At 44.8% G+C, this 72,089-nt stretch overlaps 1 protein-coding gene and 1 pseudogene across 1 annotated transcript; one reads left to right on the top strand and one right to left on the bottom strand.

The window, feature by feature from the left end:
* Positions 1-34,100: 34,100 nt before the first annotated feature.
* LOC136646370 (5S ribosomal RNA) lies at positions 34,101-34,217 on the top strand (annotated as a pseudogene).
* Positions 34,218-37,422: 3,205 nt separating this feature from the next.
* Positions 37,423-65,732, bottom strand: TIPARP (TCDD inducible poly(ADP-ribose) polymerase). The gene is made up of 6 exons (XM_066621615.1): positions 65,499-65,732; positions 61,497-62,489; positions 43,334-43,508; positions 41,556-41,737; positions 40,050-40,325; positions 37,423-38,144 (listed from the first exon to the last, which is right to left on the bottom strand). The coding sequence occupies exons 2-6, from the start codon at positions 62,420-62,422 to the stop codon at positions 37,697-37,699; spliced, it is 2,007 nt and encodes a 668-aa protein (XP_066477712.1). The 5' UTR covers positions 62,423-62,489; positions 65,499-65,732; the 3' UTR covers positions 37,423-37,696.
* Positions 65,733-72,089: the final 6,357 nt, after the last annotated feature.

The raw sequence follows: 72,089 nt of genomic DNA, 5'->3' as shown, positions 1-72,089 counted from the left end.
AGGCCTCTTGTGCCCCATGTTTGTTTCTCATGCCCTATTGATATTCACCTGTTTATGTGCTACTCCTGACACTGCTCATGGATAGGTCTTGTACCAGCTGCTGCTGCTGCATCAAGCATGCCCTCCACTACAGAAGAACCACTGACCCTGCCGGCACCTGGGGAAGAATCAGACCACTCACTTCAAATTCCAGTCTATCTCCCCTGTACCCTGCTCTTGAACACTAATGCAAACTGCAGTTCAAGCACCTGCTCGCCCATCTCTCAGAGACCTTCCTCTGGGAAAGCTTTCTTGGCTCCCTGGAACTAGTCTATCCCTCCTGGGCTTGCTTTTCAAACCCTTTTCTGCCCCCCCCCCCTTGGACCAGGAGATTACTGTGTCTTGGCTAAATGTTATCAGGCTGTTGAAAAAGGCCTAGGAAGTGCATTGATTTTAAAAAATGACAAACCTCAGAATCATTTCAGTGGTTCTTGCACCCATCTTGCTGGCCTCCCCATTCTGCTCAGTACAGAAGACAAAGTCCTACTATGATAGTATAGAGCATATCTGTCCTACACGAAATTCTTGCTTTCTGTTCTAAAGAGCAAACAGCCTGCAATGCCTTTAAATTAACAGGACCTTAAAATTTAGGAGTATCGTATCAGATATTCAGGGCCTTAGATCCCCTTTGAAGGAGTGGTGTTTGGTTACGAGGAACATATGTGCCTAATGAGCTGTGATTGTGCTGGTGACATCCAACCTTTGATTTCACAGAATCTGTGGGAGCTCAGCATAAACTGCTCCTATGTTGGTTGTATTGCACCTCATGTCAATGTGACCCAGGCTGAACAGGAAGGGTGTATGGCACAGTCCTCCAAGGATGTGCCAAGCCCAAATAACTATTTTCTTTGGTAGAGGATTTGCTTGCAAGTGGAAGTTCCTTCTAAGTCCTCACAACTTCCATGTGAGAGCCAATGTTCCTTCTTTTTTCTGGTTGCTAGTAAGACCTAAGCCCTCTCAAATACCTTGTGTTAATTTCACATTTATGATATTTGCAATCTTGCCACTTCTCTCTGAAGTGGTCATGGTTTGACTGGCCCAGCTCCTATAACTTTCAGAGTGTATGACTCACAAAAATACAGTCGGTGAAGCTTTCCCAGCTCTCATGGTATGCCTTGGTCTTCCAGAGTGAGGGGAAGTGAATTATAATAATGCAATTATAGAGACAAGCAAGATGGCTACTAGGACAGCTTAAGTAGGACACATTTGGGCATGGGCATCACAGAGCATCTAGGATTGCTATCTTTAAACACACACACACACACACACACACACACACACACACACACACACCCTAACTCTGCTCCTGTGACTTTGACAGCACCACAACACGTTTAGAAGAACTGTTTTTATACAGCATTGATCTCTATGCCAGGAAAAATTTTATTTGCTAAATTTCTGCATGTCAGGGCAACCTAGCTGTGACTGGGACAGCCAAGTTTGTTATTCATATGCCTCCACTGCTTGCATATAAACCAGACAGTGGGATTAACTTTTATGCCAAAAGGGATGTGCTGGTGAGGAAAGTGGAACCTCCCCCCCCCCAACTCACATGGTTAACTTCTCCACATTCCGTTGCCCCCAGGCACTTTTCTCCTAGTCCAGTGGTTCCCAAACTTTTCGGCCAGCGGCTCTCTTGACTTACTGGGCCATTGGTCACAACTCCCCTATACAGAGCCTTTAAGTTGTACAGGTAGCAGGATTTTGTGAGGATTCTGTGGCTTCCCTGGCTGGTTTCCATGTCTGCATAGAGAGCCCAGCTCACAGGTTGGGAACCAGTGGCATAGCCTATCTCCAAGCCAGATGTCAGGCTGGGGAGAAAAGTGCCTAAAATAACAGAGCACAATGCATCCTTAATTTATGGAAGTCATTGCCTGAGAATATGGTGGTGGCCACTAGCGTAGAGATAGTTTCAAATGGAATCAGGCAGAACTACGGAGAATAAGTCTATTAGTGGTGAGGACTGTTGCCTTTCTGATAGGCTTGTGTGACCACAAAGGCCTCTTGATTGGCCACTGTGGAAAACAAAATGCTGTACTTGCTGGCCCTTACCAAGTTTTGTTTTTGTCTGTCAGAATACTATAAAAAAGCTTAGGAGTGCTATACTTAACTGTACTAAACTCTTAAAAGCTTGGAATTGTTAGCATGTGGGGAGATGCTCTGCTACTCTAAACCAGTGGTTCTCAAATTTTTGGCACCAGGACCCACTTTTTAGAATGAGAATCTGTCAGGACCCACCAGAAGTGATGTCATGACCAGAAGTGACATCATCAAGCAGGAACATTTTTTAACAATCCTAGGCTGCAATCCTACCCACGTGTACCCTGGAGTAAGCACCATTGACTACCATTGTTAAAAGTATATACAGAATAGCTTGTTAAAAGTACAGATCTGTAACATTTCCGCAAATATAGTCACATGCCATGGTAGTTTCAAGTCTAATATTATAAAAATAAAATATTGAAAAGAACGGGGACCCACCTGAAATTGGTTTGTGATCCACTTAGTGGGTCCTGACCCACAGTTTGAGAAACACTACTCTAAACACATACACATTTATGCACGTGAAAACATGCAACATGCATGCCGCCATGTTTCTGTATGCTACTGGACCCTCTGGTTCAAATCATTTGACTTACTACAGTACTGTCAGGCTACAAGCCCCTTAACATGAAACAAAGGTAGCTATTTTTCTCAGTCAAATGGGAATGAGCAACGCTGATTACAAAAGAGAGAGCAAGTCGTGGAGAGAGCGCGATGGAAAATAGGCTGTGATTTGTAATGTTTGCATGGAAATGTGATGCCTCCACAGGCTCTTCCTCATCATTAAAAAAAAACAAAAAAAAACACCCCAGTGGTTGGTTTTTGGCCTTAATTTTAAAAGTAAGCTGGGAACAGCATTTGTTGGCTGTGATGGTTCTGCTTTTTACAGGTCACATTTCAGATGGAAATAAAGCACTTTGAAGATCTACCAGCCAAGAAGACACCTGAGAAACCATTTCCAGCCTGCCAGAACTGCGGCTTCCTGCTGTGCCGACCATGTTCGCCATCCATTTCTGCAGCACTTTATTTTTTAATACAGACCCATTTGTCACTCGGAAGGTTGCATGGAGTCTACTGGGATGAAACTGACAGCGGCTCTCACAAAAAGCAAAACTAGTTCACGGTGGGCACCGTGACAGAGGAGAAAGGAATAGTTTCCCACTGCTACAGAGTGGCCCATTTTCACTGCCACCCTCTGAGTGATTCCCTCCCCCCATCCTGGTTTGGAATAAGGTTTCATTCCAGTGAACAGAGGCTAATAGTGCTCAGGAGTTTATTTATTCTGAAAGAAATAAGTAGCTTATAAATAGTTCGTTTATTCTAAAAATGCCTATCCAACCTTTCATCAAAGAAGGCTCAAAGCTTACAAAGAAACACAGCTACTGGGGAAATAAAAACAATATAAGCAAGATTGAAACCAGAGTTGGGGACAGCAGATGAAGAATGATCTGAAACAGTGTTTCTCAACCAGTGGTACGTGTACCATTAGTGCTGCTTGAGGTGATGTCTGGTAATACTTGTGGGACCCTGGACACCTGCTGCCCAGCAGCGAGACCAGGCATGCAACACAACAAACAGTGGTGGGGGCTCCAAAGCATGTTTTTCCATGCTTGAAAAAACCCTCCTGTCCACCCTGAGCTTCCTGCTAGTGTTTGTTGCATCGTATCTGGCCTCCCAACACAGAAGTTACAGGCAATGATGTCAGAGCAGTTACTTCCGGTGGTTGAATAGGTGGACCATGTGATGTGTTACAGCAGAGGACAAACATTGAGAAACACTGATTCTCAACGTTTGTCCTCTGCTGTAAACACTGATCTAAAATTCAGTAAAAACAGCCAACAACCAGGAGAATTTTGGTGCACATGGTCTTTATACACAAAAACCCTGTTTGAAAAAGAAGGCATTGTCTGATGGTGAGAGGCCAACAAAGAATGAACATGGTGGGACCTCCCACAGCTAGGGTTGCCAACTCTGAATGAATATGTTCCTGATATATATATATCTATCCGGCACAAGTCCATGTTGCCCCATGTTGCCCGGCGGATTGGGCCAGGGAAGGAGATAGGTAATGGTGTGCGCCACTGTGGCCTATCCCGCCTCCTCCTGGGCCCGATCCGCCCACCCCCTTCTGTCACTGACCATCCCCCACCCCACTACACCCACCCCTATTTTGCATTCCACACTGGCTTACATGCTCCAGTCCACATCACTTCTTGTGCTGCTGTTCCCCAAACACTTGGCACTCAAGTTAGTACCACACTGAGGCCAAAGATAACATGGCAGGTGTGCGTGACAGTCTCCTGACATTTTTTTTTTTAAATGAAACTCCACTATGGGAGGCTGCAGATTTTAGAGAAATGGAGGGGAAGGGACTGCTTATCTCTATGGGCAGTTTTTCTGGTCTAGAGGGTAGAGCCTCCTTTAGCCCGAAGATAACATCAGAAGGTCGCCAGTTCGAGGACACCGGCAGCTCTTTGAACGGCTGAGAACGGCAAGACCTTGAAGCAGCTGACAAGCCCAGCTGAGTGATTCCACCTGCTCTTGGTGTGAGCAAGAAGCATCTTGGCTGCCCTCCATGTGAGAGATGGAGCTGCTTGTCAGCCTGCGTGGGAGAACTGGAGGCCAGAAGTGAGACCAAACCAGGAAGATCCATTCTGAAATGATGTTGGTTCTTGAAAGAAAGAACCTCTATGATTGTAAAAATCCCCTTGAGGGATTTAGAAACACCTGCCTATGTAAACCGCCTTGAATAAAGTCAGAGGAGTAATCCGATGACCAGAAAGGCGGTATATAAATACCTAGTTATTATTATCATTATTATAAATCTCTCAGCTGCTTTTCCACCAGTGGGAGAAAGATATAGGGAAAAACTAAACTGCATTAAGTGCATAGTTTGGTCCTTGTTTTTTTCTGAAGGAAATAGTGGCCATGGAGGAGGTGCAATCTGCATTGGAACCAGAGTGGGGAACAGCTTTACATAGCCTTTGCTTTCCCCATTTTCTCATTCTGGGTCAGAATGCCCCACAGCTGTTCCTTCAGGGAGGGAAGCTACTATAGGTGCCTGTAGGAGCTTCTCTCCTGAAGGAACAGCAACCACAGAGGAGGCAATCTAAATCCAGACTGCGGCAGAAGAGAGGGTTAAAATCTCCCCTATGCCACAGTGTTAATCAATATGTGGTGGGGGGACGACAAACAATGCAATGCACTACATTTAATTGGTCCAAATATTAAGATAATTTAAAGGGGAAAGACATTCAGCTAGAACTTTGTTCATTTTCTCTTCCTTTTTCCCCACTCTTGGAAAAACAGCTGGAGGGATAATTCTGAGCAGAAAAATGGCTGAAGGGAAAAGGATTAAGGCATCAATACCCACATTGGAAGCACTTAGCTGTTATCTTTAATAGAAACCTAGAGAAAAACCCCATATCTTTATATTATGATCATAACACTGTGCCTAGTAATTATGATTGCAATTCTTTCCCATAAAACTTTCCCCATCCATGTGCATCTGTAATGGCAGACAGATACAGAGCTTTTGTTTGAAGAACTGATCAACAGTGAGATGTTCTGTTTACAGTGCACCCAAATTTTAAAATCCACCAAATATTTCCTTCCGTTTCTCAAAAAGCCAGCTTGGATTTACTACCATTGAGCTGAGCAGATCTGAATTGATTTACAGCTCAGTAAAGTGGTCCCATATCATTTAGACACAAAATGCCTTTTTTGGGGGGGGGGGGGAATAACAGAAATGCGGCCTGATTAGGACTAACTCATGAAATTTGCATAGAACAATGTCACAGCTCACTTTCCTGCTGGAATTTTTTCACATTACTGCCAAAAGATATTCAACATTAATGGTCATTAATTTCCTTAGATAGATAAGAAGAAATTGAATAAGACAAAACATTCAACAATGATGATTTCACTCATAATGATTTTATCAGCTAGCACCTCCATTGTTAAGGGCAGAACCTAACACATTAAGTTGGGGGCGATTTTGGACCATTTGAAGTTAAGCGGTTAGGTTAGCACACATTGACTCTTAGAAATACAATGCTTAATTTGTTAAACAAAAGATTTCTGTTGGGGACTAATCACTATAAGGGAGCCTTGGGGATACATCTTCCACCCATTCGTTGGAGCATTTAATTTAAAGAATTTAAACAGTCACAATGGCCACTCCTGTCAGGTCAATGGACCCTCTCATCATATATCTACACAACACACTTGGATATCACAGGGGTGGCCAAACCATGTGGCTCACAAACCATGTGTAGCTCTTTGACACATAACCTTTGACTTTGGAAGTGTGCTAGCGGAGTTCCTTTTTGCATCACAATTCATATAAAAGATAAATAAATGTTCAGGCTTTCAAATGATTTACCAGGTCTAACCTGAGAGTCCACTGGATTGAAACATAAGTTTAATGTTCATGGTGAGTAAATATATTTAAGAATTTAATGCTTCTTAAATATTGTGGCACTCAGACATCTGAAGTTTATGTGTGTGGCTCTTATGATAAGCAAGTCTGGTCTCTCCCCCATATCAGTTTTATGCTAGTTTAACTGTCATTACACTTCCCCAAGGAATCCCAAGAATTTAACAGTGCAATGTTATGCATGTCTACTCAGAAGTAAGCCCCACTGAGCTTAAAGAAACTTACCCTCTGTTATGTGTATGCAGGATTTCATCCCAAGTCTGCTGAATTTCTAACTCCCTAGTGCTGCACCCTTTATGGAGTGACAGTTCCTTCTTTGGACAATTTAAGTTCATAGCGTAGATAAGTTTTCTACCCAAAAGACTGAGCAGAATTCAGAGGCAGACTACACTGGCACTATCTCTTATTGAGTACATAGAGGCTCCACTTACGGCTATCTGCAATTTTAGTCTCCAGTAGGGTACAACAGAGATTTTCAGACTGGGGCGTCGTGACGCCCTAGCCTAAGGGCCCTGGACTCTTTGCCCTTAAGGGGCGGGGGCAGCCAGGAGGCAGGGAGGAGGGCTGCAGGGGGCTCAGGGGGATTCACCACAGCCTCCTGCAGCCTCCCACGGATGTGGGGAGCCCTGTGCAGCTGTCCGCAGGGCTCCCAGAGGCTTCCAAAGTGAAAGTGGGGCGATCACGCCCCGCCTCCGCTAAACCGGAAGCGATGCGCAATTGCTCCACTTTCACTTCTGACGGGGCTGCAGGGACTGGGGTGTACTCACCAGTCCTTGCAGCAGCCGCCCCTGGCTGCAGGGAGCCCTGTGTGAGCCTCTGCAGGGCTCTCCAGGTCAGCAGCAGTGAAAGTAGAGCAATCGCGCTCCATTTCTGGTTTTGTGGAGGCAAAGCAGGATCACTCACTTTCACTGCTGCTGACTTGGGGAGCCCTGCAGAGGCTCCTGCAGGGCTCTCCGCACCCAGGGACGGCTGCTGCAGGGACTCATGAGTGCACCCCAGTCCCTGCAGTCCCCCTGAGCGTTGCGATCCTGGGGATCACATTGCTGCCTTCCCCCCACCCCTGCAAAGACTTACTGCGGGTTTCAAACTCCAGGAGAGTTTGAAAACGGCAGAGCTACAAAATGAATCCAGTCCTTTAAAAAAACAGCTCATGCTAATATCACTGGGTCCCACTGAAATTAATTTTATAGACTAATTATGCATTGTGCACAAATTGCACTCATTTTTTTTTTTTTTTTTACCATGCCAGAAGCTGAATTATTGAGGCTTTCTGGTAAAATATAAACTCTGGAGACTGCCTAACCTGTTTTTATTATTTATTTATTATTGAATATGCAAGCTCAGAATGAAATAGGATTAATTCTTAAGGTAGATTTCCTTACAGTGACATTTGATAGATGAATTAAATATCATGTCTAGCACAGTTAATGACTTATACATTTAAATATGTACCGAGAATGACTTCTCAACCGCTATGTAAAGTAAAAACATCCAAGACACCTGTGACACTAGAGTCCCAGCTAGGGAGAAAAGCGTAATAGGAAAGAGAGCTACTGTGCTACTGAATGCTTCTTTCTGTTCTGGTTTTCCAACTGCAAAGAGTGTTTTAACACAGGTGAATATTAAAACATTTCCCATCAGCCATCTGAAATGGTAGAGCCCACTTCATCACCTCCAACTTCTACCATCTAATTCTGTTGCATGTGTAGACCAGGCCCATGATAAGTACATCAGTGGTGGGCCTGGAGGGAGGACAAAAGCCCTGCGCACCGTGCCCATGTGGTGTTGTGGACTGCTCGGAAGTACTGTTTAAGACCATGTGGGAAGCCTCAGAAGGCTTTCCGAGTCATCCGTAAGGCCGTGCAAGGCTCTGTTACACTGGGTAGCTATGGGGGGAGTGGCATGGTGCAGGGGGTGGTGCAAGGGAGGTGGTGGATTCTCCCTCAATTGAGATCTTCAAGCAGAGGCTTGATAGGTACCTGCTGGAGATGCTGTAGGACAGTGGTGCCCAAACTGGTGGGCCAAAACCCCAATCTGGGAAGCACTGGCCAATGTTTGTTTCAGAAGCGGGGAGGGAGGGAAGGCAGCAATGCAATCCCCAGGATCGCGCTGCTACCGGGGATGGGAGGGGGGGTTTCTACTTACTTGCCGCCAGTGCTGCAGTCCTGGGGGGCCAGGGGGATCTGGGAAAGGGAAGCATAAGAACATAAGAACAGCCCCACTGGATCAGGCCATAGGCCCATCTAGTCCAGCTTCCTGTATCTCACAGCGGCCCACCAAATGCCCCAGGGAGCACACCAGATAACAAGAGACCTCATCCTGGTGCCCTCCCTTGCACTAGCATTCTGACATAACCCTCCGCAGGGCTCCTTGTGCCTGCAAAACAGTAAAAAAAAAAGAAAGTGAAAAAACCTGCAACCCCTCCCCTGCAACGACATACAGTGCTCCCAACTTTCTTGTAGGAATTTGGGAAGCACTACTCTATGAGGATTTCCCACTAAAGACAGAGAGTTGGACTAGATGACCTTGTGAGTCTCTTCCAACTCTATGAATCTATGAAATCAAGAAATCTTTGAACTTTAGGATTCGTCATTATGAAGGCAAAGGTTTCCACAGCTTCACACTGAGCCTCCAATGCTGGCCATCTCTGATGGCATGCCCTCTGAGCGGAAACATGCGTGGTGCAGAGGCAAGCATTGCCTTGTAGATCTTAATGCAGAACAGGCCATATTAGTTCCTTGTAAAATGATGATGTTGACATTTTTGCCATGGTGATGTTAAACACAGACCTGTAAACACAGAACTAGGTTTGTTATGATGTTTTCTTACATGACAGAGATATTTCAGAGGTCAATGTTTATTTCAAAGGCCAATCGATCCATGTCAAGGTGCTCAATTTTTCAACAATTTTGGTCTCAACGGGCAGTTCTGGCGAACAGATTTTTATTAGCCTTGGCGGTTTAACAACTTAGATCAAAGTTCAGAAAGCATGGGTGTGTTTATATTCAAAACTTCACCAGGGAACATGTCAGCAATAAAACTGAAATGCTAAAAGAGCATTTCAGAGTTTCTCTAAAAAAAAGGGGGGGACACACACACGACCATAACAGATACCATCATTCATGTCATCAAGAAGAAATGCATTAAAAACAGCTGTGTTTTGCCAAGTGAGCAAAGTGCTCCTATTAACCTTTAAAGCCCTGTAATGCTTGGGGCCAAGAGGGTCACCTCCTTCCATATGCACCTGCTGAAAAATTTAGGCCCTCCACTGTGTGCCCCTGCTTTCAGATCATTCACAGCATACTGTTCCTGGAAGTGACTGCAAATGACATCATCACACACTGCTTTAAACAGAGGTGAGGAGGTCTGGGCAGGTAGGAGGGTTTTTCCCAGTATGTAGGTTTCATGTGCTGGAGCTCTTCCAGCTGCACTGAGTCTCTAAGCACTGTTTGGAGTAGCACAATGTGGTATCCCTGCCGGGGCAGCCTGCCACGTCCCAGTAAATGCCTTGCAATACCCCAGGGCAGTGTTTCTCAAACTGTGGGTTGGGATCCACCAGGTGGGTTACAAGCCAATTTCAGGTCGGTCCCTGTTCATTTCAATATTTTATCTTTAAGATATTAGACTTGATGCTACCATGGCATGTGACTGCATTTGGGGAAATGTTACGGATCTGTACTTTGAACAGGCTACTATTTATATGCTTTTAACAATGATAGTAAATGGAATGTACTCCTGGGTGGGTAGGATTGCAGCCTAGGAATGATAAAAATGTTCCTGCTTGATGACATCACTTCTGGTGGCTCCTGACAGATTATCATTCTAAAAAGTGGGTCCTAGTGCTAAAAGTTTGAGAACCACTGCCCCAGGGCATCAATGACATAGTTTGGGAATTGCTGGCATATGCCATTCTATGCTGCTCAGACTGGCATCTCTGACCTTATAGACTTTCTCCCTATGATTTCATTTTGATTCAGTGGCATTATGATTATTAGCTGGATGAGAGACAGGTTGGCAATGTCAGTCCTGGGCTGTGTGTGACACACAGGGCACTTTTGCTTGGCCTTCAGAATCCTGAAGGTGTCTTGAAAAAAAATAAAAACCTTCAGAGAAGCTGACATGCCTCCTTGTTGTAGAGATACACTTGAAAATCCAATGGGTGTATCTGAAAAGTTTGGAAAGTGAAAGAAACACAGTTAAGGACTGTGCTTTTGAGCTTGTTTTGTTTCCCATGTCAAAGGATTTCAGAATGGCAATTTATAACATTTACGGTAGACCAGCAGGCACTGAATGACTGAGGTCCCAATCCTATTCAATTTTCCAGTGCTGGTGCAACTGTGCTAATGGGGCATGCACTGCATCTTTTAGTGGGGCAGCAGTCACAGAGGCCTCCTTAAGCTATGGGAACATTTGTTCCCTTACCATGGGGCTGCATTGTAGTTGCACTGGGGCTGGAAAATTGGATAGGATTGGGCCCTGACTTGGGTTGCCACTTTTTGCACTGAAACTTGTAGATCTCCTTTTAACAGCAGTTTGATGTGCTTCACTTAGCAGCGGGTGACAGTGTTTGCCACAAAGAGCCATTTCTGCATAGCATCTCTTTTAAAGGGGCAGGAGTAGGTGAGTTGTTCAGGCTAGGTAAGAGTTCTGGTTGATCTAGTCCAGGGGTGGCCAATCTTTTAACTTTTGGGCTCCTGGACCTTTAGCAACTGTGTAGAAGAGGAAATGTCAGCAGGTGCAGCTTGTCTCACAGACAAGCCCTAAAGTGGAAAGGTTGGCCAATCTGATCTAGTCAGTGGACTGTAAGACTCCATTGAGAACAGGGTGACCAGATGTCCTCTTTTTCCAGAACATGTCCTCTTTTTTAGCCTTGGGTCCTGGAAAAGAACTTAAATGTCCTCTTTTTCCCTGTGAATGGACCCCTGCAGACTTCTTGTAATTAATAAATTATGGGCGCAATCCTAACCAACTTTCCAACACTGACATAGCTGTTCCAATGTGGCGTGCCCTGCATCCTGTAGTGGAGGGGCAGTAAAGGAGACCTCCTCAAGGTAAGGGCATGTTTGTTACCTTACTTTGGGGCTGCATTGTGGCTAGGGCTGTGCTGGAAAGTTGGTTAGGATTGCGCCCTATATGTAATAAATCATATGTAACATAGTTTTAAATTTAATAATAAGTAATATAGTAATATAACCACATATTACTTAATTTAATAATGTAATATAGTAATAAGTGATATAAACCACATGAAATCAATATATGAGTGTTTTTAGCTTTTATTTTGCCATGTCCTACATTTTTCTTGGATGTCCTACATTTTGGGGTGCCTTTTTCTCTTTTGCAGTTATGACATCTGGTCACCCTGACTGAGAACCACTGTCTCCCTACAGGAGGACAATTGAGTAATTCCGCAAATCAAATGTGGTTCCTTATAGATGTTGTCTTGGAATTAGAAGGGATCACCAATCAATCGCTTTTATGCAGAGAGCAGTTAGTGTCCTCTCATTCTTGCTCCCTGGTTCACTTCAGGGAATTGAGCTCTCTTCCCATTTGCTATTTGGAAGGAGGTGTGGCAGCCTAGCTGAACTCTCATGTATTGGGCAAAAAGCAGTCATCCAAGCCACAGGCTCACAGCTTCCCAAATACCTGCAGGAAATAACACTTGAGTTCAGTTAGCAGGAAAGTCCATTTTCCCCTCCTAAATAAGTTCTTTGTCAAGATCTGGGGCAGAATGAACCCGTTCCATCATGGGTCATGCTACCTGCATCCTGAGCCACTGCACGGAAAGAAGAAGCGGGGGGGGGGGGGGAAGGAAGAGCCAGCAAGAGTGAGGGCTGCTTGCCAGCTGTGTCTGATGAAAGGATAACCCCACTGAAGCCTGGAGGGCAGTGACTGAGTGAGTCATTGCAGAGAAGTTTTCAGGAACAAAGCTACCTTGTGGTCAGGGTATCTGTGCCAACCCAGAGAAGTATGCCCAGATCATCTCGACCTATTCCCACAGTTCTGGGGAGCTGGGACAGCCTGACTTCTTCTATATATCAGCTGTAGCCTGACTGACTCAGACAACAAGGCCCAGGCATACTAGATGTTTGCTTTTCACAGTTTGCACACTCACCATGTAAAGACAACCTGCCTTTTGTAACTTTCTAATGCACTCTTTCAGGTAAATTTTTGTTTCAGGTCATGCTTAGCCAGACCCTAATAATATAGTCCATCAATACTGTACACAGTTTTGATTCCCTCTTTTTTTCTATTGTCATTCCTCTGTCCTGCCAACTCACTAGCCATCTAAGCAGTGCTTGTGCCAAGTTACTGAGAGCCCTGGGACAAAATTGTACATTGGATTGCCATGGTATAATAACCTCACCCACTCCTGATGACAATTTGGGTGCCATGCTACCACAGCCACTGTTACTGTGGGTTCAGAGGTTGGATTGGCTGCATGGGCCCAAGCCCTCAGTGATGGCCTGACCTGGCTATCTGCTGACACTACTCCAAAGCTTGGGTGAAAGACTTGGACCCAAACTATACATTACAATAACTGTGCAGTTTGGTTTTGTGTGCTCATTTTTCTAAGTTAATCCATTTTTGCCTGACCCACAGGTGTACACTTTTGGTCCCTGTTGCATATTGGGCAGAAAATTATGCAGGGAATGGACAGAGTGGATAGGGAGATGCTCTTTACACTCTCACATAATACCAGAACCAGGGGACATCCACTAAAATTGAGTGTTGGGCGGGTTAGGACAGACAAAAGAAAATATTTCTTTACTCAGCGTGTGGTCGGTCCGTGGAACTCCTTGCCACAGGATGTGGTGCTGGCGACTGGTCTGGACGCCTTTAAAAGGGGATTGGACAAGTTTCTGGAGGAAAAATCCATTATGGGGTACAAGCCATGATGTGTATGCGCAACCTCCTGATTTTAGAAATGGGTTATGTCAGAATGCCAGATGCAGGGGAGGGCACCAGGATGAGGTCTCTTGTTATCTGGTGTGCTCCCTGGGGCATTTGGTGGGCCGCTGTGAGATACAGGAAGCTGGACTAGATGGGCCTATGGCCTGATTCAGTGGGGCTGTTCTTATGTTCTTATGTTCTTAAATGGGTAGCAGCTGCAGGAAAGGGCTGATCAGGACTGGGACTGTGGTGTGGGAGAGGAGGTCTGTATCTTGTTCGTTCTTCCCCATACCCAGGGATAATTCAAATGATCACTATTAAAGTTATTGTTCACCCATGGCAGTTCATGATTTTCTCAGTCTTGTTTTGAAGACATATAAAATTATGCATGGGATAGACACAGTGGATAGAGGGATATTCCTCCACCTTCCTCATACAACCCCAGAACCAGGGAACATCCACTAAAATTGAGTGCTGGGAGAGCTAGAACAGGCAAAAGAAAATATTTCTTTACCCAGCATATCATTGTCTGTGAAACCCCTTGCCACAGTATGTGGTGAAAGCACCTGGCCTAGATGCTTTTAAAAGGGGATTGGACAGATTTTTGGAGGAAAAGTCCATCACAGATTGCAAGCCATGATGGGCTTGCAATCCTTGCTCTAGAACAGGGGTGCCCAAGCCCCAGCCCGGGGGCCACTTGCGGCCCACAGGAGCTCCCAATCTGGCCCACGGAGAGCCCCCAGTCGCCAATGAGCCTCTAGCCCTCCAGAGACTTGCTGGAGCCTGTGCTGGCCCAATGCGACTGCTCTCAGTGTGAAGATGACTGTTCGACCTCTCACCTGAGCTGTGGGATGAGAGCTCCCTCCACTGCTTGTTGTTTCACATCTGTGATGCAGCAGTGGCAGTGAAGGAAAGGCCGGCCTTGCTTTGCGCAAGGCCTTTTATCGGCCTTGAGCTATTGTAAGACCTTCATTCATTCATATAAGTTCCATCTCTAATATATTCATTTATGTAAATTTATTCAAATTTTAAATGTAAATTAATCCCCCCCCCCGCCGGCACAGTGTCAGAGAGATGTTGTGGCCCTTCTGCCAAAATGTTTGGACACCCCTGCTCTAGAAATAGGATTCTGAATGCCAGATGCAATGGAGTGGCTACAGGTATACAGATATCTGGATACAGGTATACAAAGACAGAGGTCTCTTGTTGACCTGGGTGCCCCCTGAGGCATCTGGTGGGCCACTATGAGATACAGGAAGTTGGACTAGATGGGACTTTGACCTGATCCCACAGGGCTCTTCTTATGCTGAGATTCATTTGGATAGGAGCTGTGACAGCTACAATGGTATAAAATATATATAGGCTCCTAGACCAGACACACCCTGACTGAGAACATCAGTTCCTGAGAAAACTATTCCACTTTGGTCAGTACAAATAATGGTGTATGGACTTGCTTCTGTTTGTTGTTGATTTCATATGATGGACATTGATTGAATTTTATATCTCTAATGTACATTAGTGGAATATATAACTACTGTGTTATTTCCTGGATTGTTTAAAGGCTATTTGCTAATATACCTCTCATGGAAAGGCCTTTGGATGAAAGTGGCCAGTAGGCCAGCAATGTGTCAAGAACAGTAAAGTATCAGTATCTGACATTTCAGTAGAGTTGTCGCGGGTGGCGTTTTTCTCATCCAATTAACAATAGGTTTAGCTTTGTAAAAAGGTCACCCTTTGTTAGAGCTGATATAAGAACCTAATTGTCTTGACTTCTTTCAGCTCAGGTGCCCATGGTTTCTAACATACAGGCTACTATTCTTTAGAACCTGTGTTCTCATAGTGCAATGGCCTCTCTGTTATTGCAAAATGTGACACACTCTTTTGTGCAACCAGGCCGCGCCAGAAATGGTGAGCAGCTGCTTGAGAGTGGCCTTCCAGGATGCCAATAAATTTGCATATGGGATGGGCAGTGGGTAGAATTTGGATGGAATATGTTGGGGAGGAGGAAGACCAGGGTGGACTGGGGGAGTATCAAGGGCAGGAAGGGGGCAGTTGTCAGTGACAGGATCTCCACTGATAACCTGTCACCCTTTCTAGCCTTGGACTTGCACCAGTGATGGTCTGAGTAGACCTGTCAGGGAAGTGGAGGCTTTCCCTGTGATAAGGGAACAAGGTGACCTCAGGGATTGTCCACCCTGCAGAATACAGTGCATATTCCATTGGCATGGCTGCACCAGAACGGGGGGTGGGTGGGTGGATTTAGTTGGGACTGAGTTGTTATGGCCCTCTCTCAATGTGCAGTTATTCCATGGGAACATATATTCGTGCATCACATCTGTGGTAATATTTCAGTTCACGTGATATTTGGGACCACACATTCACCAGGATCCAGGGCTTTCTTCATGGCGAAAGCCAAGCTAGTTCCTTCTCCCAAACTGCCAGCCATCCTCCAGCTGGTTTCCTGTGTTTGCAGGAATCCCAAAAGCACTTGCTCTGCAAATATAGCAGGAGTTTCCCTGCCAAGGTTTCACCCTTATAAGGGCAGGGTGCTTCCTGGTTTGGCCACATACTGTGATTCCCCACCCTGATTGTCACAGGGGAGTTTTTTTTCCCCATGTTTCCCCATGTTCCTGCAATTATGCTCTTCAACCAAGGAAGTGTTGTTTGTCACGATTCCTTACAACCTCTTCTAGTTGCACTGTAGGGAAAAAGACCAAATCTTGCACGGTCAACTGTAGGGCCAATTGTGATATGGCTTGAAGTTGCCACAGTATCAGGCTAAAACCAGCCCCAGAAGGTAGTCTTCCACCACTTCATTACTCTTAAGCTTAGAGATGTCCAAGGCCTATAGGTACCAGAAGACAGACGCACTCAAACCACTGAACTCCTCCACCCCTCCTCCGAGTACCGGCAAAGGATTCAATAGTGTAGCCTTGTGGTCAGCCCTAGATTTAGTAAACCAGGACTTCCCCACCAAGAACACACACTTCAGCAAAGATAAAGAAATTTATTTAGAGTAACGCATAGAAAAACGTTAAGATTCTTCTATTACACATATGGGAATTATACAAAAAAGCAAAACAGAAAACAAAGCTTAACGCCTAACCTAAGCATAAGGTTAAGCTATTTCTGCCCCAATTTGCATACACGCAACAGGGATCAAATGTGTACATTTGGCTGGGCAGAAATTTAACCTCATTTGGGGAAATAGCTCCTGAGCATGTGCAGAAAGCTGAAACCATCATATTACAACATAATTTGCTGCTCTGCAGAGTCTGGCAATGGAAGGAAACGAACTGCCACCACCCTGGAAGAACTTTTACACCTGAGATGCTATCTTTGCAAAGCAGTGTTTCTGAAACTGTGGGTTGAAACCCACTAGGTGGGTTGCAAACCAATTTCAGGTGGGACCCCATTCATTTCAATATTTTATTTTTAATCTATTCGACTTGATGCTACCATGGTATGTGACTGCATTTGGGGAAATGTGATACATCTGTACTTTTAACAGGCTTCTATGTGTATGCTTTTAAGAATGATAGTCAATGGGGCTTAATCCTGGGCACGTGTGGATTGCAGCCTAGGATTGCTAAAAATTTTCCTGCTTGATGATGTCACTTCCGGTCATGACAGTACTTCTGGTGGGTCCTGACAGATTCTCATTCTAAAAAGTGGGTCCCAGTGCTAAATGTGTGAAAGAAAGTTCATCCAGGAGCAAGTAGCCCCTCCTTTCTGGAAACACACAGTTGGTTCCAATTTTTAATTAATGCCTTACTTGTCAGACCTTGAATCCCAGCAGCTTCTAACATCCTAAGATAAGACAGGAGCCTGACTCCTGAGAACGTTTTTTTTGCAGCAATTTTCAGGACACAGAGAGGCAGTGATTTTTCCTTCCAAGAGTGTTCAAAATGGATTCTTAAAAATAGGATTTTACAATATTGTCACAGAGTTTCCTCCAAGAGGATGCCTTGTTTTCCTGGAAGGCTACGGTTCTTTGTAGATACAGAAACCATAGAACAGTGAGTAAAGGAAGGCAAAAACTGGATTTATTAGATTTGCACAAGCAAAATCCCCCAGAGTAAAATACAGGGCTCTTAGAATAGAAATGTCACCTCCTCCTATGGACGTGCAAGCTGTGTGGTGTGCATGCAGTCATCCACCCCACTGCCAGTTGCAAGTCTAATGAGCCCTTTTATTCAGAAAGGATCCTAACCAAGAAAAAAAAATTGTATGATGCAACTTCCTGAAATGTGGTCTCATCCAGGTGCTTGACCTTGGACTGGTGCCCAGAGCATCTCAAGATATGATAGCGGCAAGGGAGGCATCGTCTGAATAAGCAGTGACCAGTCAGTGGTATAAAAAATACTAAGCATGACTCAGCAGTTTTACTCAGAGATGTCACCAAGCCAGGAAAAGCAGACTGACCAGCGGGAAGAATATATGCAGATTATAATTGCTTGTATCTTCAGGTGCCTGTTGCTAAGGCAAAACATCATTAAACTGTTCAGGGTTGCCTGCAACATCCAGAGCTTGGGATAACACATCTGAGGCTGAAGGTCTTTGGGGAGAAAACTCCTCTGGGCCAATGAGAACCAGATGGAGCCCCACCTCTTCCTTGCTGCAAACTTTTCCCCCTGTATTCCTTGGTACGAAAATGTACGTCCTCTGCTGTACAACCCCTGATCCTGTGAGGCAGGATGCAACCACCCCATGCTAGTTCATGCAGGGGAGCTAGTCTAGGATGTCAAAGAATGACATGGTTGTCCTGGAGCACCCAAAACTATTGCCCTCCTTGATCAGCTTGTTGTTCCTCCAAAGTTTCTTGACTTTGCTCCTGTGCACCTCCAGGTTGCTCTGGTAGCCCATCAGCTTCTCATCAGCAATGTAGTGGAACTGCTCCATATTTCCATAATTTTGGCAAAAGCTGCCTGGACCGCCTCTTTCCACCAAATCTTTCCCATGAAATACTCGCTCCGTGAAGGATTCCTCAGATGGCGAGGAAGTGCCCTGCTTCTGAGAGGGGTAGCTTGAGCCATGGGAATACTGTGTCCCTCTGTCACGGGCCAATGCAGTCTAAAGGTTCTCACAGGCACAGTTCAAACTATCTCTGCTTTTGCACCTTTCTTTCCAAAAACATCGCAAACAAGGGGGAGAGAAAGTCCACCTTTTAAAGCCAAAAACAAGGAGAGGAGGAACTGTGACAAAGAAGGGCTCCCCAGGAGGCCAGTCGAGGACACAGTTCCACGTCCCAAACTCAGTGAAATTGAGAACCAAGTCAGTTTTGCAGCCATGTGTTCAAAAATCCAAACGGAAGATGAAGACATGAAAATGTTGGAAAGCGGTACTTGGATATTTTGTGACCAAAAAAACTCATGCCTGTCTCATGGATAAGGAAACACATGCGGGTTTTGCATCCAAACATGTGCTTATTCTGTGGGAAATGCCCATTTCCACGTGGGTTTTTGTGTGTTTGGTTTGGCCCCAGGCTCTGTTTTGTGTGTGTGTGGTTTCATGGACTTTGGAAAGTCCATGGAAAACCAACCATGTCTTCTTTCTCCATATTTGGAGAGCACTGTTTCCAAAATGGACACTTTGCTCATGGCAAAGTTACTTTGAGGAAGAATATAAAAGGATAATAAGAAAGTGTCCTTGAAGAATGACTGTCAAGATCATTTAGTCGTGATTCACAGTGGTGACACTAGGGTTGATGTCATCCAGTGTGGAGGGGAGGGGGCAAAACAGGACAGAGGAGGGGGGCAATGGCCAGAAAATTCTCCAAAGCCCTGGTCTATTGGACTTCCTGAATCAGTCTACCTGCCTGGTAGATCTGGCCTCCTGGTCAGCCCAGCCTCTGTCTTCTTGTGTTCCTGTTATTTTGGAAAAAGAGCCGAAGGCACTACAGCAGCTGAAGAGTAGACAGAGTCAAGAGAAACCCCCTGGGACAACATAAGAAGAATAATGCCCTTGTTTAGGCCCTTTCCATACACTTCTGGAAGTCCTGGTGAAAATGTTACACCAAAGAGGCCATAACAACCTAACAGTTTTGCACAAACATCGGCAAGTGGTTTTGTCATAACCTTTTGCTCTGACATCACTCTGTGAAATTGAAAGTTACCTTAGCAACAGCAGAGGGAAGTTTTATAACCTGGTAGTTACTGGATCTATGTGTTCTTTGTTCTCGGCAATGCTGCCCGCTCAGTTCTTTCTGCTGACAAGATAATGGAGACCACACAGTGTCAAAATACTTACACCAAAGAGTTGTATTAAGCTGGGTGTTTAATAGCACGGGTTGTTCAGTTCCATATTCTTTTGCCCAAGTCATTGTTCCATCTTCCATATACAAAGGGTACCCGGTAGCCATGTAATGTAACTTTGTCACTGAGGCCTATATACATGATAGTTCATTGTCAAGCTGGACTTTGGCTATGGGGACATTCAAACTGGCAGAGCTGACATGGTCATTTTTCATGGGTGTGGATGTCACCCATAGGAACACATGAAATCAGGACACTGGCTGTGCAGTTTTAATGGACCTAGAATTAGAGCAGGACCACGATGCTATTTTTACCTTCAGTGTGTCTACTTAGATCTTTAAAATTTTTAAACTCTTTAAAAATTTTAAATTTAAAAAATTTGCTCCTTTTATCTTTCCTCTCTCTTTCTTTAGCCCTGTTCAAGCATTTGATCTTCTGTGGAGCACTACTGGCATTTTTGGGTGAAACTGCTGGTCTGTAGTGGCCATTTTCTGAAATAATCATAAAAAGTTATAAAACAGTCATAAAAAGTTGAATGTTCTCTAGCTATCTACTGAGGTCTCGATCCAAACTGCAGCCACAATCACATTACCCATGTACCTCCCCCATTAAATAATTAAAAAAAACCAAATAAAACAATTTTTCTTGCAGATTTTTTGTTTGTTTCGTTGTTGTTTTTTTACAAAAATGAGAAGTGCAGAAAGTGGTGTTATGTGTTTTTATTTTGTTACCACTGTTTCCCCCCACCTCTATTTATAGTCCAACTGTTCATGTTTATGCATGCTTAGCATGTTATTTAGCTATCTGTAGTCTGGATTTGATTTCTTGGGTTACCTAACTCAAGAAAAAAGCATCAGTCCTTCTCAGCTAGATGTCTTCCTCACTCTAGCTCAACGATTTTCAACCAGTGTGCCATGGCACACTGATGTGTCAGGGTCATTTATTAGTTGGGCCTTTGGGAGATGTGACCCCCTCCCCACCGGCTGTGTGGTGTGCCCTGTCAATTGTAATAAAAACTGAAGGTGTGCCTTGATAATTTTAGTGCCTTGTCAGTGTGCTGAGAGATGAAAAAGGATGAAAATCAGTGTTCTAGCTTAACAAGTTGTTCCCACTGTTGCACATTCATTTCAGTTGAGATTTGCAACAGAAATGTTCTGGATGGTCTCTGTCTTTCAAAGAAACAACTGGGGATGTGGCGGCAGTTTTGCTGATACAAATGTGCTAGCCCAGGCTGTCAGATGGCTGTTTACTGGGAACTTAAATTAGACTTTCAAGCTTGGTTCCTAAAAAGGGAAAGCCAAAACACTAAGGCAGTGGTAGGTCCTTGATGTACAGGATGGCTTTCTCAACTGCAGCTCACACTAAGTTCTCATGGGACCAAACCCCAGTCAAGTATACACAGAGCCCTTCAGTTCTTACAAAGTTTCCCACAAGACTGGAAATAGTTGTTCAAGTCTAGCCAAGAGTCCAGTCTGACTGGAACGCCACCTTGATGAACATATGCTTATTACTGAAGCTTATAAGGGTGACTGCCTCCTGGTTCACCCACCCCCTGCCAAAAAATGCCCCCTCCTTGCCTCCATTCTGCCCGCCTGCTGCCCTCCCCAATGCCCTGCACCGGCCTGCCTCGGCCAACATCAGGCTGGGGCCTGGATCCTGGCTCTGGGACATCTGTGCGCTGGCTCAGCCAGCTCAGGAGTAGTCACCAATGTGCTTTTTGGCACATTCACGACACTCTTGGGCCAGCACAAGGGACTTTCACCAGTCCAGCACCAAGTCAGGACTGTGCTCTAAAGGTCCACTTGGACCTGAGTGGAATATCTCGAGTGCAGGGGCCCTTGTTTCACTGCAGCATGAGAAGTTGTGCCATTGTAAAGACAGCACATTATCGGGATGCAACATTGGTGCTGCAGGTTGGGATGTTGCAGTTCTGCTGGTGCTGCTGCATTATGTGAGGGCTTCCATAACTCAGATCTGCTCTACATAAATCCTTTAACATGGTGTGTGACATCCTGTGATGAATTTCCTGCCCAGCTGTATTTTGGAGCCTCCAATATGAGTGTGTCCCCCCCCCTTGAAAAAAATTGATGTCAATAGTAGCTGCTTTATGTATAAGGAAACTTGCTACATGATGCCTTTGATTCATACAGTTTGTTCTACCAGAGGAAACAACAACAAGGTGATAAATTCTGTGAGGATACTGCTCTGCATGACAAAACTAACGTACGCACCAGCTTTCTCAGACGTGAGCAGAGGAAGGAATTGGCAAAGTAAGAGTGAGACTATGGCAACACTATGTGCAATTATATCCATGGCAATGGGGCCCAGAACTCCTCTTGTACCAGTGTAGTCTCGTGACCACAAAATATGAGTATAAAGTCAAAACATGAGTACTGAATGCCAAGGTCCATGTAGCTTTAGCAGGTTGTTGCGGGCCAACTGCAAGCAGAATGCAACATGGGAGTGGTTCCTTTTTCTCATACAGCTCAAATCTATGCACATCTATTCAGAAGTTAGAGTGCACTGCGTACTGTGGTGAGAGGAGGGTGACCTGAAAGCAAATGTTTTTACTTACTTACCTATAAGTCTACAGCAGGGGTGTCCAAACATTTTGGCAGAAGGGCCACATCATCTCTCTGATACTGTGTCGGGGGGCCGGGGGGGAAATTAATTTACATTTAAAATTTGAATAAATTTACTTAAATGAATTTATTAGAGATGGAACTTATATGAATGAATGAAGGTTTTGCAGTAGCTCAAGGCCTTTAACAGGCCTTGCGCAAAGCAAGGCCAGCCTTTCCTTTGCTGCCACTGCTGCATCACAGACATGAAACAGCAAGTAGTGGAGGGAACCCTCATCCCACAGCTCAGGTGAAAGGTTGAACAGTTGTCTTCATGCTGAAAGCAGTTGTGTCAAGCCAGCACGGGCTCCAGCAAGTCTCCGGAGGGCCAGAGGCTCATTGGAGACTGGGGGCTCCCCGTGGGCCTGATTGGGAGCCCCTGAGGGCCACATGTGGCCCCCGGGCTGGGGTTTGGGCACCCTTGGTCTACAGGCTGCCTATGGGTCTCCAGACGTATGTCAGTCATTTTGCTGGCGTATATCCAAGGAAAGAAAAGGGGTGGGGAGGTTTTGATGGTATAAGATCTGACATGTGTAACTGCTGCTAGATCTACCCCTCTCTCCCTGCCCCCGATTCCTCCCCAACATGCCCCATTAATCCCCCTCCCTGCCCAAAAACCACCCGCTGTGCCAGCTTACCTGCACTGGAACAGGTTGCCGGCCATGGCAGTGGGTCTCCGATGCTGACACTGCTTTGTGGTGGAGCAGAGGCCAGGAGGTAGTTGCTAGTGGGCCATCATTGGCAGCCAATTTACAACAGAGGGACAGTGTCCCGCTGCCATAAACCATATGTTAGGATTGGGCCATTGGTCCCGTTAGGCTCAGTGAAACGGACAGTCCAATCCTATGCAGGGCTGGTGCAGTGAGGCCGCCAGGCCTGTACTGTATCCAGCACTGCGGCTGAGCAGATGAGAGGTCTTTTTTGTTCCCTTACCCTGTATCAAGCCCCAGCTTGCCCAATAGGGTTACTCAGATCAGGATCAGCTATATAGCTGCAGCATAACTGAATCAGCCCAGGTAAGACTGGCAGGACTGGGACAGGGGTTAGGATATAGCGGAAGCCTGCTCTGCTGTCCCAGCAGCCCTTTCCAGGCCCAATCCACTCCTGTTCCACTCTCTCCCTGCACTGAAGCACCCCCTCCCCACTTGCAGAATGCCCTCCCCCACACTGCCTGCTACAACAATCACCTGACCAGGCAGCTGTCAGGCGGCGCCCGCAGGATGGTGCAAGCCTTTCTGCCAGCACAACTTTCTGGGTGTCAAAAAATGTCTTATATTTTGTGGCATTTCATTCTGTTGTTGTTTGCCACTCTGAACTAATAATGGCATGTTGCTTCTACCACACAGAATTCTTGCAGTAGCAGTTCTTGAGCAGATAAAACGCTCCCCACAGTTTGGGAGGGGTGCCATTGCAAACTTCCTAAACTTGATTTTCCACTGAAATCGTAAGTGTTATTGAAGTGAACTCCAAAGCTTTGTGGCTGCATTGGTGCCGGCCCTGATTCGCAGCCCACTCACTCTGTCGCTTTAGGCCTTTGTGAGAGGCAAGTAACTCATCTCTCCGTTTGAACGCAGGGGCGGGACTTGGTTGCCATATGGTACGGAGTTGCTAATTTGATAACAGTTCGCAAGATGCTCTGTACATTCCCAAGTTGTTGGTATGGAAACAACACAAATACTGTCCCTGTTTTGAAGAGCATTTGCGTTGGGGCTTGCTGCTCCGTCAACTAAAAAGAGAATTCTAAAAAAGAAAGCAAAGACTACAGGTCTGGGAGAACTGAAATTAGCTGAGGCTTAGAACAAAGAAAGAAATGGACCATATGGTGAAGGATTTTTATGGATCCTGCTGGGAACAAAGAGTTTTGCACGAAGAACTCGTCAATAGCACTGATGATAGAACTCTTGCATTATTCCTTATTCCTTGAATTCCCAAAGGAAATTGAAGCAAATGACTGCGCGTGCGTCTGTCATTCAGTCTCAGAATTATATTACTCTTGCCAATTGGTGATCATTTTTCCTATACCTTCTGTAACCACTTAAGCCTCCCCATCCCAACCCTACTACTGTTGGTCTTCCTTTCTCTACTTAAGCCTCCCCCTATCCAAACCCTATTACTGTGCATCTTCCTTTCTCCCCTTTGTCTGGTTCAGCTGACTCAAGACATGTCCCAGGCTTGCATCTAAGCTAAGGCATCTGGCACCCAGGCGCACAAACACCCTTCCTGCAAGGTCTCCCTGGACCTCAGAAGGCCTCCTGGAGGCCTTAGAAAGGCCGTTCCATAAGAACAGCCCTGCTGGATCAGGCCATAGGCCCATCTAGTCCAGCTTCCTGTATCTCACAGCGGCCTACCAAATGCCCCAGGGAACACACCAGATAACAAGAGACATTCTGGCATTCTGACATAGCCCATTTCTAAAATCAGGAGATTGCACATACACATCATGGCTTGTAACCCGTAATGGATTTTTCCTCCAGAAACTTGTCCAATCCCCTTTTAAAGGCGTCCAGGCCAGATGCCATCACCACATCCTGTGGCAAGGAGTTCCACAGACCAACCACACGCTGAGTAAAGAAATATTTTCTTTTGTCTGTTCTAACTCTCCCAACACTCAATTTTAGTGGATGTCCCCTGGTTCTGGTGTTACGTAAGAGTGTAAAGAGCATCTCTCTATCCACTTTATCCTTCCCATGCATAATTTTGTATGTCTCAATCATGTCCCCCCTCAAGCGTCTCTTTTCTAGGCTGAAGAGGCCCAAACGCCATAGCCTTTCCTCATAAGGAAGGTGCCCCAGCCCCGTAATCATCTTAGTCGCTCTCTTTTCCATTTCCACTATGTCTTTTTTGAGATGCGGCGACCAGAACTGGACACAATACTCCAGGTGTGGCCTTACCATCGATTTGTACAATGGCATTATAATATTAGCCGTTTTGTTCTCAATACCTTTTCTAATGATCCCAAACATAGAATTGGCCTTCTTTACTGCCACTGCACATTGAGTCGACACTTTCATCGACCTGTCCACCCCCCCATGAGACTATGAACTCCCTCCCCACATCCCAGCCTCCTCTCCTTCCCTTCGCTTTTATGGTCTCCATGTGTTTTCTGCTTAAGAAGATAAGAACAGCCCCACTGGATCAGGCCATAGGCCCATCTAGTCCAGCTTCCTTTATCTCACAGTGGCCCACCAAATGCCCCAAGGAGCACACCAGATAACATGAGACCTGCATCCTGGTGCCCTCCCTTACATCTGGCATTCTAGCACAGCCCATTTCTAAAATCAGGAGGTTGCACATACACATCATGGCTTGTACCCCGTAATGGATTTTTCCTCCAGAAATTTGTCCAAACCCCTTTTAAAGGCATCTAGGCCCGATGTCATCTCCCCATCCTTTGGCAAGGAGTTCCACAGACCAACCACACGCTGAGTAAAGAAATATTTTCTTTTGTCTGTCCTAACTCTCCCAACACTCAATTTTAGTACATGTCCCCTGGTTCTGGTGTTACGTGAGAGGGAAAAGAACATAAGAACATAAGCATCTCTCTATCCACTCTATCCTTCCTGTGCATAATTTTGTATGTCTCAAATTTTTGTATGTCTCTTCCAGTTTTTGTATGTCTCAAATTTTTGTATGTCTCTTCCAGTTTTTGTATGTCTCAAATTTTTGTATGTCTCTTCCAGTTTTTGTCTAAGGTCTGCCATCAGAGGTGCATGTTTGCACCCCTTCAAGGCAATGTACCCCCAAAAGAACAACTCCTCTGGATCAGGCCATACACCCATCTATTCTAGCTTCCTGTAACTCACAGTGGCCCACCAAATGCCTCAGGGAGCACACAAGACAACAAGAGACCTTCATCCTGGTGCCATCTCCTTTGAATCTGGCATTTTGAGGTAACCCACTTCTAAAATCAGGAAGTTGCACTTACACATCATAGCTTGTAACCTGTTATGGACTTTTCCTCCAGAAATTTGTCCAATCCCCTTTAAAAGGTATCTATGCCAGATTCCATCACCACATCCTGTGGCAAGGAGTTCCACAGACTAACTACACACTGAGTAAAGAAATATTTTCTTTCTTTCCCTTGCTCCCCCTTGGCTACACCATTGCAGGACTGTTTTCTTTATAACTTCTTTGATTGTAGTTAATAACATTGAAGTGCAGCCTAGAATTCATAGGATCGTATAATAGAATCATGCAATGCTAGAGTTGGAAGGGACCTTCCAGTTGGAAGTTATCAAGTCAAGCCCCCTGCTCAGGTAGGCTACTGCCACAGTATTCCTGACATGTGTCCATAGTCCAGCTTCTGCCTGAAAACATCCACCAAAGGGGAGCCCACAGCTGCAAGAGGCAGACTGTTCCAGGGCAAGACATTTTCTCCTCGATAATATGTACCTCCTCTCCCCATATATAGCCTCAGATCTGATCTGTAGAAGATCCTACTAATTAGGATTTCCCCAAGGATAGAACGAAAGAGGATATCTTTATTCCTAAACTAGGACATTCAACACCTGCTGCAAAAGAGGTGCTTTATTGGCACAGAGCTTTATGCAGCATGTCCCCATGTGGGTTGTGGCACCCAAGAGAATTCTGCAGATTGGGCCTTGGGAGGGGGATGGAAGGGTGGCACACTTTTGCTCAGCTCAGAGTAAGTGACAAGAACTCATCAAGCTGCACAGGAGGTGGTGATATGTAGGATGCTCAGAGCTACTTATTTAATAAGATGATGTCAAAGGATTACAAATGTTTTCCTGATTGTTTCTGATAGGGACAATTATAAGCTCACTTCCAGCTCTAAGAGATCCCAAGGTACCTAGGTAATTCAAATGGTGTACCCATATTGGCAAATTTGATATAGGCATCTAGGCATTCAGAATTCTGTCTGATGTCAATCTTCACTTCAGAAGACGTAGGACAAATATAGGGAGAAACAGCAAGGTGGTCAAGTTTGCAGATGACACCAAACTCTTCAGGGTGGTAAAAATCAAAGCAGATCATGAAGTACTTCAAAAGGAACATTCTAAACTGGGTGAATGGGCAAGCAGATAACAAGTGCAGTGCAGTGTCAATTTGTGTCAACATGTGTAACATCATGTTCATTGAGACAAAAAAAAATAATTCCAACTTCACATATACACTGATGGGGTCAGAGCTCTCAGCGATGAACCAGGAAAGAGATCTTAGAGCTGACTGAAAAAACCAGGTTCTGTCAGATCACCTGAAAAGTGTGCAGGGTAGCTCGACAATATCATTCAGCTTTTTGGGGAGTGGGGGAAGGAGTGATGGCTGTAGTGCAGTGGTTCTCACACATTTAGCGCAGGGACCCACTTTTTATCTGTCAGGACCCACCGGAAGTGATGTCATGATCGGAAGTGACATCATCAAGCAGGAAAAATTTTAACAATCCTAGGCTGCAATCTTTCCCACATTTACCCAGGAGTAAGTCCCATTTACTATCATTGTTAAAATAAAATATATAGTAGTTTGTTAAAAGTGCAGGTCTGTAACATTTCCCCAAATGCAGTCACATACCATGGTAGCATCAAGTCTAATATATTAAAAATAAAATATTAAATGGGGACCCACCTGAAATTGGCTTGCAACCCACTTAGTGGGTCCCGACCCACAGTTTGAGAAACACTGCTGTAGTGGGCTTGGAATTTGTACCTTGGTTTTCAGTTGTGGATTATGGTTTTGTTGAAGGTGCTTTTAATAGTACTGCTCTTGTCTTGTTTGATGTTCTCTTCCAGTGTTTCCCAAACTGTGAGTCATGTCCCACTAGTGGGTTGCAAGCCAATTTTTGCTGGGTAGCGAAAAGTTTTTGAAATACTGTATTTTTAAAAAACACACACTTTGCAAGCACCCTTGCCCAGTTTGCAGAATAAAAGTTATCTTCGTAGCCCCAAATTAAAATGTCACTTTTTCCTGTTTTCTCTAGTAATGGGCTTGCCATAGATCATGAGTGAACCCAGTTTCAACTTTTTGTCTGGCCTGGAAATCCCTAACTACACATCTTGCTCTCCAGTTCAGCCTTCAGGGTACCCTGGAATGACTGTCAGCCCAATCCTATGCATGTCTACTCAGAAGTAAGTCCTATTAGTGTCAATGGGGCTTACTCCCAGGAAAGTGTGGATAGGATTGGGCTGTGTAAAAGTTTGGAGCAACAATCCTTAGGGAGTTTCTAGGGACTCCATTGCTAGGGAGAGTCTTGCAAATGTTTACACACACACACACACACACACACACAGACACAGACACAGACACAGACACACACACACACACACACACACACACACACACACACACACACTATACATAAGGTTTCTAGAAGCCTCAGAAGCACAACATACCAATTATTATTAATTATTAATTGATAAAATATTTCTTTCTAAATCGCTTTTTTTGTCTAGTGCACTGGTTCCCAACCCGTGGTGCGGGGACCACAGATGGCCCATGAGACCCTGAGAAGTGGTTTGCAAAGTCTCAGGAAAATAAATAGTTTTTGATCACTTCCAGCATATCGATGAATGAGCAGTCCCCCATGGACTACCAGAGTGGGTAGAGAACCGACCGCCTACAGCTGCAGTTGGCAGCAAAAGCAGCAAACCACAAATCTTCTCTATAAATAATAAACCTATAGGAGACCGCGGACCACTGAGGCAAAAGTTGGAGTTGTTGTGGACCACATGCAAACCACCCCCCTTCCCAATCCCATCAAACAAACTTTTTAGCACCACTTATTAAAATGATGATCTATCATGACTAGATGTGGGTCATGATAGAGCATCATTTTATTCATGAAACTGTTCTATTCTTGATGTTGTATTCTATTGTAAGCCACTCTGGGCTGCAAAATGTATTGATACTTTAAATATGGTTTTATGCTCACAACAGCCCTCTGAGGTAGATTGGGTTGAGAGATGGGGATTGTCCAAAGGTCATCAACTGAGCTTCGTGACAGAGAAGGATTTGAATCCACCACTCTACCCATGACAGCACAGTGGTTTTATAATTCTGGCCCTGTGGGTTCACTGTACTCTAGATGCATTCAAAACTCTTTAAGATTCTTCTGTATTTATTTCTGGTGGGTAATTTTACAGCACTGATTCTGTACAGAGCCTTTTTGATAAAGAGACTTTTTAGCAGTCAACCTGATTAAAGTTTACCTTCAACTTTTAACAACCTTTGCGACAAGAAATGTTTTCCCCACTAAAATACAAATCTCTCTCCTTATCTAACTTTTGCAGTAATCACGTCCTGTGAATACTGAGAAATGGCTTATTCTTGCAATGAAAGTGAAGTGTTTCTTCTCCAAGGTGTAGAATGTACCCTTTGTGTGCGGGAAATGAAGATAAGAATCATTACTGATGGTGGTTTACCCATCTATCACACAATCTGTTTTCTGTACTGAGGAAATGGAGGCCAATCTTATGAACAAAGCACAGAACAGTGAAATGAACTGAAAAGAAATGCAGTAAAACATCAGCCAGGTGTTCTGCACTCAGTAGTACACACATGACATGCCTAGGATGTTCTTGGAAAGGTCATTACAAACCGATTTCCCTGATATTAAGCAACAAGCAGAATCATGAGATAAAGCACTAGTCATTAAAAGCAAAAAGAAGGGGCAATAACAGTTAAGTGCGGGTTGGTTTTGGATGAATGGAGGGGGAAACTCAAAAAATAATAGAACAGCAGGAAAGAATTTGGAATGTTAAGAATGTGATAAAATTAACAATGTACTTGCGCACAAGAGGAAGAGGCAAGAATCTGAAAATTACGTTGGATATGGCCCTGATCCCTAGAGGCCGCAGATGTAGGTATACAGTACAGTCTGCATCAAGAGATACATCCATTAAGTCCAGTGGATCCAGATGATTGTATGAAACCAGAAATGTATGTTTTATTAAAGTATAGATTGTTTCTCCTCTATGGAGAACTCGTGCAGGGAAAGCGCCCTCCAGGTAGACCACAGCTGCGATACAAGGATATCTGCAAAAGGGAACTGAAAGCCTTAGGATTAACCTTAGCAGATGGAAAACCTTGGCCTCTGAGCGTCCCGCTTGGAGGCAGGCTGTGCAGCATGGTCTCTCCCAGTTTGAAGAGACACTTTGCCAACAGACTGAGGCAAAGAGGCAAAGAAGGAAGGCCCATAGCTAGGGAGACAGACCAGGGACAGACTGCACTTGCTCCCTGTGTGGAAGGGATTGTCACTCCCAAATTGGCCTTTTCAGCCACACTAGACGCTGTTTCAGAACCACCATTCAGAGCGCGATACCATAGTCTTTCGAGACTGAAGGTTGCCAACATCTTAGATCGTTTCTGAATTGGTTTTGTTAATTTTTTTTTAAAATAGTTTTCTCCGGTGTTTTGAAACTACAGCTTAATTGATGCCTCTTGTTCTAGATCAGGGGTCTCTAAACTTTTTGACCAAAGGGCCACATCAAATATCTGGTACAGTGCCAAGGGCCAGGGAAAAAAATTAAATAATAAAATTTAAACAAATACATTAGAAATGGAACTTAGATGATAAATGAATGGGCTCAAATGCTAAGGATTTCTCTAAGCACCAGCACAGACCAAGAAATAAAGCACACACTTAAATGAACCCCCATTCTTTCACCTCATAAGCACAACTCCGGTTGTGTTTGGTCAGCTGGGTCAGAGGCTCTCAGGGGATCAGAGGCTGGCTGCATCAGACCCCCGGGCCAGGGTTTGGAGACCCCTGTTCTAGATAAAGAATGGTACAGCTCGGAATGTGTGCAGTCTATCCAGTTGGCTCTCTTTAGAACTGAAGTACATCATCTGCAGAATCACATGCTCTACCTGTTGCTGGCTTGTGCCTCTTCAGAATGCAGAGGTGGAGCATGCAACTCTTCTTATTTCCTAACACACTAAGGGCACAATCCAAATCAGGTCTACTCAGATGTGAGTCCTGTTTTGTTCAGTGGGGCTTACTCTCAGGAAAGTGTGGTTAGGATTGCAGCCTAAGATATGTTTAAAGGGAATATTTAACATGGGAAAGGGATTCAAACATGATTGATGGGAAAGGGATTGAAATGAGATTGTCCACCTGCAGTCTGAAATGGCCCAGACCAGTAAAAGCTGCCTGTCTAATGCTGCAGGTGATATAGTTGTCTCTTAGATTCTAGAATAGAATAATACAGGACCAAAGAATCCATTCATTTACTATCCAGTTCCTGCAAGAGTGCCTGCAGGGAGGACCGCAATTATTATTATTATTATTATTATTATTATTATTATTATTATTATTCTTCTTCTTCTTCTTCTTCTTCTTCTTCTTCTTCTTCTTCTTCTTCTTCTTCTTCTTCTTCTTCTTCTTCTTCTTCTTCTTCTTCTTCTTCTTCTTCTTCTTCTTCTTCTTCTTCTTCTTCTTCTTCTTCTTCTTCTTCTTCTTCTTCTTCTTCTTCTTCTTCTTCTTCTTCTTGAAACCTTTATTGGCATATCAAACGATTAACAATTGTACTTTACAATTGACATGACAATTTGCATAACACTCAACAATTTAAACAAGATACCAGAATTATTTAAATTCTGACAGTGTTACTTTAAGGATCTCGGATAAATAACCAGCAACAGCTGCAGTTAAGGAATCACAAACATCACTCATAAACTTGGAGAGAATAATATCAGAGGGGATAAGGTCAGAAGGGATCCAAGAATCAAGGTAATGATTCCGAATATCAAAGTGTGCTGGGCAAAGAAAGAGTATATGAAACAAAAAATCAGGAGTCTCATGACAAAAGAGACAGAGCCTTTTCTCCCATGGAATGTTAAAAAAACGGCCAGAATGAACTGCCGAGGGGAAAATGTTGAGGTGAGCTAACACAATGGCTCGTCTATGTAACGGATTGGTTAATGTATAAAAATAATTAGATGCATGATTAAAGGATGGGGCCAAACCAAGGGAAAGAGGGGACCGCAATTCTTTCTGCTTGACTCTAGCCTGCCATGCAAGGACTGAGATGCTTCCCGGTAGTCCAAACGGCTGGCTAGATGAGTAGTGGGGTCAGCTTGGGTGGCACAGGTCAAACAAGGAACTACTGGACAAAAACCCACTCAAATTTATACTCACATTTTTTTCCTGGTATTACTTCCTGCACTGCTCGTTTAGCTCAGTCATGCCATCAGCAAAGCAAGGAACTTCAATACTCCTGTGCAGTGCATTTATTCAGAATTAAGTTCTGTTGTTACTGTGCACAAAACTGTGACATAATCAACAAAAAGAACACGATAGCTGATGATTGCTAATGTGTGTGGTTGTGCGAACAAAAAAAATAACTGAGAGGCTGGCAAGCTATTAACCCAACATATCTAGGAAAAGACTTGAGTGTCAGTGACATACAAGTTTTCTGTTCCCATCTGAAACTACCATTTGGATGGCAGGCAGGGCCAGATTTATGTATAAGCTAAGCAAGCTACACAGCTTAGGATCTCATGTTACAAGTGTTACCAAAAGGGCTGCTTTATATAGGGGAATAATTACAGTGCCCTTATTGGAACCTCAGGATCGCAGGCTGGATAACAAGACGGCGTAATGCGGAGAAATTCCTTTTTTAGCTTAAGGAGGAGACAGAGAGAGAGAGAGAGAGAGAGAACTTTTTAATACAAGATTAGATTTTTATTACAAAAGCACACAGGTAAACATAATGCACATGGAAAAATGATATGTTTCTAGTACTTGTATCGAGTGTACCTAACTTATGGTGGTTGCATGTGAGCAGTATTTGGTGCATCTGAGGAAATCAGGAAAAGGGAAATTTGTAGGGAAGGATTTTAGGGGTCCCTGGTCTGCTAAACCCGTTGCTAACTAAAGATGGGGAGAGAAGGGGAGAAATAGGTGGGAAAGAAGAAGGGAAAGAGTTCCAGACGCATATAGTTACCTGTCCTGAAAAGCAGTTGGATGGGGGGGGGGGGTGGAAAGTCCTATGGAGGACCCTCACAACACAGATGTGTTGTGTCCTTGGAGAGAGAGAGAGAGAGAGAGAGAGAGAGAGAGAGCACATTGCAGCCTTCTCTTAAAAGGGTTTTTGCTGACCCAGAGCTGGGCTGGGCGCTGAGCTGGGGGAAAACTGCCACCCACCAGGGTGTTTGGGGTCAGGATGTCCCTTATCAGCGAAATTCAATGCGTCTAATGGTTGGCTTCCTAGCTAGGGGAACTTACACAATAAGCAGTGATTAAGTTAAACAATACGACACTAGGAGACACTTAAGCAACGATTTACTCTTTAGACTTTGTTGCTGGGAGTCTTCCTCCCATGCTGTGTGCATGGAGAGGTGGAGGCTGTGTAAACTTGTGACTTTACCAGGATTTTTGGAAATTGGGCCTGTGAGAAATTTGGCCTGTAACTAGATATAAAATCACAACTAAGGAAAAAGGGGATTTTCACGTAACACAAGGGCCCTGGATAAAGTTTTTAAATATGTTAATTTTGCTATTTGTCATGAAACAAATTATCTAACCTTAGTAGGTTGTGACCCACAATAGATAGTGTGCATACCCGTCGTATATAGCAGTGAAATGAATGGGGACCCACCTGAAATGGGCTTGCGACCCACCTAGTGGGTCCTGACCCACAGTTTGAGAAACACTGGTATATAGTATACTGTGGCCCAAGGTGGTTCATACTAGATGCACCATCACCATTTTACTTATTATTTTTTAAGGGAAAAAAAGAATAGGAAAAAAAGAGAATAGGAAAAAAGCAAGGGATGGAGAGTTGGAGAAAGCAAAGGAGAAAAAGAAAGAAGGGTACAGGTAAAAAAAAACAAAAAACACTAGAGTGTTTCCCATGCTACACCTGTTACCCTGCACATCCCTGATCTTGTCTGATCTCGGAAGCTAAGCAGGGTCAGGCCTGGTTAGTACTTGGATGGGAGACCGCTTGGGAATACCGGGTGCTGTAGGCTTATACCATAGTCTTTCGAGACTGAAGGTTGCCAACCAGGCTAGGCCTATGATGAGCAGATCCCAGGTACAGTAGGATAATAACCTTGCTGTCGCTTAACTTTTTCAAAATACATCACAAACATTGCCTCAGCACTCCTAACAACAAGCCTATAGAATAGGTCAGCATTGTTATTTCCATTTCAGGAGAGCAGGCAGAAGTGGAGGTATAGGGGCTAACCTTAAGAGCACTCACAAGAATTCATGGCTGATATAAGATTTTGACTTGGGACTTCCCATCTCCTTCTTTTGATCTCAGTTTATCTAGGTTACACAATCTTGTGTGAAAAGCCACTTCTGTTCACTCTCAGCCAACAGATGGGGTTGTTTGCCACATGAATTCTGCCACGCAAGATCATAGGTCAGGGTGGAGCAGAGAATGAGAGGGGCTTGTTGTTGGCCTCATGCTATTTGCTATCCTACTGCAATCCTGTGCTCCTAGACCAAAGTGTCTAGGTCCTATAAAGTCAAGTGTGTGGCTGTGACTGCACTTGAAAATGAAGTAGAACCAAGCACACACTTTTCTCTGGGGTGCCCTTCCGAGTAAGGAAAGCATTTTGGTGCATTAGCTCTGCATAACCTTCCTTCAGCACCTGCATTGCTGTAGTGGGATTGATCCATGATGCAGTGAGCCTGCCAAGAGTGCAGCAGTGCTCATTAGTGCATGGCTGAAAATGCATTACTCAGCTGAAGGCAGCAGCTCTACATATTCACTTCCATAATGATGAGGACTGCACAAGTTGTCTCCTTTTTCATCATAAAGACAACAAAAGATATCGGAGGAATGACAGCCTGATAAAACATTGAAAGAAGGCCAACTGCAATCCTAGGCATGACTACTCAGAAGAAAGTTCCAGTGTGTTCAGTTATACAATCCTGTATAGCAGTGGTTCTCACACATTTAGCACAGGGACCCACTTTGTAGAATGAGAATCTGTCAGGATCCACCGGAAGTGGTGTCAAGACTAGAAGTGACATCATCAGGCAGGAAAATTTTTAACAATCTGGGGTTGCAATCCTACCCACACTTACCCAGGCGTAAGTCCCATTTACTATCATCGTTAAAAGAATATACGTAGCAGCTTGTTAACAGGACAGGTCTATAACATTTCCCCAAATGCAGTCACATACCATGGTAGTTTCAAGTCTAATATATTAAAAATAAAACATTGAAATGAATGGGGGCCCACCTGAAATTGGCTGGCAACCCACCTAGTGGGTCCCAACCCAAAGTTTGAGAAACATTGCTAGATAGGATTGCAGCCAAACTACCATTTTAGAATTGAAACTTAAAGCGTTTTTAAAATCATCAACTTGGAACTGTTGATTTGACTTTGTCCAACCTCTACACATGCCAGTTCTGGACATAATGCAAGGGGCTGGTTTTGACCTTTAAGCCCTTTACAGTTTGGGGCCAGATATTTAAGGGATCATTTGAGATGACATCACCTGAGGGGTTCCTGGTGCAAGTGCTGCCTCTGGCCAAGGTCAGACTGGTAGCAACAAGGAACAGGGCCTTCTCTGAAGTGACATCGCAATTACAGAATTCCTTCCCATTTGAACTGTTGCCCACAAAGCCAAAAACTTTCCATTCCTGTTCAGCTTTCCTCTGTAGTTGTTTCAGTAGCCTCTATTCTTATAATCTCTTTTGTCCCTGAGCTTCTAGTTATGCCATCAATTCTTGGTTTTGGTTGTCTCATGTTTTTTAGATTCTTTGAGTGCCCTAAAGTTGAGGGGAAAGGTGGGCTATAAATATTTTAAAACAGGAAGGAAAAGCAGCTCCACAGCCAAGGGCTAAAGCACACAAGTGAGCCTGTGGTTTAAACAGAAACAGAAATCCCCTCCCAACAAGTACAGTACTTTATTTTTGGTGGGACATGTGTGGACCTCGACAATGACGAATCTGGTAAAGATTCCAAATTAATCAGTTTGGTTGAATCATTTTCAGTGAGGCAGAGAGAGGGCCATGTTCAATATCACTACATCTTGGAAGGTTAGAGCATACTGAATATTAAAGATGCGTGCAACAGTGAAAACCCAAAATTAGTTCTTGATTAAATAGGATTGGATTATGTGTACACCAGCTGTTGTTTCTGGGATATGTCCCAGGATGTGCTGGAAATGCAGTCCACATGTGGTCCCATCTGGACTCATTGATTAGGGCTCCATTTCCAAGTTTTATTGCGACTATCAGGGGGTTTAGCAAAGAGGCACAAGCTTCCCTGCAGCATTCCTGGAATGCTGGAATTCCTGGAAACATGTGGCTGAACATGCATAAGTTTATGCCCAATGCAAGCAAAGTTTGCACCAAGTTCCTCCTTTCTGGATCTGCTATCCACAAGATGTTCTTTTCTTATTCCGAAAGCTCATGACTGTGAAGTCCAATGGATGCTGGCAGTCTGCAGCTTAGGACTGTATCAGAGAAACACCACACCAACATAAATGGCTCTTTTCCTTGAGGGTATGCAGTTTCACTCTTGGGCACAGATTCTTTCATGCATGCAACTCCAAGGCTGCATTCAATAGTTTTTCCTCTAACAGGTTTCAAGGGGGGAAATGAAGGGCACCAAGAACAGTTTTACCTTTTTGCTGTCAATGTTCTCTACTAAAACCCTCCCTCGTGTCTTGCTCAGTCTAAGCAAGCTGTACACAAATATTTATATACAGCAAGGAGGGATTTCTGATATAACCATTGACATACTAGTGCACACCATTGATCTGTATGGGGTGCGACTGCTGTAGTAACACCAGCACCAAAAAAACAAAAAAAAAAAACAACCCAAGGTGTTTTATGGGAAGTAGTCTAAACTGCACACCCGGCCTTTGATAATTGGGAAAGGCTGTTTTTGCCAGAACATTTGCACTGGTTTCATCTCTACAGATGAGATACAGGTCATCTTCCACCCCCAAGTATACCAATTCTGCCCCTTAGTTTCATATGGAAATGACCTGAAGTAGGATTGGCTACCAGGGTTAGCTCTCAGGGTTAGCCTAGATTGCTCTTGCACACTGAACAGCAGCTTGATCTGCAGAAAATTCCATGGTAGGGGCATCATGACTACAGACGAAGCAGTTGATCAAAGTACAGGAACATGATAAAAAAGTTGGCAACCCTAGAATGAAGCAAAACCCACCCAGCCAGTTCATACTAGACACTCACCAAATATGTATCTTTTAAACATTAAGTTTATTAACATAAATAGTGTTTATAACAAAAGGCACAGGGTTTTTTCAGCTATAAACAATGGAAAAATATTTACAATTTGCACATAATAGCAAGTGCACAATTGGTCTTTTTTTTAAATTTTCCCTCCCCTTTCCCTCAGTTATCTTTATTAAAAATTTCATCTGTTTTTCCTTCCTCACAACGAGGTCCATTCTACAAACATCAGGTTAAAAGTTTAACAACAACAACTCAGCAACATGAAACATTTTCTTTTTTTCAGATCACAACAGTGTTACTAACTTCTTCATACTGGATAACAAAATAGGGGTAGCTCTGATCGTCATTGAAAATGACAAAGATCTGAGGCTCAAAATAGTTGTCCACACAAGAGTCATACAGGTCACTGGTGATGCTCCCAGGGTTCACTGGGGGAGGTCTCCTCATGGTGTGGTTGCCAACAGTGTATCTTCCTGTCAATACTTTGGCCAGAAACATGTAATGGATTCCTTTGGGTGATCGCTTGGAGAAGTTGTGCGAGTAGCTTGCCTTCCGGGCAAAGTAACTGCCTTGCCCGTACATGGTGGCATGCTTCCCACACACCCGAGGGTCAAAGTTGTGCTTGCAGATTCCATCAACCACATCCTGTGAGGTCCCATGAAACAAGTGTCTTTCATTCATTATCTTGTCAAGTCCTGTCATCTTTTTAGACATATATTCCTTTTTCCTGGAAAAAAAACCCAACACAAAGAAACATGAACCTTCAAATGTTAAGTATCACTGAGCATATTCATAAGAGCAAATGTCAGTTAGCACAAATGTCAGTTATCAGATCCTTGAGTTGATCTGGGAAAAAAGCCAGAAAATGCTTCTTCATGCTGTGTGTGTGGGAATTAGAGGCCTCAAGAATGTGCTGAGGGTACTAAAGCCATAGGGATTCTAACCTTCACCCCTAGGTTGCTGCTCTGATGTCCTTAAGGGTGCAGTTTTCAAACTCTCCGGGAGTTTGAAAAGCGCAGTAAGTACTTGCAGGAGAGGGGAGGGAGAAGCAGCAACAAGATCCCCAGGATCACATCGCTCAGGGAGGCTGCAGGAACTGGATGTACTCACCAGTCCCTGCAGCAGCATCCCAGGGTGCGGGGAGCCCCGCGCGAGCATCAGCAGGGCTCCCCAGCCTGCAGAAACAGGTTTCTATGGGGTTTCATGATGAAACCGAAGTGACCATTTTTCTCTTTTTTTAGACTTATGGAGGCATGGGCAGTGCTGCAGAGGATTCCCCAGATCCCCTAGGACTGCAGTGCTGGTGGCAGGTAAGTGGAAAACCCCCTCCCACCCCTGGGGATCATGATGCTGCCTTCCCCCCTTCCGCGCAACAAGTTAAAGTGCTCCCAACAACCCTGTAGGGGTTTCAAATAGAACTTTTGGCTCAAAGTTGGAAGTTGTGGAGGGGAGGTAAAGCCTCCCCCTGCTTGATTCCACTGCTCATTTCAATGGGAGTGTACCTTCCAGTGGCTGCCATCTTTTATTTCCCAGAATCCCCTTACATCTGCACTACAGTTGATGGATATACAGTTATGAGGGACTTCTGGGGAAAAAATGTTCCAACAGGAGAAGTACCACTGCTGCCGCTATCCAATTTGACCTCCCTCAATATTCCCACTACCACCAATAATATTCCCACCACACCACTTGCACATGAGGCAATGAAATAGGAAGGCCATTTTGGACCAGTCTGCAAGCGTTTAGCCCTCTCACCCCCACAACAATAAGCTCAAGTTCAGCAACAGAAGAAAGTAAGAGGGCTTCCATTTGCTCCACCTCTCTGTGATGCTGCACAGATCATGTGCAAACCTATTACTGGGACTGCAATGAAGCCACTCCTGTTCTTTTCTCAACACTTAGATCCATCCAAAGGAAGCAACTGCTGACTATGGAACCCCTAAGCTACTCAGGTCCAACAAAAGAACTTCTCATACACTATTATGAACTTTTTGTTCCACCTGTCCACTCAATAGACAGAGCAGACAAGGCAGCTGCCTTCAAATAAAATGAACACAATGCACAACCGTTAACATCTCAAAACAGCAACAAATAGGAGTATTAGGAGAGCCCTAACTCAGACAGTAAACACAAACAACAAGTGTCAAAAGCAAAAACTTGCTGAACAAACAAGGCCTTTCCCACCAATCTCCGTAAACAGTAGGATCACACGGGAGAAGAGAATTCCTTAGCCATCTTGGCACCAGGCTTTTTTTAGAGCTTGAGAACCTGGACTTTGAACTGAGCCCAGCAATGGACCTAGTAGCCACTGAAGTAAGCACAAAAGTGGAGTCAGTGTGCCCATAAAATGGACCCTGGCCAACATATTTTCCCTTTTGCCAACAGAATAAATCTTTGTACAGTTTAGTTCTGGGCTTATTTCAGTATTCAGCAGGAGTTAAACCACCAAATACTTGTATCTTCAGAGTAGATCCAACTTGATGCAACTGCTACCCATTTTTAAGAACCAGGTTTGATCTACCTTGTTTTAGTAACAAAGCCACATTTCACAACTGGCCCTCCAACAACTTTTTCCCATAAAAAAACAGAAGGAACGCAATTAATAAAAGGACATTTCTAAACCTTGGCTCACCTCTTGTATTTCTCCCACAAAAACTGGTTTTGAACTCGCAGGATTTTCAAAATTCTGTATTTGGTTTCTGGCACAGTCTTATGAAAGAGATTATAAATGGTTCTGTAGCTTTTGTCGTCCTTTGAAACAGGCACTTGAATGAAGTCCTGAACCGGGTCCATGTTAATCCAAGTTTCAGGATAGAAGTTTGGGGAGGTAACAGCAGTTGGTGACAAAACATGATTGGAGATGGATTCATTTGGTACCGCAGGTACTGAAAGGTTGCCACCAAGAGTTCTAGTTTGTGAAGAAATAAAAGAAGATGAGAACAGGTTCATATGACAATCTAAATAAATTGTGTGCTAGGGGAGAAATTATACTCAGGTGGTTTATTTATACATCCTGAGGGCTATTTTCTGAAAACAAAAGTTTGATAGAATTGTAGCTCCATTAGACATTTTTTTTAAAAGACAGCCAGGGCAGCTCATAAGAGCATAAAAGCCATGCAGGATCAGGCCATAGACCCATCTAGTCCAGCTTCCTGTATCTCACAGTGGCCCACCAATGCCCCAGAGAGCACACAAGACAACAAGAGACCTGCATTCTGTTGCCCTCCCTTGCATCTGGCTCAATGGGAGAATACTGTGGGTGCCAACATCTACTCAAGTATTTTACTTAAATTGTAGCTTAACATTGAGAACACTTCTCGTTAGATGAATATGTTTTTATTGTTTTGCAGTTTTCATTCCCACCCAGGAGGAAAGTGCAGAAAGCAGTGTTGTGTTTTTATTCCAATGGTGCATTTTTCATAAATCATTTTAAAGGTGTACTAAGTAGGTGATATAAGTGGTATACTGTCAGCAGATGCACCAGTCATTACCCATGGACCCCCAGTTCAAATTTAGATTTTCAGGTCACTCAATTCTTTTGACAGATTTTGGGTTTTGTTTATTTTACAAAAATAAGACATGCCAAAAGAGGTGTTGTGTTTTTGTTTCATGATCACCCCCCCCCCCCAAATCACACCATTACATCTATTCAGTTAGATTGGGGTCTCTAAACTTTTTGACTTAGGGCCGCATCAAATACCTGGCACAGTGTCGAGGGTCAGAAAAAAATTAAATACAAAATTTAAGTAAATACATTAGAGATGGAACTTAGATGAGTGAATAAATGAATGGGTTCAAACGTCAAGGATTTCTCCAAGCACCAACACAGCCCGAGAAATAAAGCACACACTTAATTGAACCTCCCACCCCATAAGCACAACTCTGGTTGTGTTTGGTCAACTGGGCCAGAGACTCTCAGGAGATCAGAGGCTGCCCGTGGGCCAAACAGAGGCTCGCCGTGGGCCACATCTGGCCTCTGGCCTGGGGTTTGGAGACTCCTGAGTTAGATTCACCCACACCTGCTGAAACTAAAGTGGATATGCCAAACTCCTAATGAAATCACATGATTACCCTGCATGAATGTGATACTTTAACATAGGGAAGTCTTCCATAATACGCAGAAGTTTCCATTACTTACAGTAGGCATGGCATTAGGATCACACAGGAACGGAAGAGAGGTCTCCCCTTGATTTCTCTTCGAAAACATGCATTTTGCTGGAAACCATCCTTAATGTTCAAGATGTAGCGATTGTGCCATGTAACAAAGCGAACCTCAGCCAATCCTCGGCAATTGGCTTCTTCTATCAATCTTACAACAGGCTGTTTAAACAAGAGAAAAAAAGTCCACTTGATCAAAGCCACCACACTTCATTTTCTACACTTTTTGATATTTCATATAAAAACACCATATATTACTTGCAATAGCACTAGGCACCAGTCCAGAAGCTCTCCTACTTACAACACACACCCCCTGGAACACAATGTGTTTCCAAGTACAGCAATGCCCATGTGCTCTGATCCACTCAGAACATTGGAAGTCTCAGCCTGCCAGTTTCATTCCAAGGGCTGTCAGATTCACTCAGAGCACTGTCAATTTCACTACAGAGCCTCTACAGTGAAGCTCCTGAGGGGCTTCCATAATCAGCAGCATTGGTTTCAAAATGAAGTTGGGGCTGAAAGCGTTCCTTAACTTTAACATTCCTAAACTGATTGTTCATAGAGGAGCTTCTGAATGCATGCAACTCTGCAAGATTATCATTTCTCATTTTGTTTCTCAAATGAATGTCACTGTAAATGAGCAAAAAAAGATTAGCGCTCTCTCTAGAGAAAAACATGCACCATTTAAAAATATTTCATGAAAGTAGATGGTTAGCATTGTGGAGAACATTAAAATGCTGCCAATAAAAAATACCACAAGGTGTAGTTTTCTGGGAACATATATGGATTTTGCAGCAATCACTCCACCCAGTATCTTATTGGGTAATGCACCAAGGGATTTTCATCATTCAAGAGAATGATGCAGCCTTTGGGAGTCTTTGGGGTTGAAAGACCTTATCATAGAAGGGAAGAAGCAGGTAAGAAGGACTTCTGACCGACATTAGTACAGTGGCTTGAATTCTAGATTCAAGTTGAAGAGACGAGGCAAGTACAGCAGATGAGGTAGGGAACTAAAGAAAGAGGCAGCAGCCCAAGAGAAGCAGGATAGAAGAGTTATAGGAAGGATAAGTCTGAGAGGGGAAAGAAAGAAAAAGATAAGGGGGAGAGCAAATAAGAAGTGGAACTAGAGCTGCAGAAAGGAATGAAAGACTGATCTTCACAGGCAGGATTGAAATAACTGACCAAGTCTTCAGCTGTAAATCTCTAGCCTATATATGGTCAATTTCCTTGAAAAGCATTTTTCATGTAATCCGGATATTACTTTCTATAGCATCTGCAAGAGGGATCTGAAGGCCTTAGGAGTGGACCTCAACAAGTGGGAAACCCTGGCCTCTGAGCGGCCCGCTTGGAGGCAGGCTGTGCAACATGGCCTTTCCCAGTTTGAAGAGACACTTGGCCAACAGTCTGAGGCGAAGAGGCAAAGAAGGAAGGCCCATAGCCAGGGAGACAGGCCAGGGACAGACTGCACTTGCTCCCAGTGTGGAAGGGATTGTCACTCCCGAATCGGCCTTTTCAGCCACACTAGACGCTGTTCCAGAACCACCATCCAGAGGTGATACCATAGTCTTTCGAGACTGAAGGTTGCCAACTACTACTACTTTCTATAGCACTTGGCAATGTATAGAGCACTTATTTTCATTTCTCCTCCCAATGTGACCAAGGTCAACCAGCAAGCTTCATGACTGGGTAGAGATTTGAGCTTTTGTCTTCCCCAGTGTTGGGGGCATAATCCTGGCAATCTGTATGCAGGAAACCCACCTCTGAATATTCTCTCCAGCCAAAATGATCCCTGCAGAAGTACTTCCAAATTGTGTAGTAGTTAGAGTTGGCATTGGTGCTTGAACACAAAGGTGTGGATAGTCTTCTCAATTGGTCAAATTCCGTTGTATCATAGAAATTCAATCCATTCAAGTCTACTAAAAATTCATGGCCACTGGGGAAGAAGAAAAGAACAGTGTTATGCATGCAGGTAACTCAAGAACAGATTGGGAGCTGCATCATTTCAGCAGGACCAAGTTCACCAATTCTGCTGTCTGCAGACTGAACTTGACCAAGTTCTGTGTGGGAAGAGAGACAAGACCACCAAACAGGCTAGTTAGAGTAGGCAGATTAAGGCCAAGTTGAATTTGCCTATCCTTGCTCCACTTTGAGCAATACCAACCCTAGATACAAAAGAACGGAATCTTGTGTTTTCAAAAAGATGGCCAGCTTCAACTACTCTAGACCAGCAATCTCCATACTGGAGACAGCTATGTCTCAAAAAAGTCATCTCCATCCCAAGCACAGCTTACCGTTCTGCCATGGCACCGCATTTCTTTCAAGTCGATCTTGGCACAGGGGTGGTCTGGGCAGTCACATCTACTGCCCAGCATCCCAGAAGGCTGTGCAACAGGATGTCTGGGCAGACACAACTGACCAGAGCCCCTTGTGCCAGGATCAGGTTGAAAAAGCATGGTGCCATGACAGAACAGTAAGTACCACTCACCAGGAGGGGGCTTTTTCTAAATCCTAGATCCAGTCCACAGGCCAGTGTTTAGAAAGCCCTGCTCTAAAACAGTGGTTTTCAAAACTTTCTAGCACTGGGGCCCACTTTTTAGAATGACAAAAAACGTTGCTGTTGGGACCCACTGGAAGTGACATCAATCTGGAAGTGATGTCATAGCCAGAAGTTATAGCAATTTTGGCTGATCTCAGCTTACATTTGAAGCCTACGGTTCCATTACATAGTACACTCATGCTGCTATTTTGCATAGCTCTGAATTCAGACATTCCAGTTCAGAAGTCAAAGCAGAATGCAGACCCGGATCCTTCTCCAACCGTACAGCCCTCCCTCCTTTCCAGCATCCCATCTTCCCACCTATTCAGAGCAAAGCACCACACCTCTCTCCCACTGGGAATCCGCCCTGCCCAGCAGCTCTATACCCTGAATTTTCAATGGAGGTTGAGCTAGGTGCTATGCCACCCACCTGTAATTGGCTTACGGCTGACCTAGTGGGTCCTCACCCACAGTTTGAGAAACACTGCTCTAGACAGTATACCAGAGAACTGTCCTAGAGTGATCTACTCCCTTTTCCTTCACTCTCTCATGCATTCTCCTCTGAGGTTATACAGCTTCCACTTGCCCTGAACTGTGCAGACTCTTAACTACTGTTGAGCTTTTTAGTTATCATTTGGATGCAATACTCTAAGTCAGAAGAACCAGGTATACATGCCCCCACCTCTACCAACTTTACCTCGCAAAAGCCTGCAAGATATTAAGCTACCATTTACAGCAAGGGGAGAATTATAAGATTTAACAAGGTAGAGTTCAGGTATACAGTAAGGCAGAGCAAACAATGCACACAACATTCTCGGCAAAAGTGCCATTTCCTGAGAAAAAGGCAGCCAAAACACCCTCCATAATGCTGCACTCCCAGCCTTAAGAATTAGTTCTTCTATAAAGGAAAGTGGGCAATGCTGCAAGCCCCTTTCCTCACTTCTACTGCAAGACCTCAAGCTCCATCCTACTTATCCACAACTGTTAAAAGTGAGAGATGGATTGTACTTTAAGTTGGTAATTATCAAGAACAGCAGAGGGTGAACAGAGGCAGTGACTGTGTATTCCAGTAGTTTGGGGAAAGGAAAGAAAGACAATACCCTCAAACTGCAATAACTGGAACAAAACCTTTGCATGTTTAACCTACAGAGATGGTTTTTTGGCGATAATGAATAAAAATACATACCACTTTCTGCTCTTCTAACACTGAAATCTATGAAAATCAAACTGTTTCACCCATCTCTACCTGTAGATTTCTAGCCAACAAACCCAATCACATTCATGGACTCATCAGGAGCCTGTGCAGAAGTTTCCAGAGAGAAACACCTTTGTACCTTTACGTGACAAATGTACACCTACTTGTGACAAGCAGAGATCTATCTGTTCCAATCCAGCACACCAATATGTAATCCGTATCTGTCTGTGAGCCTTAGTTCCCAGCAAGAAATTAATTGATGACTCTTTTGCAAGAGCTAATATTTCACAAATGGGGAACTATAAGTGTATCAAGATTTAGGGGTGACACATCTGTTCCTGGTTAACCCATTTGAAACTTTTCCCACAGTACAAAGTAAAGAAGCCAAGACAGTCCTAAAGAACCACAGGAAGTCTGATTTAAGGATATGTGACTTATGGACAGCCATGCCTGAGCTTTTGTGACAGCATGGATCTGGCAAGAGTCAGATGGATGGCTGCTTCACTGTTTTTGCAAAGGTGCAGTCTGGGTGGGCTCAAGGTTTCATGCCTGTGTGATAGCGCTGCTTCAATTTATGGTGGTTCTGACTTCTGGAGAAATGTCTAGAACAGAACCTGTACCAGTTTTCCCCAATGATGAGTAGAGGCAGTCTAAAATGGTTCTTTTTTTTTTTAAATGGATGGCAGTGTTATCCTAAGAAGTGCTGAAAGCACTGAAGTGTTTTTATTCCAAATTAGTATTTTAATCAATTTTAAAGCATTTTTATCAAGTGTAATCATTGACATAGGTGATGTATATGTGTTATGCCTGTGGCTGGCGGCAGACCTAGCACAGGAATAAAACCAGCATAAAACATCTCTCTCTCATCCCCCTCCCCCCCAAAGAGCACAACTACATAGTCAACTACTTGAATTAAACTTACAGGAGTCATTTAAGATTTGCATGCTACTTGTATGTACAACTATAATGAACCCAATGCTGCCAAACATAAGCAAATTAAAACATTGCCAAATTGAAGCATTAAGATAGCAGCTTGAACCAACAGGAGTTAACATAGCATTGAATTGCTATGGAAACTGGGTTCAAGTGCAGGGAAACACACCAACGTAGCCAGGAACCATTAAACATTTGCTTACTTATGAGCAGGCACAAATGTGTATCTCATTTTCACTTTCCATACAGTTCAATACATTTATCAGCTTGGAGGGAGGTACTTTTGAGTGTTTCAGGGGGGGCCTGTGTTCATCAGATTGGGGCACTTCTGATGCCACTGCATCCTTCTTGGCCTGCCCTTTCCAATGGACTAAGGCACGGTCTCCAATTAGCTTAGAAACAAGAAAGTTTATGGAAATGGCTTCAGCGCAGGTTTGGTGAGAGGACATTCCCAACACAGGACAGCGCAGGTTTGGTGAGAGGACATTCCCAACACAGCGTTCAGTGGGGCTTACACCCAGAAAAACGTGTATATGATTGTAGCCTTCACGTAGTTTCAACTAGACATGGCTTGCATTTCACAACAGTCATGTTCAGATTGCTGAACAGGTCATCCGACTGGTTAAACAGACTCGCATACCAGTTTTGCCTTGTGATGATGGTGAGAAAGTTTAGTGAAACTTGAAGTTTCCTAGATTTATAGGATATGTTCATGATTTCCAGCTTTTCAACAGTCAATGAAAAGTTTTCAAAATCCGATTCTACAGTAACATGTTGCATCTATAGGCTGGTCTTCTGAAGGATTATAGAGGATGCATTTTTAAAACAGCCAGATCTCAGCTACAGGATAGCATTTGAAGTACATATGTGCAATATGTTTATATAGCCACAGGAATGATTTCTAAAAAGCTACTGTAAAGATATGAAAGATGGTTGGAATTGCTTCTGGGCATTTGCTGACTGCAGCATCCTCAAGGTCTATTATTTAATCCAAGCCATTTAAACTGTTTCCAAGTCAATGTACAATCATTTTACAGAGGTTCTCCAAATGCAGCTGTGAATATTAGCTGTGAATGGCAGCATCTAGTGAGATATTTGAAAAGCTGTGTCTCACTGAAGTGCAGGAGCACAATCCACTGTGCATATCATATACCCTTGAGAGCTGCCAGCAACATAAAAGGTATTATGAGTGGAGAAGCACACACATTGATGCACATCACTGGTGTAAAATAGCATTTCTGCTCAGCCAAATACTAACACAATTCATGAATATCGATGTTGAAAGTACTGAAAACTTAACACTCTATGATAAGTTTAGCAATATCAAAATTCTATGCATAAACCTGTCTTATTACCTGTCATAAATTATGCATTCTGCATGCATTACCATGCATAAATCTGTCATAAACCTGTCTTAAAGGCTGTCTTATTACCACCATAGATGTTTACAGCTGATTTCCACTGAGCTGATCAGCTCAAAATGAATGTTGTCCCAACATCATTATTAAGAAGAAGCAGACATGCTTGCCTGGACACTGCCTAATTTTCTTGTAAGAGGCAGAAAGTGTCCTTTGTTCTACATCTCATAGCCTATTTTAATCGTGGTGTTGTTGTCACTTCACCACCAGTCTTCCAATCCGTTCACATCTGCGATCCACATTTTATACACATCTGCACATATTAACTTGCTATGTATAAGTTCACTTTAAACCAAGTTTATTGTATTTATGTACTGACTTGAGCAGCCAGAGTTAACAGCCTGCTCAAATTTCTACCAAAGCAAGCCACTGTGGCAAAGTAGAACTGATTCTTCGGTTCAAATTTTGTGGCTTTGCTCAGCCACAAAGCTCACGGGGGGGCCACGCTCTGTGGCAGTTATTTCCCCTCAAACTAGCTTACCCCACAAGGTTGTTGTGGTAGCAGGTAGGCCATATGAGTTGCCCCAAGATCTTTGGGATAAAAATGCAATAAAATAAACTTCCAGCATCCCTACAAAGCTTTGTCCACAAGACCAAGTCATCTGGTCTATGAGAATTAGTAATAAATCACCGGCAACATATTCTGCTAAGTAATACGTAAGAACTGTCTGCATTTTGTCAGTCATTTCAAAAAACAGCAATAGCTCCAACATCATTTATTTTAGAAATTTCACTCCAGCACTCTTTGTCCAGCCAATCGGCACCAGTTTCTTCCTTCTCCTATAGAAGGAGTCTTCAGACTTTTTGGCCAGAGGGCCGCATGAAATATCTGGGGCAGTGCTAAGGGCCGGAAGAAAATTTAAATATAAAATTTAAATAAATTAGAGCTGGAACTTAGATGAATGAATAAATGAATGAGTGGGCTCATTCACTCAGCCTCTCAGGACACCCTCCAGATGCAATCAGAGCACAGCTCTGGTCATGTTCAGTCGAGTGGGCCAGAGGCTTTCAGGGGACAAGAGGCTGGCCATGGGCCAGATAGAGGCTTGCTGTGGGCCACATCTGGCCCCCGTGCTGGGTTTTGGAGACCTGTCCTATAGGATGGATAGCACTTTGCTTCTGAGGAATAGATCCCCATGCTATTGCTGTATGTGTTCACAATGCTAACTAAGCAATCCTGAAACAATAGAAATGGGAAGCATGTCAATTATTTTCCCCATTCAGCAGCAAAACGAAGTCTACATATTTTACAAATCTAGTGCACGCTGAATAGGAAGTCAGGAATTTAATCTGACAACTGCATTATAGAGACTCAATAACTTTTGATTTGCTTGAATCTGCCCAGATAACTGCAACCTATTTTGTACTCTTTGCAATTTCAGCTTCCAATCCCCAAGGGAGCTGAAATCAGGTTATCATCTCATAATACTGCAGCGAACGCAGCAACCTCTTTGGGAGCTCACCTACGAACTAGCCCTCAAGAGTTCTTACTACTGCTTCACTGCCTGCAGCAAAGTATGAAATACTTTCTAGACAGTCAAGGGACTCCGATAAGAATTCAGAGAGACAAGATTAAGACAGATTCTACACTGGAAAGAACCTTCCGTCATAGACAAAGGAAAAGGACTACTTTAGCTATAGCATGAAATGAGGCAACTCAGTTTAAGTGCTTTATTTTAGTTTATACTATAGTCCACTTTTCAGCCCACCATGGGTTCTGGAGGCAGCTGCCAATGAAAACAGATGCAGCGAGACAACCTTGAAAAGCATAATGCAGTTGGTTGATGCCCACACATGGTGATTTTACTATCTCACTTTCAGGTGGGGAGCTGAAGTAGTGTTAACTTAAGGGCTCTTTCAACAATAATCAATAATTACTGTTAGTCACATTACGATCCCTGCCCTTCCTCCAGGGAGCTCAGGCCTGCACACAAGGTTCTTTCCCTACCTTCATTTGAACTTCATAACCAGGGTAGGAGATTAAGCTCTGAGCTGGTAACTGGCCCCAGATCATCCAGTGAACTGGGTGGCTGAGAAGGATTGTGAAAAACTCTGGCACTCTAGAGCTAGTTTGAACATGACAACATGCTGGCTCTTGGCTGTTGGAGATTCTTGGCAAAAAGGAGACTTAATCCTTTGCTGACAATTAATCTGAAGGTTCTCAGTGGCAGTTTAAAGGGATTGTGGAGGAGGAATTGTGCTGTAAGGGAGTGCATCCTTCAGGGACATGCAGTGGGTGGGGAGGCAGGGGTTCCCCACCAAAGCCCTTTAAAAGCCCCACTACCATGGGAGGTGCTCAGGCACTCTCAACACATGTGCTCCGCGCATGGGTTGTGAATGCTTTGCGCATGGGTTGTGAATGCTTGAGCACCACCCACAGCAGCGGCACTTTTCAAAAGACTCCAGTGAGGAGGCACTGCCTCACCTGCCTCCCCATGCACTGCACATCCCTGGCACCCTTCCAGTTCAGTTCCCACTCATCCTCTTTTGACTGCAGTTTGAAAGGGAGCAAGCAGAATGCTCTCGCTTCCCTCTGGCCTGGCTAACTCCTATCCCCAGATGGGAGAGCATTGCCTGTGCACTGCTCATGTTAGCAACACTGGAAAGCCAGTATGTCTAGTGGTTAGAATACTGGATTATAACTGGGGAGAGCCAAGGAGCAAATCTTTGCTCAGTCATGAAGCTTGCTAGGTACATTTAGGCCAGTCATGCTCTCAGAGCCTTATACCTCAAAAGGTTGCTCTGAGGATAAAATGGGGATGAGGGGACAACAGGGAGGATGTATGCTGCCTTGGAGAGATTTGCTACCAGGCTTCCAAGGCAACATGAAGACAGTCCATACCCAGCTGGACTGGCAGGGGGCCAGAGGAGAAGTTTCAAGCCCAGTATGTTTACATGCCCAATCCCCCCTTTACCAATAGGATTGTGCTACAAGGTCTTTTGAAGCAAGGCGATTCATACTACTGTTTAAAGAGATTACTGGACACAGTGAAATTGATTGAAGGGGATAAACTTTGTGTTCTAGAAGAACTTAAGCATTACCGATTCTAAATGCGAAACAAAGGTTCAGGAAAAAAGAAGATTTCTTGTATTAAGAGAACTGGGGGGGAGTAGAAAATTTGTCTTATTTGACCATATCTTAAGTAAAATTAATGCATCATTGAATGAGAACTGATCAGGATTCCCAGAGCAGTTGTAATAATGAATTAAGAGCCACACAAGCATCTCAAGTTAACTGCGGGCTTCCTAGTCTTACACAGCTAGATCCAGTTTCTCCATGAAACATGACAAAGGTATTCAAAGAGTTAGCTTACTTGGCTTTCAAGTAGATAGGAGGTTATTTTGCCATCTGGAATACTGTGTATGTGTAAATAAACTGACAGTCTTAAGGCATGCATTCCTTCTCTATGCCCCAAATCCATCAGCTACCAACGTAACCTGTACTAACAGGTGAACCTTTGAAACGCCAGGGTGTAACACACCTGTACCATTTAATTTAATAGAAGTTTGGGATAAGCCTAGGATGAGACGCCAGTCAACACTACGTACTAGTCTTAATGTTACAGTCAAGTCGCATCATATTTGTATTTAACTTGTGAATTCAAGCATACTATATACTCTGCAAAAAAGACAAATACAAGAGTTAAATAGCACTGGCAATTTGGTCCGCCATGCCTTAGAGCGAGTGTGAGATGGGAGAATGAATCTTCTGTTCCCAAACAAGTCTTAGTGCAATTTTGGTTTTAAAAAGACTGTGTATTTTTTTGTTTTAAGGTTAATTCTGAGTAAAGGCAAAAACTGTGTATGTGCCAACTTCAGAATCTAACCCTTGCATAAGATGCAACTTGATTGCACTTACTACACATAGACTAGCAATCAGTTTCTTTTTAACACTGTGGGAATAAAGTTCAAGAAGTGGTTTTCTTTTAAAGCCTTTATAGCGGTGAATACAGGTTTTGAAAATGCCTGATGAAGTTTCAAACACCCAAGCGAGACTAGTAATATCTCCACTAATCAACAGTTTCAATGTCTTGCCTAGATCCTTGTCCCACTTCTCCAAATGACTAGCAGGATAATAAAAACATGAGCCGTTTGCATATTGTAAGTTAAATGATGTGACCTAAATTTCTTGGCACAGATTATTCCTTTTTGTTTGAGTACAGTACACAGAGCAAGAGCAACCTGTCAAAGCAAGAAGGCTGACCCCAAATCCACCCCATCCCACGTCACCACAGGAAGCAGCACTTGATTTCCAAAGCAAGCTTGCTTTTTTGGTTAGTACAAAAGTCTCTACTCTTTTTATCAGTTCACATTTCACAAAGGAGAATAGGCTAGCGGAGAAATGACGTCCCTTCACAAGGTACAAAACTGGCTTAAGTCCAATTAGCTGCTGATGTAGCAGCAGCTACAGATAAAGAGTTGTGCAGTTTGAACTCACTGGGTCCTTGCCATCAGCATACAATGATTCAACAGTGGTGTGGGCTCCTGACTCTAGGAAGTCAGTAGCATCTCCCCTGCATGAGAAACAGTTGTCACAACACAAGAAGCTGGTTTGAGTTTCTAAAGCCCTACCCAACATTAGATGACTTCCTTCTAAGCCCTGCTGCAATCTCCAAGACCAGCCAAGAACACCCACTTGGTTACAACATCTGTGTCCCAACAGGAATTAGGCACATAGGAGAGGCATTCATGGCAACTGGAGATTCCCTTCCACTGGAAACTTGCTCAAACCCAAGATGTTTTAGCAGCTTAGTTGGATTAGTTCAGTTTTGATAGCTCATTTGGAATAAGGACTCAAAAGATTTGCCTCTCAGACCACATGGAGGTAAGAACCTGCCTCGAGTTATAGGTGTGGTCACTTCTGTGTGCAATCCACATGCCTGCCCCACACCATCTTAAACCCAAGGCCACATAATCTGCATTTTGTTGCAGAGTCAGCACAACATAGCATATGGTTAAAAATATGCCCTGTGATCTGGAAACAGCCAATTCAATTTCAGCTGAGCCACAAACTAACTCACTAGATGACCTTGGGCAAGTCATCGCTTTGAGCATCACATACAGCTGCATGCCATGATATGGGGATACCAACCTACTTGCAAAGCTGTTGCAAGGATATCAAGATCATATGCGCAGTACTCTGAATACTTGGAAGTTCTACCATTTATCATTTGAGGCTGTGAGATGTACATATGTTAGTGTGTTCAATTAAATAGCTTAAAGTTTGTGAAGAACTTTAGTGCAATTTCTAGCCAATGCCAGAATTAGAGAAACAATTCATGTTTTCCAAGTGTAAAAATATTTCCAAAACAAGAGCCATAATCAGTTATGATTTAGGGGCTTGGTGCCTTAAGAGTTATAAAACCAAGCTGATTAGGAGAGGCAAGAGTTCTTTAGCTCCTGATGTCTGTCCAAATGTTATAAACTAATGGTGTTTGACACTTTCATTCCTAATTAAAAGCAAATATTTCCAACACTCTATGCAGCCTCAATAGGCTCGATGAAAGTAGACAGGAACCAGTGACAAAGTTGATTTTTACATACTATTAATGAAATGCAAGTTTTTTGTACCTGAAGTCCTCCTGATCTACACATAGGCAAGTGTATGGTTGTGAAGTTGGTACATAAGAAGAGCCCTGCTGGATCAGGCCAAAGGCCCATCTAGTCCAGCTTCCTGTATCACAGTGGCCCACCAAACACCCCAGGGAGCACACAGGACAACAGACACAATCTGCGTCCCAGTGCCCTCCCCTGCATCTGGCAATCAGAGGCAGCTTGCCTCTAAAACCAAGAGCTTGCACATACATACTATGACTTGTAACCCGTAATGAACTTTTCCTACAGAAATTTGTCCAATCCCCTCTTAAAGGCATACAGGCAAGATGCCATCACTACTTCCTGTGGCACAGAGTTCCACAAACTACCTACATGCTAATTTCTTTTGTCTGTCCTAACTCTCACAACACTCAACTTTCGTGGATGTCGAGTGTTGGGAGAGTTAAGACAGACAGAAGAAAATATTTCTTTACCCAGCATGTAATTAATACTCCATAAAAGGCACTGCTGAAAAAGTGACAAGAACCCTTGTAATTTCTCAGGCGCTGTAGCAGCAAACATGGAGAACTCAACCAAGCCAGGGCAGACTGCAAAGTCATTCTACCATGAAACTAGCATTTTTCCATATACAAAGTTAATTTCAGTCTCTTGGCCAGAGTGCTCCTGACTCATTGGTTTCTGCCGGACAGAAGGGCATCTTGCCCCATCATTTATCACCTGACAACTGGTCTCTCACACCAGTGACTTTGAGTTGATTCATCAGCATTGGTCAAGTGTTATGTGCCCAGTAAACAGACTGCAGTTTCAAGGGAGGAAAAAACCACAGACCCAAGGCAAGGTTTTGCTTAATCATTCTTGGTTACTTGCAGACAAAGCCTTTCGTTTCCCTTTAGCCTAACCCTTTGTGTCTTGGCAACAGTAGCTATGTATACAGGAACATAAGCTCAGTTCTCACCTAGTACGTCTTTCAAGGGTGACCTCTCCCTTTGATAAGGAACAGAGAGGGAGAACATGTTGGAATGGGTTAGAAGTCCAAGATACTGGCAACCAGCAGTGAGCCTAGCATATTCCAGTGTGAAGCACACAGCAGACTTTGGCACTATATCTCCTGCTAAGATTATGCGCTAGCTAACGAACAATGGAGAAAGGTGAAAAGCGGTGTGCCCCAAGGATCTGTCCTGGGACCAGTGCTTTTCAACCTCTTCATAAATGACCTGGAGACAGGGGTGAGCAGTGAAGTGGCAAAGTTTGCAGACGACACCAAACTTTTCCGAATGGTGAAGACCAGAAGTGATTGTGAGGAGCTCCAGAAGGATCTCTCCAGACTGGCAGAATGGGCAGCAAAATGGCAGATGTGCTTCAATGTCAGTAAATGTAAAGTCATGCACATTGGGGCAAAAAATCAAAACTTCACATATAGGCTAATGGGTTCTGAGCTGTCTGTGACAGATCAGGAGAGAGATCTTGGAGTGGTGGTGGACAGGTTGATTGGAGTGTCGACCCAATGTGTGGCGGCAGTAAAGAAGGCCAATTCTATGCTTGGGATCATTAGAAAAGGTATTGAGAACAAAACGGCTAATATTAGAATGCCATTGTACAAATCGATGGTAAGGCCACACCTGGAGTATTGTGTCCAGTTCTGGCTGCTGCATCTCAAAAAAGACATAGTGGAAATGGAACAGGTGCAAAAGAGCAACTAAGATGATTACTGTGCTGGGACACATTTCTTATGAGGAAAGGCTATGGCGTTTGGGTCTCCAGCCTAGAAAAGAGGTGCCTGAGAGGGGACATGATTGAGACATACAAAATTATGCATGGGAAGGATAAAGTGGATAGAGAGATGCTCTTTACACTCACATAACCAGAACCAGGGGACGTCCACTAAAATTGAGTGTTGGGAGAGTTAGGACAGACAAAAGAAAATATTTCTTTACTCAGCGTTTGGTTGGTCTGTGGAACTCCTTGCCACAGGATTTGGTCACGGCTTCTGGCCTGGATGCCTTTAAAAGGGGATTGGACAAGTTTCTAGAGGAAAAATCCATTACGGATTACAAGCCATGATGTGTATGTGCAACTTCCTGATTTTAGAAATGGGCTATGTCAGAATGCCAATGCAAGGGAGGGCACCAGGATGCAGGTCTCTTGTTATCTGGTGTGCTCCCTGGGGCATTTGGTGGGCCGCTGTGAGATACAAGAAGCTGGACTAGATGGGCCTATGGCCTGATCCAGTGGGGCTGTTCTTATGAACTAGAGTCTGCAATTCAGCAGGAAGTGCTGATGGAAAACTAGCATTAACAAGTAAGGACAAATCTGAATCTCTCAACCTTGCATAATATTTCCAGCCACAAGCAAGTCAGACACTCAGTATTAGAGGGGAGAGCTTCTTTGGAAGCTCAGAACTATCCCAGATAAGCAAAAAAGTATTAACTGCTAGCTACAACCCTGCACTGGCATCACAAAAAGAGTACCAAGGTTGGGTTACAATATGATGGCCTCAGATTGGTGAAAAGTGAAAACTGTAGAAAACGTGGAAGCAGCTCATCTTCACTGTTGCAAGGCTCTTTCAGAAAAAGCATGGCATGGGCAGAGGAGCACATGTGCCACTATTTATAAAGTCAGAGAAGAACCAAAACTTAGCCCTGGGTCAAAAAATTAGCATATTACCAAGGGGCTTTGCCTCTTTTGCCAAATAAGCCAACCAGAAGCACCTAGTTCTTGTGGGAATAGCCAACTAGTAAGATTTCCAATGGTCAAGGCTTTGGGGTCCTGCACAGCTGCTGAAAAAGCATATGGCAACACATGCATCATTTATACAGGATGTAATTTTTCTTGGCATAGGTTCCTATATAATGTACCACTGGAGCACAGCTAGCCCTAGCCACAGGGCACTGAAAAGCCATAGCTTCCCAAAGCTTTGAACTTACAAAATTTGTTTTGTATCCAGCAGAGAGGAAGACGGAACTCAATACACTAGAAGGTTTAAAGTTGGTCCTAAATTGAAACATCAATTGCTTTCTGTCCATAAACATGACTAAAAACATACAACTACTGCTAGTTATGAATACTTTAAAAATTAGTGTACAAAAAGTTATCAGCTGAAGTCTTGTTGTTCCAGTAGTTAATTGCAAGTTGGGGGATTGGTTATCAATCAGTAGCCAGCAAGTTGGCTACTCAAGTTCAAAGAGACTTGTGTTCCGTTTCACAAGGAGCTTAGAGGCAGTGGTACCTCCATTTCAGATGGGTTTGTTCCTTCTATTTCCATTCAGGTTTAGATTGTCAAGTCTCCCTCCAACAGAGGACAAGCCCAGACTTCAAAAACAGTGACTAACATAACTGTCTGAGTGGCCTCTTATCAGGTATTAGAGTTGAATTTCTCTACCTTAGAGGGCACAGTTCTCATTTCTACTCCAGAACATATTCCCACCCATTAGAACTTAAAGGGTCCCAACACCAGCATACTTCCAACATTGCTTGTGCAGAATGTAATCTTTTAGTGCACAACTATACATTCAGATTTGCAAACATTAAATCAACCTGTATGTTGAAACTATTTTACACAAAAAGCAAACCCTCTAGCCTAGGATGCTTTTAACTGTTGGTTTAGGATTAAGAGGCATGACAACAGCCCTTTTAATAGAGCAGCAGAAAATTCTCTTGACAGTCACACCAGGACTACTTGGAAGCACTCATGCTGCAGATCTGAACCCAACTGCTGAATTTACCTATGGTTTCACTTCCTGTTACAATGGCATGCTTTTATTACTGGTACACAAGGGAACAGGCTGACCTAGACCTGCAATCAGGCAACAGCTGCTTCCCCACTCTTATCAGCATAGAAATGGGAATAAATAGGAGCCTGCTGACAATTCCCAAAAACTCCTCTCTGTGTGCCTTTCAAGTTTTAGATCCATAGAGATAAGTCAATTAGTTTCCTTTCATATGTAAATGCAGCATATGAAAAGGAGACTAAGAATTTGCTGGAACACATCCCCCTTGGCATCAGCAATCATTTCATACACTTCTTGCATAGATCTTTGCTTTCTGAGTTTAAATTTTACAAAAAATAATAAAAGCACAGCCAAGGGGATTTTGAGAAACACCCCAGAAGTAACAAGACTTAGTTAAATAAAACTGCTTTTGAGAGTCGTCTCATTCACTGCAACAGCTGTGCAAACCAGTGGTTAGAGCGTCTTCCAAAGCCAAACTCTGAAGTCCAGAAGGATGTTGGGATTAAGAATTTACAGCAGTGGTTCCCAACCCTTAGTGGCCTGCAGACCACCGAGGCTAAAATTGAAATAGTCATGCAACCCCCTACACACACAAAAACAAAATTAAATTTGTAATAGAGAAGGGTTATTAGAGATGTATTAGATTTATTATTTATAGAGAAGATTTTGTTGTCGGCTGCGGTTGCAGGTAGTCTGTTCTCTGCCCTCTCTGGTAGTCCATGGGGGAGCATCTCCCAAGTGAGCACAGGATGTGGTCATGGCATCTGGCCTAGATGCCTTTAAAAGGGGATTGGACAAATTTCTGGAGGAAAAATCAGTCACAGGTTACAAGCTATGATGTGCATATGCAACCACCTAATTTTAAAAATGGGCTATGTCAGAATGCCAGGTGCAAGGGAAGGCACCAGGATGCAGGTCTCTTGTTGTCTCTTGTGCTTCCTGAGGCATTTGGTGAGCCACTGTGAGTACAGGAAGCTGAACTAGATGGGACCTGTGGCCTGATCCATGCCCCATAGACTACCAGAGATGGTGGAGAACAGACTGCCCACAACCAACACTTCAGCCCTCACTGGTGGTCCATGGGGGAATGCTTACTCAGTGAGACACTAGATCAAAGGTGATCTTGTTTTTTCTGAGGGTCTGTCTCACGGATCACTTCTGAGGGTCCCATGGACCACAGGTTGGGAACCAGTGACTTACAGCAAACAATGCTACACTTTACAGACACATGTGAAATGCTCAGTGCCCAGTATTATCTCATCATACAGGCAATGCTGGGAATTAGGACAGCAACAGTTCCAGTCTGAGACTTTGACAGTGTCATGCAGCAGATGTCACAACAAAAGTCACTTCCGCACAGTAATGCCTTTCTAAAAAAGCCATCAGGACATCTGAAACCAAGAAGGAGATTTGTTTTAATAGGGTTGATTTCATGCACTGCATCTTCTGAGAATGGCGATTGGCACAAAAGCTTTGCTTCCTGTTTCAGTACAACACAAACACATTTATGTGGCATTTAAGCCAGAGCAACACATACAGCAGAGGGGAAGTGAAAGTTTCCCATGGTGGTAGAACAGAATGTACCACTCCAGACTGCAGCTGGAGGATCAAAATCCTGAGCATTCCCTACAAAAACTCTGCACAAGTAGCAAATGAAACCCCTCAGAGCAAGGGCTTCTTGATAATTACTTTTTTTTAAAGCTAGAGGGGGAACATTAAACAAACCACTGCAGTGGTACAATTCATTCTACCACCTTGGGACTCTTCTCGACTCATTTTGCTGCATGTGGCAATCTCACTTTAGAGAAGTGGTCAGAGGGGTTGATAAGCATTGCAGTCAGTCATCATTCTTTACCGAGAATCAGTTTAAAGTTTCTCAGTCCAAGTTCATACATGGGCGAGCGGAGATCCACTGGATGCTTTTTCAGGGGGGTTTCCTAACATGTAGTGGCTCTTGATGTTCAGAATCCCGCTGCAGTACTTGTCTGGGCACCCAGCTACCCAAATACAGATGCAAGAAGGAAGGAATTTCAGAACACATTCTGTTCAGCTGGAAGCCCAACTGCAGTAATTAAAAGCATCCCTACTACAATCAATTTATAGAACAAGCAATAATTTATCTGGTAAAAGCCAAATGGAAGCAAGCAGGAATTGCACAAGAGTGCAAGTATACATGCACCCAGATGCCATTTGTTGCCATGGGGCTTGACAAAAAAAAAGGAGGGGGGAGGAGAGGAGTGGGCCTCACACATTAGCTTATACAGGGTGCAGCATTTATTTTGATATGAACTGTAGGCTCCATGTTTGTGTTCTCTAATGCCTGGTTGATCCAGTGGCCCCGAACTTACCAGGAGGCACTGAGCAATGATATTATGGACACAGAGCATTATGATGGGTCACTGTGCCTTGCATGCTGTATTCAAAACAAAGGAGAAACAACCACCCCCTGCTGGTTACCACTTGTGGCTAGCTTTGGCTTGTCCCGTCTTGGACACTCGGACTGCTGAAACAGACATTTCCTTGTTGTACAAGAGCTTTACAGTTAGGCCTCTAAAGCCAGGCTGACCAAGAAAGATTAATAGCTTAGGCCACATCGAAGTGGTAACCATGTGAACCAGGAGGGTCACAACACAAGCTCAAACAGCCAGGTTCAGAAGGCTGCTATCTTCATTGAGTTGCCAGGAGACACAGAATCGCCTGGGGAGGAAGGCAGACCCCATAGAGATGCTTCACATTAGGCCAATAAAACTGACACCCCCTCCCCCAAGTTTCAAACTTGTCACACCAGATAAGCCAACTTGTGACTCTAGGTACATGCTCACAGAGACAGCAAGAGTTTTTTTAAAAAACTTTCTAGACCAGGTTGCTCCAGAAGCGAGAGTTTGGGAACTTCACTAGGTCAGAGAAACAGAACTGAATTTGCTAAAGCTAACCCCAACACCATCACAACCATTCCAGGCAGCAAGGTGGCCAGCAACAACTGGGAAGAGTTAGCGCAACCAATGAATGGTGCAGACTCTAAAAGGCTCTCCACAAAATCATCTTACTTTGTAGCCTATAAACAGAGCAAGGCAAATTCTGATTTAGCCCCAAGATCAACTATAGCTCAATGTCTACAACACCCACTTTGTATTCAGAAGGTCCCTGTTTCAATCCTGACATATCAAGGTAGGAGTGGAAAGACCTGCCCAAGGGCTGCTGCTCAGAAACCCTGCCCTGAATCTAGGAAGAACACAGACAAGGGTCATAGAAGAACACATGGCAATGCCCTTTTGACAGAGAGACAGTAGCAGTAAAAGCATTTGGGAAGGCTGAGCTCCAGCTTATTAAACATTTGCTCAACTTCAAGGAGCTTCCTTTCTGCTGCAGACTAACTAGAAAGGCATTCCACACTTCTCTGCTGTACAAGAGCAGAGAACTGTTATGCTGACATTCTCTCATTCTAGCCAATGACTGGCACAAGAATATTCAAGCTACGTCTTTGAATTATGAACAGCAAGAATGACACGCATGGCAAAGGGTAGTGCATACTGTATTTTACAAAGGTTTTATGGAACTGTTTATTCAGCACCCAAGTCAGCAACCCAGTATAGTTATGCCAAAACCCACTGCATGCACAAGGAGCCATTTGTTCCAACCTCCAACTCTTAGCTGGAAAACCACCTTGATACCAACTGAAGGTTAACTATATATATGGATCACCTTAACACCCTTTAGCCACCTTATAATAAGATACACGAGATGTGTTAGAGAGTGTGGCAAGTAGATTCATCCTATCCCTATGAATACTGATTCTTACAATGCCTTAAGGACAGCGTTTAATCCATTTTAATAACTGCAATCAATTATGGAAGCAGTGACAACAGTTTCAGTATTAGTTTATCAGGATCAATTTTAATACCCATCACATTTAGTCTAGTTTTGTTTAGAAGCTTGCTTTTCATCCGTGTTCTAGCAAGCCAGTACTACACAAGCATGCGGCGCCAATTCCCCCTTATCAACTTACACTTATGTGCTGCAACACAGCAGGATACCTATGTTCAGGATTGCCACCCTGATTTGGCTGCCAATTTTCCCTTATGCCCATAAAAGCCTGGAACAATGCATCCAGGACATCAAACGCCCAACTACCACCAAGCTAATATCTACCTTCAGCAGGGCCACTTTGTCTACTTCCTGAAGACAAACAAGCTATCACTGCCAAGAGATTTGAGAATGAAGCGATTACATCAGTCCACACCACCTTGTTACCTCCCGCCTCATACTGTTTATATGGGTGTGTGTTTTATTTTAGGAATTCCTATCCACTTGAGCTAGATGTCATACAAGTGTTTCATGAACACAACAGAGACAGCATGCTTAAGAAAAGAAAAGTCAGTAAAAGACAAACAAGACCCACTTAGAGTGAAGAATCTGCTGCACATAGGAGAGACTGGGAGAACATGTGTCTGCAGAGGCATTTCACAGACTCAACAGGAGTTCTTCCTGCTCATTCGTAAACTCATTTGGGCTTAGCTCTTTCTCCCCAGCCTTGAGAATGCTTCCTCTCACTCACCGGTATCTCACTTTGATTTTGTCATTGTCTGGATTGCAGTAGAGTCTTTCCAGGTGTTCCTGAGAGTCACTGGTCACACTCTGCCAGGTCTGGGTTACCGTCCTCCTGACCTGCCAGTGATATGGCAGGACCGTGTGATGTTTGGGGCAATCGCTGCCATACAAACAGATGCCTTGTAGAAAATCCACACAGATGTTAACCCCGTCCGCCTGGTGAGTGTGGTATTGCAGCTGGTTCAGGAGCTCAAACACAAGATCAAGAGAGGCCTCATCACTCTTGTCCTGAAAGAGCCCAGCTCCCAACTTATCACTCACGCTTACGTTTACGTTTACGTTACATGGTGTTAGGCAGCTGCTATTGTCCGGGAGCACCCCAGGAGGGTAACCTTCAAGTATTTTGTCAGGGCACGAAAGAAAGGCAGCAGCATCACTAGAGGCAGTGTGCAAGGAGCGGTCCTGGAATGGCTCATTAGCAGGAGAGGTAACGGAAGGGAAGGCCTGCTCCCCAGGCTGGGCCTCCTGTTCTGAAGGCCCATCCGATACTTGTCCTTGAACAGCTGATGCTCCTGGCATCAGCACAGCAACACTGTTGTCTGGTTGTGGGCATGCAGCAGCCATCCCCAGGGGTTTGTTTGCAACAGGTTCACACAAGTTACTATGGCCACCATTCTGTCCTCGGGGCACGAAGATCCCATCCAGGGTACCAGCTCCGAGCAAACTGGTGAAGATGGGCCGCAAGGCCCTCAGTGCTTCCGAGTCCAGTCTTTTCTGCACTTGCTGCTTCTTCTTAAAACAGGGCTTCACGACCGGGATCTTGTCAGGAATCCTCACCGGCGGAGCAAAGGCATCCGATAATGGAGATGACTGCTGCATTTCCTGGCAGTGAGCCTGCTGCACTGCACACGAAGGCTCCACTTCAGTCTCCATCAGCTGCTACCCTCACCAACAACCTTTGAATCACTTTCCAAATTCCTAGAGCCTTGCAAGAGCCAACCTAGGACAGAGGTAGAACAAGGGAGTTACTCCAATTGCTCAAGGCTGACAAACAAGATCTCTCCTCCCCTCCTACTGGGCCCACAGCTGGTTCCAAGGTACAGAAAGCTTGAAGCCAGCTATATTCAGGATGTGATCCCCAAATACAAGCATCCTTCTCTTTCTCACTCACAGAGTTCCTAGACTCAAAATGGGGCCCACCTTTTTCCTTCTGATGTTTCCATTTACATAGATCTTGCTTTCTGAACAGCCACACTTGGGCTTCCTTCAACAATCCACTTGTGTTAAGCAGACATGTGCCCTGCACTAATTTCCCTCTCCCACCCATACTCACACTCTCACAAAGGCAGCCTCCAGCTGATAAAGACTTACCACAGAAGTGTGCAAGTCACCCTGAATGACTAAGAACATGTGAGAATGTGAAACTGCCAGAGCTTCCTCATCCTCAAAAGAGAAGCTGGAATCCTTCCCTTGCTCAGGTCATGCCACTTGCCCAGGAGGTGTCACACCCTGTTCCAAGCAAGCTGCACAGTCCCATGTGCTACCAGTCATGCAGTCAGTCAGATCCACACAACAAACTCAGACCAGACCAAGTGACACAGCGCACAAGTTTGCCTGCCACCTGCAGGCCCACATGATTATTGCAGCACTCCAAAGGAATAGGTGCAAGCTGTAAGACAGGTTTTGCCATGGGTTAGAAATAAGGGACACCATGAAAGCCAGTGCACTTCCAAGTGTGGGAATTCTCTCATAAGCAGAACATTCATCCCAGTTAGAATACAAGCACAGAAAGGATGGGAAAGGGATATTATATACAATGGTTTTGTAACTCTATTGGGGCCAACATTTTAAAAATTTTTGCTTCTCCAACAAAACAAAGTCAGTTGGTTCAAAACATTAGTATGGTCCTTCAACACCAGATCTACAAGGTCTATTACTTTTCACCACATGATTTCAGAGATACTACAAGTCTAATAGGGTCCTTGGCTTAAATATCAGGACAAAGGTTGCACATCCTTTATGTTCCATCATGCATTACTTGACATTTTGCCAGCTGAATAGCAAGTTCCAGAAGGAGCCAATTCTTCTTAGAAAATATACATGGCATACAGGAAAGCTCATATGACTGACACACCCATTAACCATGAAGGTTCTATCCTACAGCAAGTCTAAGAGGCAGATAATTGTATCCTTCTCCCCCCCACCACCACAAGGAGTCTAATAAGTTATGTGTCACACAAGCTCATTCAAATGCAAGGATGAGACCAGCTCCCAGGAACAGGGAGGGGTAGGAGTAATACTGTCACCAGCAACTTAAGACATACATACACAGCATTTCCTGAAGATTCACAGCACAAGAATTTAGGCTGCAAATCCTAGCCACACTTACCTGGTAGTAAGCTCCATTGACTATAATGGAACCTACTTCCAAGTAGACATGCCTAGGCTTGGGCTCTCAGGCTGCAATCCTATCCACACTTACCTGGGAGCAAGCCCCATTGACTACAGTGGGGTTTACTTCCGAGTAGACATGCCTAGGCTTGGGCTCCAGTGTCCTTACAGACATGTTCAGATACAAGAGCCTGTGGGGGAGAACCAACCTTCTTTTTAACGACCTGGCTCAAGATCTTGCAAGGCAGAGTAGCTGCCCCTCTACCGCCCCGTCATGCATAGGGGGGAGGTTAGGACTGTAGGTTCTACACTCAATCAGCGAGCAATTCAGTGCATCCCTTCATGCAGGGGACAAGGGGGGAGAGTTGAGCGTACGTGTGCAGGCTTGCAAATCACTAAGCTCTCAGGCTACAGTCCTATCCATGCTTTCCTGGGAGTAAGCCCCATTGACTTACTTCAATGGAACTTACTTCTGAGTAGACATGCCTAGGATTAGGCTCTCAAGCTCCGGAAAGGCTCCACTCCCCTTCTTGGGCGTTCAAGCCTGCTAACTCCATTCACACCAGTCAGCATGCACTTTGGAGTAGTAGCAGCAGCAGGGCTGCTACACTTAACTTGCAACTCCTCCACTTCGTGGGCCGGCCAGCATCCGCCTCGCCCTCTATCCTCAACGCTTAGGACTACAATCCTAGCCACACTTTCCTGGGAGTAAGCCCCACCGACTACAATGGGACTTACTTGCGAGTAGACATGCCTAGGATTGGGCTGTTACATCCCCGACCTCAGGGGGAGGATTTAGAGCCCACTCCTAGGCATGTCTACTCAGAAGTAAGTCCCATTAAGAGTCGATGGGGCTTACTCCCAGGATAGTGTGGCTAGGATTGTAGCCTTACTCCCGAGTAAGCACAACTCGGGTAGCAATGCAAAAAAAAAAAAGAGCAGGTCGAAGTTATTCAAGAGCTCCACGGAAATCGCAAGGGGAGGGGACTATTTTCGGTCCGCAGCCCGGACCGAGGGGTCCGTCAGAGCCTCCCCACCGAGCAGGCGGGCGCCTTCGCCTCCTCCCGCGCCCGGAATGCGGTTCTTGGGCGCAGCCAGCCGCTTCCCGTCCTCGGCGTCTGTTTGCTCTGCCGCCCGAGCCTCGCCAACCTGCTGCTGACTCAGGCTGCTATCCTCTCCACACTTACCGGAGAGTAATCCCCACTGACTACAACGCGCTTACTTCTGAGTAGACATGCACAGGCTTGGGCTCCCAGTCCCACCGCCTTCCAGAGAACTCAGGCTGCCACCCTAGCCACTTACATGGGAGTAAACCCCATTGACTTTTACGACACCTACTCCCGAGTAGACACGCATAGGCGTGCGTGTCCCTCCCGGGGAGCGCGCCTCCGAAGGGGAGAGCTCGCTCCAGCCCCACTACGCGCCCTACGGAGAGAGAGCCCGGGGTGTTCTCCACGAACTCCCCAACCCCGAGGGAAGTTGCAACCGCGGCTGCTACAGCTGCAAGGAGGTGCGCCTCTCCCCCCTCCCTCCGTCGCCCAGCAGCAGCTCCAACAATGCCCGTGAAAGGGGTCCTGCTCTCCTCGGAGTAGGGACAGAGCAAGCACACCAGGGGCACCTTTTCTCCGAAGGCTGCGGCGGCCGTTTCCCCTGCTCAGCAGCGGGCGCGCCGTCTCTGCCGGTCAGACTCGGTGGGTCTTCCTTGCTCCCCCTTCCCTGCGCCACGGAGCACCCATTGCAGCCGGGGGAGGAGGAGGAGGAGGAGGAGGAGGACACGGACGGGGGGGAGTCCCGGCTGCGCTGCTTCGCTCTGCGCCCCCCGAGCCGGCTGCGGCTGCTGCTTCTCACATGTTCCCCGGGAGCCCCTTTAAATACCGCTTCCTGAACTGCGCTCCGCCAAGCAGCTGCACGATGCGGGGAGGAGCCGCGCCAGGACGGAGCCCGGCCCCTGTGCTGCCTGCTGGCTCAGCCCCGGAGCGGCATTCCAAGCCCGGCTCCTCCTCCTGCTGCTGCTGCTGCCAGATCCCAGCCCAGCCCCGCGGGGCGGGCGCCGGCAAGGGGCCCTGCACTGTGCGTTCTGGCCGTGCTATTTGCAGAGCTGGGGGTTCTGTCCCGGTGGGAGCGCCAGGGTCACTCCGTCCCGGGGATCGGGAGGATCGGCAGAGCCAGTGGCGTAGCTAGAGGGGGGCAAAGCCCTACGTTTTGCAGGGAGCCTCCCGCGGCGTGCGAGAGGCCGCTGCCATAACAACATAAGAACAGCCCCACTGGATCAGGCCATAGGCCCATCTAGTCCAGCTTCTTGTATGGCCCACCAAATGCCCCAGGGGGCACACCAGATAACAAGAGACCTCATTCTGGTGGCCTCCCTTGCATTGGCATTCTGACATAGCCCATTTCTAAAATCAGGAGGTTGCACATCATGGCTTGTCACCCGTAATGGATTTTTCCTCCAGAAATTGGTCCAATCCCCTTTTAAAGGCATCCAGGCCAGATGCTGTCACCACATTCTGTGGCAAGGAGTTCCACAGATCGACCACAGGCTGAGTAAAGAAATATTTTCTTTTGTCTGTCCTAACTCTCCCAACACTCAATTTTAGTGGACGTCCCCTGGTTATGTGAGAGTGTAAAGAGCATCTCTCTATCCACTTTATCCTTCCCCTGCATAATTTTGTATGTCTCAATCATGTCCCTCCTCAGGAGTCTCTTTTCTAGGCCGAAGAGGCCCAAACACTGTAGCCTTTCCTCATAAGGAAGGTTTATGAAGAGGTTGAAGAGCCCAGGACAGATCCTTGGGGCACACTGCTTTTCACCTTTCTCCATTGTGAAAATTGCCCATTGACACCCACTGGTCTTCAACCAGGTCTCAATCCTGGCCCCGCCCCTTCAGAGCCATTCGGGGATGGGGCTTCGATCCCATCCACATTTTCCTGGGAGTAAGCCTCACTGGACACAATGGGGCTTACTCCTGAGTAGGCACGAATGGGAGTGTGCTCCCCCTCCGAAGGGGAGGGGGAGGAGCCGCTTGCACGCCGCGAGGAGGCTCCCTGCAAAATTTAGGGCTTTGCGCCCCCTCTAGCTACGCCACTGGGCACAGCAAAGGGGTGGCATGGGGAAGCACTGCTCCTTCTTGGCCTGCCTCCCCGACTCAACACCTCACCTTCTGTGCCCCCAACCCAGAGTTGGGTGGTCATCCGTGGCGCCCTTTAGGGCCAGGGAACAGGGGAGTGGGGGAGGGATGGACGGACGGATGGGCAGCCTCTCCGACTGGTCCTGCGAGGCGATCGGGCAATGCCAGGAGGCTGCAGCAGCCTCGGATCAAAGCGGAGTGGCGTCACTTTCAGTCTTGAGCCGGCAGCCAGGAAACAGCCGCCCCGGGGAAATGGGAAACTGAGAGCTAAGGGGGGAGGGAGCGATGGGCTCTTTCTCCCGTCTTCAGTTGAGCAGCAAAACCAGGTCTTCCTCCACCCCACCCCCCGTGGGTTGTAGCTCAGCAGCAGCACCATCCTGGGCGCGCCTACTCAGAAGTAAGCCCCTTCTGGAGTTCAACAGCACGGACTTCCAGGGAAGGGTGCAGGGGCTGGCAGCCTAAGCCGAGCGAACACGCAGAAAACGAACCGAGCCGTCGAGGGTGGCACCGAAAGTCCAGCTGCGAAGGAGCCTCGAGAACCGGCTGCGGCGTGTGCGTTGCGTGCGAGGCAGTGGGCGTGAGAAACGAAAAGCGCTCGGCTCGCTTTGGGCAGGCGGGCGGCGCACGAACCCGCCAGGAAGGGGACGAGCATCTCCTGCTGGGAAGCCGGCCCCATCCCATCCACACTTTCCTGGGAGTAAGCCCCATTGACACTAATGGGACTTACTTCTGAGTAGACATGCATAGAATTGGGCTGGAAAAGAGGGATGTCACCGGCATTGAGACTTTATTTAGACATGGTCATCTCTCCAAAGTAACCATTTGCAGAACACTGTTCTGGTCTCTCTCTCTATCCACACACAGGTGTGCGTTCTCCAATCCCTGTTGTTATGCGATTAGGTCATTAAGTGAACGTTCAGTCCAATCTATTGACTTGTGTCTATAGACACTCTCCGCCAGACACTAGCTTGCTGCACAGGCTACTGGAGATACACTGCCTCTTTGCATTAAGAGCCTCTCTGGTGTGTAAACAGACACTGTGCTGCAGGCTATGGGAGTCGCGATCCCCTCATTAAGAGCATCTTTATTGTGCTTTGACCACCATCATATATGTGGTCCATCATTAAGTGAAAGGTTGTTAAGCGGCATATGCCTGTGTAATATATATATAGTTTTTGCTATATATATAGCATATATAGTTTTATGTGTTATATATATATATATTGTATATTTATATATACATATATATATAGTTTTTGCTATATATATAGCATACATATAGTTTTATATATTTTATAGATAGATAGTTTTGCAAAACAAAAACTCCCCAAAACAAAAACCAGAAATATCTATCTATCTATCTATCTATCTATCTATCTATCTATCTATCTATCTATCTATCTATCTATCTATCTATCTATCTATCTAGATAGATAGATAGATAGATAGATAGATAGATAGATAGATAGATAGATAGATAGATATAAAGTGGTGTAGCATAGAGGGTACAAAGCACTAAGTTTTGCAGGTGCCTGAACGCACCATGCAAGCAGTTCATTCCCTTTAGGAGTCATTCCTGGAGGTGGGAGCAAAACAGAGGTGTTTTGCAACACTTCTGAGATTCTTGCATATTTGGGAGCTGCTGAAAATAGGTTTGTTATTGTTACCTTTTCCTGTCAGCAGTCTTGAGTCTTCAACAGCTGTTGCAAAAGCATCTAGCTGGTGTAACCTTTCCTGCCCTGGGAACGAATAATCTCTATTATGCATTTTCCTAACAACAGGATAATATTGTTGCCATTTTACAGATGGAGAAGTGAGATTTAGTGCTTGGCTGAACTAGGTGGAGTTTCCTGGCTGCAATCCTGTACATGCTCAGCAAGGAGTAAGCTTTATTGAATGCACTCATTTAGGGTGCAATCCTGTCCACACTTACTGGGAGTAAGATACATGGACTTATCTCTGAGTAGATATGCATAGATTGGTTTCTTACTTCTGAGCAAACATGCATAGGAGTGCTCTGCATACAGTATTCACTGGGCCCTGTCTAACTCAGCATGTTGGCAACCTTCAGTCTCGAAAGACTATGGTATCGCACTCTGAATGGTGGTTCTGAAACAGCGTCTAGTGTGGCTGAAAAGGCCAATTCGGGAGTGACAATCCCTTCCACACTGGGAGCAAGTATAGTGTCTCCCTGGTCTGTCTCCCTGGCTATTGGCCTTCCTTCTTTGCCTCTTTGCCTCAATCTGTTGGCAAAGTGTCTCTTCAAACTGGGAAAGGCCATGCTGCACAGCCTGCTTCCAAGCAGAACGCTCAGAGGCCAAGGTTTCCCATCTGTTGAGGTTCATTCTTAAGGCTTTCAGATCCCACTTGCAGATATCCTTGTAGCGCAGCTGTGGTCTACCCATAGGGCGCTTTCCCTGCACAAGTACTCTATAGAGGAGATCCATTGGGATCCGACCATGGCCCATTCTCACAACATGACCAAGCCAATGCAGGCATCTCTGTTTCAGCAGTGTATACTTGCTGGGGATTCCAGCTTGTTCCAGGACTGTGTTGTTTGGAACTTTGTCCTGCCAGGTGATACCGAGGATGCGTCGGAGGCAGCGCATGTGGAAAGTGTTCAGCTTCTTCTCCTGTTGTGAGCAAAGAGTCCATGACTTGCTGCAGTACAGGAGTGTACTCAAGACGCAAGCACTGTAGACCTGGATCTTGGTATGTTCTGTCAGCTTCTTGTTGGACCAGACTCTCTTTGTGAACCTGGAAAATGTGGTAGCTGCTTTGTTTAGCTCGGTATCCAGAGAAAGAGCTTCGGAGATCGTTGAGCTAAGGTACACAAAGTCATGGACAACCTCCAGCTCATGCGCAGAGACTGCAATGCAGGGAGGTGAGTCCACATCCTGAACCATGACCTGTGTTTTCTTCAGGCTGATTGTCAGTCCAAAGTCTTGGCAGGCCTTGCTAAAACAGTTCATGAGCGGCTGGAGATCTTTGGCAGAGTGGGTGGTGACAGCTGCATCTGTCAGCAAAGAGGAAGTCATGAAGACATTTCAGCTGGACTTTGCTTTGCTCTCAGTCTGGAGAGGTTGAAGAGCTTTCCTTCTGAGTTATGCTAAATCAAGCATTAGAAGTGTTTTTAAAATGCTAAAGCCAGCCATTGAAACTGAAAACTGAAACTTGCCTGCAAAGAAGTTTTGCAACACTTCTGAGATTCTTGCATATTTGGGAGCTGCTGAAAATAGGTTTGTTATTGTTACCTTTTCCTGTCAGCAGTCTTGAGTCTTCAACAGCTGTTGCAAAGGCATCTAGCTGGTGTGACCTTTCCTGCCCTGGGAAGGATGGGATAGGGGCACTAGCTGTGTTATTGTCGGTCATGCAGCTGCTAAAGGCAAAGGTACTCTCTAAAGAAAATATTTCTTTACCCAGCATGTAATCTGTGTAACTCCTTACCACAGAATGTGGTGACGGTATCTGGCCTAAATGCCTGTAAAGGGGACTGGACAGTGGGGACTGGACAGATTTATGGAGTAAGTCCATCACAGGTTACAAGCCATGAGGGGTATGTGCAACCTCCTGGTTTTAGAAGTAGGCTACCTTAGAATGCCAGGTGCAAGGGAGTGGCAATAGGATACAGGTACATTGTCATCTTGCATTTTGTGTTCCCTGAGGTACCTCGTGGGACAATGTGAGATATAGATAGCTGGACTAGATGGGCCTTTGGCCTGAGCCAGTGGGGCTCTTCTTATGTTCTTATAGACTGGATGGGCCTTTGGCCTGATCCAGTGGGACTCTTCCTATGTTCATCACTCTTGACTTGCTTCTATTCCTGAAATCAGCTGAGGCTCCCATCTTGCCCCCTCTGGGTTTGCTTATCAAATCTTTCTCCACCCTTGCACCTCCTCTGAACTGGGAGATCACTGCACCTTAGCTAACTAACTAACCCCTGGGGGCTGGGGGTTAAGAATAGCCCTCAGTTTGGTGACTAAACAGCCACCAGATAGATGGGACTCGTTAGCCTGGGAAGGCAGCTCATCTGAGAGAAGGAAAACTCTGATCCCAAACCTCCACTGCCTTGTGACTACATCCAGTTAAGGAAAAGGCTTCAGGAGTCAACCTCGAGGCAAAATCAGGAACCGGAGTCCCTAAGGCAGTTCATGGCTGAACACAGTCACGTTCTGGCAACTCCTGCGACGCCGCTGGAACCAATTGTATTGGCTTCTGCCTTTCCATTGGACCATTTCAGCGACGTGGAGAGGGGGGATTTGCTGCATGGATAACAATCTATCCTCCATATCTACTTTACCCAGGCTTCGCACACTGGAGAGGACATTCTGTTCCAGAACCACTATTCAGAGCGCGATACCATAGTCTTCCGAGACTGAAGGATGCCAACAACAAGCTAACTAGCCCTGTGGCCCCAACATCAAGCCGCATCTCAGCAAATCGTGACAGGTAACATTGGCTGTTGGCACTTTAACCATCCTCTCCTTCTTTGACATGATTGCTGTGTGTATGTGGATGCAATGCACGGTGTTAGTTTTGGCTTAGGAAGTCCTGTACCTGAAGGACCACTTCCCACCTTATGAAATTGTCTGCCTGGAGTGGTCAGCTGAGAGGGCTTTCTTGCATGCCCTACTGTTGGCAAAGTGCATTCTGCAGACACATGAGTAGCCCTTCTTCATGGTGGCACCCAGTCTGTTGAATTGTTCAGGATATGAATTTTAATCTCCGCTGCTATTCCAGTGAAGTATGAAGACGTTTTTCTTTGGGGGCCTAACTTTTTTTGCTGGTTATAGATGGCCTGCTGTGTTGTTTCTATTAATCATATTATTCTGGCATTGGTTCTGTGATAATTTTTTTTATCTGCTGCTTATCACCGATTGTGTCAAATAAAAGTTTATTTTTATTGCATTGGTTTTACTATGTTATTTGTAAGTTATATAAAATTTATTTTTATTATATAGGTTTTACTGTGTTGTTAGCCACCTTGAATGCTTCCCTAGCAGGAGGGCATTTTCAAAAATGCAAATACTCAGGAACTTGATTGTAAAACTTTGGCTAGTGTGTACTGAACAACACAGTCCT

This window comes from Tiliqua scincoides, chromosome 3 (genome assembly GCF_035046505.1).
Source record: "Tiliqua scincoides isolate rTilSci1 chromosome 3, rTilSci1.hap2, whole genome shotgun sequence".
NCBI classification, from domain to species: domain Eukaryota; kingdom Metazoa; phylum Chordata; class Lepidosauria; order Squamata; family Scincidae; genus Tiliqua; species Tiliqua scincoides.
The sequence above is the reverse complement of the archived record's forward strand: the minus strand, read 5'-3'. Positions and strand labels throughout refer to the sequence as shown.

Excerpts from the sequence above, each read along its gene's own strand:
- TIPARP (XM_066621615.1), bottom strand. The coding sequence starts at position 62,422 with ATGGAGACTGAAGTGGAGCCTTCGTGTGCAGTGCAGCAGGCTCACTGC. Across the intron at positions 41,738-43,333 it reads GCTGGAGAGAATATTCAGAG|CCTGTTGTAAGATTGATAGA; the intron begins GTGGGTTTCCTG and ends TTGTTTAAACAG. Across the intron at positions 40,326-41,555 it reads ATCCTAATGCCATGCCTACT|AACTCTTGGTGGCAACCTTT; the intron begins GTAAGTAATGGA and ends TTCACAAACTAG.